The sequence below is a fragment of the Vicugna pacos genome, chromosome 8, assembly GCF_048564905.1.
Source record: "Vicugna pacos chromosome 8, VicPac4, whole genome shotgun sequence".
NCBI lineage: Eukaryota > Metazoa > Chordata > Mammalia > Artiodactyla > Camelidae > Vicugna > Vicugna pacos.
The window spans coordinates 17,999,040-18,071,128 of NC_132994.1; the positions used below are offsets into that span (position 1 = coordinate 17,999,040).

Sequence of the window (72,089 nt, forward strand, 5' to 3'; positions counted from 1 at the left end):
TAAAAAGCACATATAATTGAAGCTATTATTTTAGAACATTTACACTAAGGTGTAAACCACTGATCAGCTTAATATGTCAATAAAGGATCTTGCTAATCTGAATTCATTTCTAATTGGAGAAATCAGTTTGTCTTCCCCTAGCAACCACTCATTTCCCTCATCTCATCCGTGGGGTCAACATCCTCCACCTTTCCCTGCCTTGCAAACTAGTCCCACCTGGTGTCAAATGCAGAGAATCAATACTGTTTCTTAGCAGGAAGTCTCATGTCACCTCTACGTCCTCTCTATCCTAACACCCTTACAGGTGACTTCATAGCTCATGAGACTTGGTAAAAATAGTCATTTTGGAGGGAGAAGTGAATGTTGGCATGAACCTAATAGATACTCACAATCCAAGGAATTGTAAATCCATAACTGCAGAGGATCCCTTTTTTAAAAATTGAAGTATAGTCAGTTTACAATGTTGTGTTAATTTCTGGCGTACAGCATAGTCATTCAGTCATACACATACATATCTATTCCTTTTCATATTCTTTTTCATTATGGCTATTATAAGATATTGAATACAGTTCCCTGAACTAAACAGTAGGACCTTGCTGTTTATCTATTTTATATATAGTAGTGTGTATCGGCAAGTCCTGAACTCTAGATATATTCCTCCACCCCTCTCCATGCCTGGTAACCAAAAGTTTGTTTTTTTGTATCTGTGAGTCTGTTTCTATTTTAGAAATAAGTTGATTTGTGTCATTTTTTTAGATTTCACATATAGATAATATCATATGGTTTTTTTTCTTTCTCTTTCTGGCTTATGTCACTTAGTGTGACAATCTCCAGGTCCATCCATGTTGCTATAAATGGCATTATTTTATTCTTTTTATATGGATGAGTAGTATTCCATTGTGCAGAATATATACATACTGCAACTTCTTTATCTGGTCATCTGTTGTTGGACATTTAGATTGCTTCTCTGTCTTGACTATTGTGAATAGTGCTGCTATGAACATTGGGGTGCATGTATCTTTTTAGAGTTTCCTCTGGATATATGCCCAGGAGTGGGAATGCTGGATCACATGGTAAGTCTATTTTCAGTTTTTTAAGGAATCAGAGGATCATTTATATACTACAAATTATCATAGAATCATATAACCCCTAAGGGGCTTTGAGTTGTTTTCCCATCATCCACAACAGATTTGCACAACAAGTGTTTGTTGAATAAATAACATATAAATCAACAAATGGTCAGATTCTGTTGATTCATGTCAACACTCATTAAGGAAAAGAGTAAAATAATTTGGTCTTTACACAGTGCTTTAGCCTGGCTGAAAAATCAAGAACAATGTAGCCATAAACAGTTACTCTAAAACATCATAATGGGATATATCAGAGCTGGGAATCATGATCCAGTCCTGTTTTTGAAAGTCAAATGGACAAGCTAAGCTTTTCAATTTGTATTCCTAAAATTCATTTCCCAAATTATATCTAAAATTGATACTAAAATAGTGTTATCAATTACACAGAGAAGTTTCAAGTATAACTCTAAGCCCACTGGGGATCATCTATTTTATTTATTTTCAGCACCTTCAAATTTTTGCATATATATGATCTTTGGGGAAAAAATTTATATTGCAAAGGGTTTAACTTTATATATGAATTCTGTGCACAGAGATTGACTGCTACTGAGTCACCCACGAGGCTCTGGGGAGAGCCAGGTGGCACAAAATTTGATCACTGAAGACAGAATCATATTTTTAAAAGAATTCTCCCAGCAATTCAGCAATACAGCACGAATTTGCCACATTTCTTTACAGTGTTGGCAGCAAACCCCACACTCCCCTTCAGGCTGTCAGATTTCTTGGAGGTAGGGAAGGTGGGACAGAAGAAAGGGATTGGATCTTAGTGAGGACACCCAGTCCATCTGACATTACTTACACTGCTGTCTCATTTTTTTAAGTCCTCCTGAATAAAACCTGACACTAATACAGCATGTCACAGACTTAACAGGTAGTCATGAAAGTGATCCTATTTAATCCCAATTCTAGCCCATTGGTTCTGCCAAGCAGCCAGGGGATTAATTATTGGGACATCATATATGGGGCAGGAAAGAAGTACAGCCAGGATCAAACTCGGCTACTCAGTCAGGCCTTGAACCTGGGCCTGGTGTCCTTTCTGCGACAGCACAGTAGCTTAGGGAGACTCTGCAGCCTTAGGGAGCCCCTGAGTGAGGGGACAGCTGCTGCTGATGGTCATTCTGGAGCCTTGGAGAGGTCCCAGGCTGAGTGCTTAGTCCCAGCACCCAGGGGACACGGACGAAATCACTGCTATGTGGAAGCAGAATCCCCTCTGGCTTGCGGCTGCCTTGTTGATGGTCGTCGCCCCGTTCCTTAGGAGCTGATTATGCAGTCTGCTGAGAGTCTCTGCTCCCGGGCCTCGCACTGCCCGTTCTCCAAACATTTGCCCCTGCCTATTATTTCTGTCAGCAGACAGAGGTCAGCGAGAGAAGGCATCAGACTTTAATCAGCCTCCTCTCCCACTTGTTAGCATCAGTTGAAAAATCTTTGCAGAATGTTTCATATTTGGCCCTGGAGGATTCGGACATCCAGGGATTATTTATGGATTTCATTACTCACTTCAGTCCATTCACCATTATTGGAAAGAGCTGAGGTTTGCCTATATCCCCAACACAATTTCGAGTTTGCAGAGAGGCCCAATGCCCTGAGGAACGGAACACGTTCATTTCATCCCATCCATCCACGGCAAACACTTCCGGGTTACAAGAATACAGGATGCAAGAAACACTTGTGTAGGATTAGAGGGTAGGAGGGTTGAGAAAGGTTTAAACTACAGGAACATCTCACTTTGCACCATAGAGCTATTTCTGAAAAGTTATTAAAAATTGAATTTATGAACATTTAGTTACATGCTAAATCCACCAGAGGAGCTGACAACTCAAGGCACACCCTGGTACGAACAATTTTGCAGGTGCAAACTGTTTCTGTGAGGAAATAATTCCCTCCCCATTTGTCTTTTTTATGAACTTACATTTGAATCTATCAAGTTGTCTTAAAACACCTGTATAGCTAAATCTGCCAAGATGCTTTCCATTGACTACCTGGTAGATGAACGAACTCATTCTCTCCTGGGTATTTGAGAAGCCGTTTTGCTGTTTCCACTTTCAAAGGTGGGAAGTGCTTACTGTAAATTGGACATAAGGTTTCTAATGGGCCACACCTGGTTAAGTTCCTACAACTTCTGAACACTCACTCTCTACCTATGGGAGAAAAACAAATGGACCGATTTACATAGCCAGGTTTAGAAGCCTGTGCTTTATGTAATGTTAAATCTATTGGTTATCGTGTTTACATGTATTTGGGTAGGAAAGACTTATTTGTTTTTAAGTTTCTAAATCTAATATCTTTGCAAACACTTTAATCACTTACAGAATTTTCATTAGACCCAAAGAGCTGGAATAAGCTCATTTTTGTTTATAAATTTCATACTCTTTTCTGCTCTTTATACTTCCTCCTTACTCTCCTATCTGTTGGAAATAAAAGCTAGTGTTTTTAGCTTGCATTTTCCAGATAATTGCTGTCTTTGCCTCCTTTGTGCAAACGGCTTCAGAATCCCAATACAAACATACAGTGCCATGAAAAATAAGCCCCCAAATGTGTACTTAAAGTATAGTGAAGCTGATTTTGCCCACAGTTTTCATTTCTCAATGCCTAACATCTGAATATTCTAGCCCTAGACACAAAGGAAAGAGCTTGACTTTTCAGCTGGTTTGTTATCTATTTACCCTCAGAGATGTTAGCATTGAGAATTAAGTTTGGTTGCCAAGTCCCTTGGTTCATGACTGTTCCCTGGCTTTGGTATTCATTCTCATCTTTTGTGTCTAAGATGAAAAGTCCTGTGTTGGTTACATGCTGAATCATCCTTAGAAGCAGACCCGGAAGTGCTTTTGGCTGTCCTTCAACCTTAAGAAGTCCAAGTTCTTGTAAGGGAAGCTAATTCCATTGGTGGGCACTGCATTTGAGCCATTGTTATTGTTTGCTTTCAGCTTCAGGCTGTCCAGGGCGGTCTGCTCACACGCACGCGAAGCCTCAAGAAGCTTCCTGTTCTACTGCAGGCGTCTCCTGGGGCCACCTAGTTAAAGAATTTACTTTCATAATCAGTTTCTCAGAATCAGTATTCCTTTTCCTATTGCCCTCTACTTGGACATAATGTGATTAGACCAAAGAGCACTCATGCTTTGGGACTTAACAGAATTGTTGCTAAAGAAACACTGTCCAGCTGTCCTTCTCGCACATGTGAACTCTGGTTTTCCCCTTTCCACATGAATGTGCCCATGGCCATGGGAGTAGGGGAGCTCAACCCAGAAGCCTTGGAACTAGGCTTCTAGGGGGAGCAAGCGTGCCCCCAACTCCTTCTTGGAGGGGCCTCTGAAAGGGGCAACCAGTGCCGAGACCTTTGTTGACTCATATTTGCTGTAACAGCCACGTGTCTGGTCTTGATCCTCTCTCCTTGGAGGCTGTCCCTGGGAGCTTGAGGCATTCTGTAGTAAGTGTGACCTACTCTGGGTCATTCAAAGGGATATTTGGATTTATCTGATGTCAGTAAACAACACTGAAATACACAGGGGCTTTCCCTCTGGTAGGAAACAGGGGGCATTTATGAAGGTTTTGTATCTCTAATTCCTCAACCAGTGGGAAGGGATTAATACTTGAAAATATTTGCATTGGATGACCAAGTAAGACAAACTGTTCATAGCCACCCATGCAAGAAAGATTGGGATTTGACAAGACAAGCAATCAGAGGCTGAACTGAACTGCTAAAGGGCCTCTGTCCCTTTCTAGAAAAATCAGAGACTTAAATGAGGCACAAACCAGAAAAATTGTTGTTAGGTTTATAAGTGCAAGTAATAAAATCTATCAAAAAATTTAGGGCGAAGCTCCCCCTCCCTTAAAAAGACACAAAATTTCTTTGTGTAGATTTTGTGAATGTAGGTATAGTGAAATCTTTACAAAAACTGTGAAATATGCAATTAATTTGGAAAAGAATTAATGCCAGAATGAGCTTTATTTCCCTTGCCACTGCATAATTCAAAGATGTTTTCATTTTTTTCCTTCCCTTTGTAAACTCAAACCCTTCTTTAAAAAAGTCTGTGTTCTTCAATATGAATGAAGTCATTACACTTGGGTCAGGTGTAGGGCTGGGTTGTGCTGGACAGTTGTGAAAGATTCTCCCCCTTAGTCCTTAACTATCTGCTCCCTGAAGGATTTCTGTATCTCTTCGGGCAAACCAGGCAGTAGCAGCAGCAATCATCTTATTTACAAAGGGGGCAAGAGGGCACAAGGTTGGAGGCCCTAAGGGCTGGCGTTCAATATCGTCCCTGTCATCCTGAGATCAGAGGGCTTGCCCCAGCCCAGGTGACTAATGACCAGGAACACTTTGTGACTGATGACTGCTCTGCTTCAGAGCTAATTGATGTCCTTCAGTTCCTGGTGAATAATGCTCTTTCTAGTACTGACAGTAATGTCATCAGGAGAGAAGATATGTGGCCAGCTAATGAGGAACCAGGATACAGAGCCCCCACCCCTACCCTTGGGTACTCTACTGGGCCAAGCAAGAAGTGATACTTTCATGTGTGTGTGTGTGTGTGTGTATATATATAAGTTTATATATATATATATATATATATATATATATATATATACCATGCTTTGTGAAAAATCCCTTTGAACCAGCAGAAATGTGGAAAAAGGTATGTAAAGTTTGACTTTTTTGGACTAATATTACGAATCTGCTCAGGTCTCTGTGAATCATGTGTGAGATGCACCAGGAACAATGAATCTCCTTAGCATCTGTGGCCCTTGGGGATCTGGTCCCTGGCCCTCATCCTCCTGACTCTCCTACGGATACCACATCCCAGCTGCGTATCAGAATGTGTATCATTCTCTGGATATATCACACTCTCTTAAATCTCTCACCTGTCCCCACTCTTATTTCTCTCCTTGTAACATGCCTTATCTCTAGTTTTCCCCTTTCCTCTTTTCTTGGCTAGCTCCCATGTGGTCTTCAATATTCATTTCAGATGTCACTTCTTTTTCCTTAGTCACCTACTTGTGCCCTTTCTGGTTTCCCATAGTCTTGTCTATTTTAGCATTGATTGTGTTGCACTGAGATGATCTGCTTAAGTATTCATCTCCTTTCATTAGATCTCAAAGTCTCATCATGGTAGATACTTAACAAATGTTGGTTGAATTGAACAGAATAAATACACAATACAGTTTGCTAAAAGGAGGTTGGCTTGAGGTTATCAACTCGGTAACAGTTCACTCAGAGCAAATCTGAATTCTACCACTTAATGGCTGTTGGGTAAGCTTACTGTCTGTCAAACGGGTATGATAATACTTTACAGGCTGGTTGAGAGGTTTGAATGAGATGATGCACCTCAAAATAAATAATGCTAACCATCACTATCAATGCTAAGTATGACATAGGTTCTCGGTAAATATTTGCTATAATGTATTTTACAATTTTAATAGCTATATTTCATTGACTAGTAGAGTATTATTTCCTAGATGCCTTGTTCTATATACAAGTTAAAAATAAAGCAAGCTTTTTTTTTAATTAAAAGAATTAAAATGAAAAGTTTGTGGTAGGAATAGTCATAGAGCTGAGGAAAAACAGATACTATAAGTGGGATCAGGAATATATTTGTAGCACCCAGCTCTGGAGATAAAAATAAATGAAACTTCTCAGCCACTGTTTCAGCTACCCAAGGTGAGTGATGATTCAGACTAGGCAAGCAATAAAGAACACAAATTTAATTTATTTTGACATTCAGAATGAGTTTGATAAAGTTGCAAATCACTGCTGCCTGGAGAAGGAAGGTAGGAAAACACAGGTATCTGGTTACAGCCCTGCACCTCAGCACACCCCATGCAACCTGGCAAAGTGATGTGATGAAATATCCTGAGTTCAGAGCCGAAGGACCTGGGTTTGAGCTCGAGAGTGAATTAACGATCCATGTAAACTCGAGCAAGGTTCTTAGGCCTATGTATCAGGAAATGTGCTGTAAAACACAAGAACTTTGGACATTACTTGTACTGGGCATTCTGGTAAGTCAAGTACATTCATCTTTGCATTTCCTAGCACAGGGAAAGTTTTTGATAAATGCTTCTGGAATGTATGACTTTAAATGAATAATGGATGAACTAATGGAGGTGCTATGGTTAAATAAAAGTAATATGGGTTTTGGAATCAAGAAGGCCTAAGTTCTAGCCTTAGCTATGTAGTCTTTACCCCACTGAGCTTTCATCTCACCTATAACATGAAGTTAATAATGTATACATGATAGGGTTGTTGAGGGTTAAATCATATATATATATAATGAATTAAATATATATAAGTGACAGTGTATATTAACTTATATAAATATATAGCAAATTATATAATATATATTCTTTGCATATAATACATTATATATGTAATTTATAAACAGAATTATTTATTTATATATATTATACAGTATTATAATTTATAATATAATTATATAATATTATTATAATTATAATTGTTTATATAATATTTATAAATTATATAAATATATATGATAAATTATTCATTTACTATTTATTATTAATTTGTTATTATTTATTTATTATATCATATAGTAAATTAATATATAAAGTGTCAACATATATTAAATCATGGATAAATATATAATAAATAATATAATATATCTATAATACATTATATACAATAAATTAATGTATATGTAAAGTGCAAATGTAGAGGACTGGTATAATGCCCGACAATCAGTAGACACAATAAAATGCAGCTTCATTATTTCTAATTATTAGCTAAAGGACTGGTATAGACATTGACTGAATAAGATAAAATGAATTATTTAAATGTGGATTAATTCTAATATGTTACATTAGTATAGCCCTTCAGAGTTTTCAAAGCTCTTCAAAACACTTTACATCATCTGATGCTACTGATTTTTTCAGAGCTGGCATTTTTGCTGATGAGAAAACCAAATCAGAGGTTGTAGCTTGTCCAGGGCCAAACAGCTAGAAAGGGACTGGTTCAGAACTATATCCTGAGTCTAATAGTTGCTTCTCCAGAGTTCTTTCCAGCACAATAGCTGCCACTGTCAGTCAGAGCTGGGTATCTTTGACATTTGTCACGGTTCTGTTGTTAGCCAAAAAGATTGTGTACTGGACAAGAAACATTTGAACATTTTCAAATGGATCAGGCTTACTTGACAATGTTAGGAATTCTATTATTATTATTATTATTATAAATAAATAACTGAAGTGCTGCATTAGTCATCTAATTTCTTAGAGCTAGAATTATTCAATTGTTCTACAAATATTTGAACACCCATGTTCAAAGCAATGAATAAGGTGCTGTACTTAATAATGAGGAGTCCCAGCATTTCATTTGTCTCTTAATCCTAGACCGAAACTGTATTGTTTTAATTACTCATCCCATTTGTCATTCCTTCCTGTCACTCTCTTTCCCTTTGGATATGTCACAGAGAACCCTGTATTCTAGAATCCTCTATGTTCATTACTCAGCCTTACCCAGAAACGTGTGAACTGGTTTAAAAGTAGCCCAACGACCTGTACTTCTGAGATGTTCAGAGACCCGCCCACTCTGCACATTTCATCACCTCCTTAACTAATCAGATATGTACACTCCAAATTTCCCTTAACAGCATTCCACAGACAGGGAGTTGAGGAACAATGATGACACATATTGTTCACTTTCTATATTCCACGGTGGAGCCAAGATCTTCACACATTACCACCTTCAATCCAGGAGACTTTTATCCTAGAATATTCTAGAGAGGAGGGTAAAATTTTTCCAGTTGAAACCATCAGCAGGAGATACTTGGAGCTTCTTGCTTACCTCAGTTGGTTTTCTGTTTCTACATCATTCTTAATGTATGTTTCACTACAGATGGCAACACATATTATTGTTTGGGGATCAGTTTTGAGTTTCAAGAAACTACATGAAGATATTGAAATAAATATTTTATTCCCTTTAAGTCCCAATATAAAATTTAAAAACTAAGAACATGTCATTTGCTCTTTGTTAGACACATTCAGCTTATGTGGTTAAATACAGTGTTTACTAAAAAGAAGATGAAGAGTTTTAATTATAGTTATTAAAAAATAATCTATTTTCAAATATTTGCCAATTCGTCATTAGGAAAATTTAAAGCCTTCTTTCAAAATTGACTGCAAACATAACTTTTATTTCAGATAGTAATGATGCGTAAACTTAATTGTAATGCTTTTCTACTTCATTATAAACTTTTCAAACTATTTTCTCTTATTGTTCAAATGAAAATTATGTATTTTTATGAGTTATGTTGAAAAGTGATTATCTCTTTCACATGGTTCAGAATATAAGATGTTATAAATTCTTTAGATTTGTATACTTTTACTAAAACTGCTAAGTTCCAATTTAATTTATACATTGTGAATAATACCTTTGTTTTAATTTACTGCAAAATCATTAAGCTCTTCATGGAAACAATGCTTTAAAAAGGTATGGCAGGCTTTTTTTTTTTGACATTTTTCATGTTTTTCCTATGTTAAAAATAAATATATTAATCCAATCTGTCCCCATTTCTTAAATAAAGTCTGAAGTGCTTTTGGGGAACAAATCAAACTTTTAGAACTGAAACACCAAGTGTTTTAACATCAGACTGTGAAATAAGGCAGAATTCAAAGACATATTTTCTTGGTGGTAATCTAGAATTTTTATTTGATTCCAGGTAACTTTGGACAATAGACATGATGGGATGTTTTCTCTTTGAATAAATAACAATTTAATTACATCATTAAAATAAAATATAGTGTGAGCTTAATACATTGTAAATATTACAGAAGTACTACTTTGCTATAGTAATTTAATGACTGAAGCTACATTGAATAACAACCTTACTAGTACTTGTGTACAAACTTTTATTACTAACAAAGATATTGCAGCAGTTGCAAGGATGTTACCAGCTCAACAAACATCTAACAATACGATAGTCTTCTAAGAGGAAAAGTAATCATGTTAGATTTACAGACAATAAAGAGTTATGTTTTCCACTTGAAACACTGGAAATAAGAATCCAGATAATCTGATCTCTTAATTCATATTGTTACAAGAAAAAGCTTTCCTTTCTTGGGGACCCAGATCCCCAGCAGGCCTAGTGTACTAAATTTATGTGAAGCTAGCTTTTAGGATGCCACAGCAGTGTAGAGAAACTCTCCTATCTGAAAATTACTGATTTGTAGGCCACTGCTTAAACATCTGACCTTTTTTTAAAAACCTATTTACATACATTCAGCCCAAATCAGTAGATAAAATGTTTTGTCTATATTACAATAGGCATTGTTAACATTTCATCAGAAGGCCAGGGCAAGACAATTGTTAATAGCCATTGCCCAGCATTTAGGAGATTTTCAAATATACAAATATACAGTTAGATTGTGAGAAATCTAATTTTGCGCATGATATTGGTGGTCTCTTTTACAAACGTGGGATGGCAGAAATTAATCAACAGGACAGGAATTAGAATGCCGCTCACCAAGGGCCTAATTCTCATCTGGTGGTTGGGCCTGTTTCCTGCAGTGTGGGTTTAGATGGCCATGACACTTAATGCCAGACAGACCTGACTCAAGGTGATGGGGGTGCTTGGTTATCATCTCAAGTGTGGGTATGGTCTGTAGTTTCTTCCAGCTCCATCTCTCTTACAGATCTTTCACATGTAATAGAAAATTAGAGGTTCTTGGAGGCAGCCTTCCTTATCTAAATGAAACTGTTGGTCTGCGATTGAACGATTCATCATCACTCTGAAGAAATTGAACAGGTTGGCAATTTGGCCCTTGCTGAAGACATATGTGATGGTGAAATGCATGGTCCAGACACATACGTTAGCCTCAGAGGAAAGTGGATGATTCTGAATTCAGACCTCACAGAACTTACTGAAATCTAAATTATATTTAAACCAATGAGTCTAATTAAGGGACTAATTAATGAATGATACTAATAAATAGTGATTCTAATGAGTATATTCATTGGGGAGAACATTTGAGTCACTTGTGTTAGGAAATGATATTATAAATGTCAGAGTGGATCAAACTCATTTAAACATTTTGGAATGAAGGTGGTGTAACACATCCATGATGATATTTCACAGATATTTCGTAGAATATCAATAAGCACCAAGTTTAGTGCTGTCAGCCCCATTGTCCCTTAATTTATTATATATGAGTTAGCTCTTGAAAGCACAACACGCTATAAAATCTACATTGCATATACACAAATACAGTTTCAAAAATGAATCCTAGAATTTACCTACCACTAACAAGAATTCCATCTTCACCAGGCCTTCAGAGCTGTGAGAAGAGCGTTGGTACTGCCTGGTGAGCTCTGAGATGTGTGGATTAACATTCGGGGTAATTGGGAACAAAAGAGTGGCAACTCTTAAATGAAAACTAGACCCTGGTGAGTTTTGTTCATAAATAATCTTTTCTCCTTCTTCATCCCCGAGCACCCTGAGCCTTCATCTGCATCTGCATTTCACAGAGAGGTAAAGTGAGGGAACCAGCAGGCAGAATCAAGCTGCATAGACAGACAATTAAAAGTATCCCAGCTTGGACCACAGGCCACATTCAGCCTCACGCTGTTAGATAGGGCACTGCCCCATCAGGCTGCTGGGGTACCAGTTAGCTAGAAATCATCAGCTAAATGCTAGCTCTCCACTTTACATTCTGGTACACAGGCCTCCGGGTCCTGCAAGAGCCATGCTTTATCTGTTTTTAGGGAGAAGATAGTTTGTAAGTAAACTTTTCAGAGTCAAGTGTCTTCTTTAGCATTGTCAATGCGTCCTGGGAGAGGGCCTCATTCAGAGCACCCACGGCACCACTCAGGAGTATGAAACGGGGCAGAAGAAGAAAGCAGGCCAAGCTCATCATTATGCTTTAGCACATCTTGCTGCCCAGAAGCCAAGGAGAGGCCTCTTTCTTAGCCCAAACTTATCCAGACAAAGTCAGTGCCAAGGTATCACCAAGGGGATCTGGGCAAAGCCCAGAAGAAGCCATATGACATCCAGGTCTCAGTCACGAGCGTGTCGGCTCCTCACTGCACTTTTCTGTCTCACCTACTGTCTGCTCAGCCTTCTCACCACGTGAGCCGGATCTGGTAGTCCTACTGCAGAGAGCTGTGTCTAGTGCTACTTACACTGGAATCACACTGCCTACACCTGCAACTAAAATGTTACCACTGGGGTTTTTTTAGAATCACTTGCCTTATAATGACTTACATCTCCATGGACTTGATCGATATTAGGCGCTCAGAAACCAAAACACTCCCATTTTCCGACACGAACACTGTAAACACAGACCTGAACTTGAATGTTCATGATTGATGATTCCTTGCTAAATACTGCTCTTATGAAATACCTAAAGGTCAGTTTAGTAATCACTGGACGCAGTCTCAAAAGGGGAGGGTTCTGAAGGTTTATGGTCAGTATTTTTATCAACAAGATTTCTGGAAGAACTCAATTTTAGAAACTGAATCCATGGGCCAGAGTGCAGCAATGGTACAGTTTACACATGGTCACAGTTTGCTCACTTTATGACATCACTTTAGAACAGTCACAGGATAGAAACAAAACATACACATATTTATATTCACACTCACACATAATACAATTTTACTGATCCAGACAATACTTCTTCTCAATTAAGAAAAAAAATGAAGACTGTTGTTTGGCCACCCAGGCATGAAATTTACTTAAACCTGGACTAAAGGAATGCAATACTCTTCAAGTAAACAGCGATTGCACAGTGATAACAACATACATTAAGATTGACACATGCTGTCTTAAGAGGTCCAGTAATAGCTAAAGACTAAAGAAAGTCAGAGGTGTCAGCCAAAAGTCAATATGCCGTCTCTCTTCTGTTCTGATTGTAATCCATCACTCAACAGAACAGCTATAGTCCAGAAGATAATACATTGTCCTCATATGAAAATGCAGGACTAATAAATTTGTGTCAATGAATTCTGCTCAAGACTTTCAAATTCTTCTTGTTGCATTAACAGAAAAATAAACCTTTATGGTTACTTCGATGTCAAATTTAAAGAGAGATATTTGAAAAAATATTAAGGTTTCTAAAGTTACATCGTGTGCAATAATTGTTTTAAAAAGTGGTCCCATTGGCATATATCCACTACTTATGTTCCATTGTTCTCATCGGAGTCCACCTTTCAGTTCTGCTGAACTAGACAGATATAAATAACACAGAATAGAACACTGATACACGTCTCACAGGACACAATACATTTTACAAAATCTCTCTACTATAGTACTAGAACTGCTGTAAAAGTGGACATCTCTGATACTTCCAGACAAATACATTTCACATTATAAGAAAAGTTGTGGTTACAAAGGCATTACAAATTTGATGGCCTTTTTCTATGGGTACTTAGGCTTCAAACTGTGTACCCAAAGCTTTCTCTCCTATTTTGTTGAGGCTTTGAAGGACCTTCCTTCCAGTCCTTTAAACAACAGGCTTTCTTCACTGTAAATCCCTGGAGAACTGAGTTTTAGGACTACACTATTGAACCATTAGAGAACTGAGAACTGATGACGGTGATGATCACCTTTGCACTGAGCAGGGTAAACTTAAAAAAATATAACCGATGAGACGACAGACTCGTCTAGATTTTGAGCTTTAAAAAGAAAAAGAAGAAGAAGGAGAAGAAGAATTTGTTTTCCTGTGCTGCCAGGAAGGCGGTAGGCTCACAGCGCCTCAGCGGACGTGTCCGTGGAGACAGACATGGTCACCTTGGCGATCTTGACTGTGCTCTTGATGCAGCTCTCCGCTGCCCTGTGGACGCTGGCTGCGTTGTTGGCATGTTTGTGCAGGCAGTCTGAGTCCCCCATGCTGTTGTCGAGAGGCTGCGCGGTGCCTTCACATGAGGGGAACATGCTCCGGAAAGCATGTCTCAGGTCCTTGCTCCGCAGAGCGTAGATGATGGGGTTCACGGTAGAATTCAGCAGGCAGAGCATGCTGCAGAAGGCAAACACCGTCTTAATGAGCTTGTTCATCTTCCCAAAGACATCGTACACCATGATGGCGAGCAGAGGGCCCCAGCAGATGATCAGAACCACCAGGATCAGGACCAGAGTCTTGGCCAACCTGATGTCCATGCGGGCTTGGTCCGGCCGGGTCACCTGCACCTTGCCGTCCTCCGACGTGTGGATGATGATGCTCTTCTGGGTGCCGCGCTGGATCATGCGGACGGCATGGCTGTGAGCCTTCCAGAGAATGTACATATAGGCATAGACGATGAACAGCAGCAGCACGCTGGTCACCCCGATCCAGAACATCAGGTAGGTTTCGTCGATGAGAGGGAAAATGTCCGAGCACACGGACTGCAGTTTCTTGCAGTTCCAGCCCAGGAGAGGCAGCACAGCTATCACGATTGCAATGGTCCACATCAGGCAAAAGGCCACCACGGCCTTGGGCCGGGTGACGATCCTCTTATAGGCCAGGGGCCTGTGAATAGATATATACCTGTCGATGGCCGTGAGGAACAGGCTGCCTACCGAGGCGGTGAAGGAGGCCGTGACCCCGCCCAGTTTGAACAGAAACACGTTGGGGCTGTCTTTGCGGTGGAACACGTGGAAGTCCACGAAGCTGTAGACGAAGATGACGCTGCCCAGGAGGTCGGCGACGGCCAGGCTACCAATGAAGTGGTAGGAAGGCCGGCAGCGGAGGCTGCGTGAGTGCAGGATGACGCACAGCACCAGCAGGTTCTCCAGGACCGTGAAGGTGCCCAGCGTGAGGGACAGCACGGCGATGGCCAGCTGCTGGCTGGGGTTGAGAATCATGAAGCACTCCATGTCCATGAAGTTCTCCCCACACTGAATGTTCTCCTCATTCTCTTTGTAGGACGAGAGAGACTTGTTGTAGAATTCGGTGATGTTCACCTGGTCCGCAGGGACTAACTGGGTGTTGTCGCCGGCAGTCATCTTTTCTTGGAAGGGGCTTCCCCTAAAGGAAGTTAAAGGAAATTTCTGCGGGAAGTATCCTAATTTGGAGGCCATGTCGCCTTTGATGTCTTCGTACTGAATGTCATTGGCGCCCACATAGAGGAGGTCCGTGGTGATGGTGCGGAAGGTGGTATCTGCAAGGCCATCGAGGATCGACTTCATACCCTCTGTCTTGGGTTAGGCCGCACTCAAAGTGACTGAGAAGGAGCCCCGCAGCAGGGAATCCTGACAGGAGGGAACACAAATAAGCTGAATGGTGAGAAAACCAGGAGAATTAAAACACACAAACAAAAAACCCCAAAGAACTATTGTAAACATCCCAAACATGTACCCTTATGTTATTCCATTCCTGTCTCTGAATATAGGTAAAATCCTTGTCTGATTCCGTCCACAAAATGAGTCTCTTAAAGAAAAGCTTCCAAAGTTGGTGATGTAGTGGCACATACCAAAAACATATGTTTCTTTCATTTTTCTTTTTTTTTTTGCCCTCTGGACTTAAGTCATTGTGTGTGTCCTGCGTGGACCTCCATGGTCTGCTGGTCAAATGAAGGCAATGTGTCTTGGGCAGGGCATGCATTTCATAGTTGTGTTAGGGAGTGTTTGCCACCTGGCTTCTACTACTAGCATGTGCGTGTGCACGCACAAACACACACACATACACACACACCGGATCCTTTTTTTAAAAAATTTGAATGGTGGTACTGGGGATTGAACCCAGGACCTACCTCATGCATGCTAAGCAGGTGCTCTATCACCACACACCATACCCTTCCCAAGTTCTAAGCAACCCCATGTCACACAATCTCTGCTCTTTCCCACCTTGTCACACAGGTAAGACCAAACATATAAGATAACCAAAGAATGAGACAGTGTGGAATCAGAGGTTGAATAGGTTGAGTTGGGTGGCCTATGTGTTGAGTACGAAGCAGGAGGAAGAGGCTGCTGAGAATTATAAGAAGCCCTTGGCCTTGGTGAGAAGATCTAGGTGCTAGACCTGACTCCATCAGCCAAGTTTCCTCACCCACAGGAGATGTTTGAACTCAGCCATGGCTGAGATGAACTTCTGGAAAGCCTACACCAGCCAAAAAAAGTGTTTTACTTGCCCTGAGGATCATGGGAAGACCAAGATCTTTACTACTGGAAATGGGTGACATGATGGACAGTGCATCTCGATAGCATCCCCCACGAGTGGTGAAGGGACACAGGCACTCTGAAAGACAGGAGACAGGCCTGAGCATCCAAGACTTTCCAAGTGAACGGCACTGGAAATAAGGGCTGAGAAGGGGGCAAAATTTTAAGGGCTCTTCAATTCTAAGCTAAGTAATTTGGTTCTGTTTGAAAATAAACAGCCATAGAACTGGATTTACTACTTAGAAATGTTTGTTCAAAATGTGGCTATTAGGGTCTTTAGCTTATAAAAAAAATATTAGAAATACCAAGGGCAGTCCGAGATGGCAGTGTAGGAAGCCCCGAACTCACCTCCTCCCGCAGGCATACATAATCTGCAGTTACAAATGGAACAATTCCCTCTGAAAAAGACCTGAAAACTAGCTGAACACCACTTCACAACAAAGGATAAAAGGGTCACATCAAGACGGGTGGGAGAGGCAGAGACATGGTCTCACTAAGACCCCATACCTGGCCTGGTGACCCACAATCAGCAGGATGGCACAGAATCTGGAGCTTCTCTCTGAGGAGCAAGGGGTGTGTCCCCCCCATTAGGCACTCCAACCCCTGGGACCCGCACCTGAGAGACAAGCCCCCAAAATGTCTGCTTTGAAAACCAACGGAGCTTAAATCCAAAAGACCCAAAGGGCTGTAGGGGACTGAGATACTGCCCTTAAAGGGCTCACGTGCAGATTCACTAGCTCCAAGGCTCAGCCGAAAGCAGTAATTTGAAAAGCACCTGGAGTAAATATGAAGGAGATTCATTTGCTGATCTGCTGGAGGAACAGGTGCCCTTGGGACTCTATCTCAGGGAACAGAGGCACTGGCAAGTGCCATCTTTGAAATGGAGATAAATAATTTACCTGATACAAAGTTCAAAGTAATGGTCATAAAGATGCTTGCCAAGAAGAATGGATGAACAGTGAGAAATTCAACAAAGAGATAAAAAAACAGAGGAAAGTATCAAACAGAAGTTACAGAGCTGAAGAATGCAATAATATGGAACTGAAAAATCCACTAAAGGGATTCAATAGCAGATTGGATGGAGCAGGAGAGAGAGTCAGTGATCTAAAACACAGGACCGTGGAACTCACCAAAACAGAACAGCAAACAAACCAACAAACCAACAAACCAACAAACAAACTTTAAAAAGGAAAGCTAGCTTAAGAAACCTATGGGACAACATCGAGTGGAATCCCATTTGCAATGGGGGTCCCAAAGGAACGGAGAGAAAGAAAAGAGAAGAAAATGTATTTGAAGAAATAAGAAAACTTCCCAAACCCAGGGAAGGAAACAGATATCCAGGTAGGGGAGTTGTAGGGTGCGTGAAGTGGGTTAAAGGGGTCAAGAGGTACCAACTTACAGTCAGAAAATAAAATAAGTCATGGAAATGTAAGGTACAGAATGGTGACTATAGTCAATCATACTGTTTTGCATATTTGAAAATTGCTAAGAGAGTACGTCTTAATAATCCTCATCACAAGAAAAAAAGACTTGTAACTCTGTGTGGGGATGGATGCTAAGTAGGCGTACAGTGGTGGTCATTCCACAGTGTACACAAATACTAGATCATGATTTTACACCTAAAACTAACGTGTCAGATGTCAATTACCTCAATATAAATACATACATACATAAATCATATTAGAAGTACTGAGTGATAGCTACAATAATTTTTAAAAGCACAAAACCCAATATTTTATTTACTAATTGTCCTTTTGATATTCCTAAACATACCACACAGGACTGGGGGGAGGGGGCGGAGAAAGGATAGTCATTACCTTGGACCCAATTAAACTGTTCTGAGTCCTCTTGCTAAAATACAGAGGTCCTATCTACCTGAATTAATAATTCGTTTACTCATCAATTCAATACATTATAGGGTATCCATTATGTGTCAGGCACTGTACTCTGCACTAGGAACACAACAGTTGCAGGGAAGTGTCCCTGACCACAAGAAGTGCAGTGTAACAGAGAAGACAGGCAGCTGACCCTTTAAGTGCGAGAAAATGTGGTCACAGCTATAATCAGGGACACACAGGATGCTGTGGGAGCTGCCAGTCTGAGGCGGTGAAGGAGGCTTCCCTCCAAAAAGAATGTTTATGCCAGGAGTTATGTAGAATTAACGTGGGTGGAGACAGGACACGGAGGCATAGAAAAAAATGTAATGAATACCTTAAGTGTCATGATGAGGTTTTTGTTCTGTTTGTTTAGTAACTTGGAATAGGTACAATGTGCTAAATGTGACCAACTCCCCACATTCTGCCACCTCTAAGTCCAGGCCATCATCACGGCTCCCCGGAGCCAGAGCACCCGCCTCATGGCCGGTTTTCCTGCTTCCCTGGACCTGTATCTCCTTTTGATCACTTGCTAAATAGCTGCTGCAGTGGTCCTCATAAAGTATGTGGCTGAGGGGGTGACTCCCATGTTTCAACCTCTTGGCCCTAGAGACCGAGTCCAAATTCGTCCTCGAGGTTTCCCTTTCGGATCCATGCTCTCCAGACTGTCACAGGCAGCTCTTTTCTTTGCTTCCCGGGTCAGCCCAGGGGAGTGCCTTTCAGATCCGACCCTCGTCACATTCTCTGTGCTCCACATTCTCTTCTCCCCGAGCAGGAAGCTCTCCAACTCCATCCCCCACCCCCACCTCCACGGGATGAAGTCCAGTAAAGGGCTTCTCGGGGGGAGCTAGCCCCTGCCTGTCTCTCCAACCCTCCTCTCACCACCCCTGGACCTACCACTTGGGCTGTACCAGGTAGATTCAGTTCCCCGAACATACTAAACCCATTGCTTTTCATCTTGGTACCTCTGCTCTGACTGCTCTGACCAAACACCCTTTCCCTTCCTCGACCTGGTCAACTCCGCCCCCTCAGCTTGAAGTCATCACTTCCTGTAGTTCCCCTGCTCCCGTGGTCAGACGAAGTACCCACTTTGGGGCTCCTAGAATGTCCAAATAGAGTTCTCTCACAGCGCTTACTAAACATTCTAGTATTTCTCTATGTTTGCGTCGGTTTTGCCCCTTCCTCTCACCCACTAGATGGTAGCTCACTGAAGGAAGGAGCATTGTTTATCTTCATGTGTATTCAGAGCATTTAGTGGATGGCCTGGCATAGAGAAGGGGCCCTAAAGAAGACGGTTGATTGACTATATGTATTTCAATATTGGAAAAAAATTCCTTTTCTATCCAGGGTGGAGAAGGGATTCTCCCAATCATAATGGGAATAAAGAAGCATGTAGCTTGAATCAAAGTATCTACCCTAGTTACCCAATCCATTCGTGCTAGGAAAAAAAATGTTCTATTTAGATGAAGTTATTGGTTACTTAGCCTACAGACTCGTGGAACGAGCCACATGACACAGGCAACTTTGGCTGGACAGAGATGAAAAAGAGTATCAGCAACGTTTTACTGGATGGTGAACAAAGCAAGTACAAGTAAGCCCCTTCATGGCCCCGTAGCCCTTTTGCAAGATCGGTGTGGCCTCTACTGACACCAGACCAAAGGCCCTGAAACCTGCATGGGTAACTTCTGTCATCACTCAGGAAATCACAGCTACTTCCCTTAGTCAGGGTTCTTGAGCCACTTCTGCACACCCTCCTGCGTTCTCACAGGGGCTGGGAACTGCTTAACCAGAGGCAGGAGTACGAGGGCACCGACCATACAGACACCCAGTGCGCCCCGAGAGCCTGGCAAGCCCAGCGAAGTGTCCTAGGCCAGTTGCCGAGGATGCAGAAATAAAGGATGCAGAAATGAAAGACCAAAGTCCGACAGCCAGGATGCTTCCCTGGTTATAAACATCTCTCCCTAGTCCCAAGCTCAGCCTCAGCTCCCCTTGTTAACTCTCAGGTTCCCTGTTTAGCCATCTGTCTGTTACATCCTTTCTCACATCCTCGGCTCTTCCAGGAGATGTCCTACATGCGCCCCACCACTGGCTTCGACTCTCCTGGGTCAACCTTGCTCTTTGTGCAAACTTACATTCGTGAAACACCACCATTTACATACAAAAGTTTTCATGTAATAGAAGGGAAACAGAAGACAGCCACAATCTGTGAGAGCTGCTAATGGTCCCAGCATCTCCTCAAATCTTACTTTGAATCTCAATGCCCACCCATGCTTAAACACAGAGCTTATCGGCCCAGGAGATGACTCCCTGCTCCTTGAATCATCTTTGCATCCCTTCCTCCTGTCCCTTTACCCCACTCCCCCCGTCTGAAACATTCATTTCCAAGCTCTCTATTGAATTTATCTTCCAAGGCCTAAAGCCATTTCTGAGACCTCCTTGACGTGCCCTTCCCACCAATTTTTCTCCTCTCTGATGAGCCTCACCTTAGCATTTAATCATTAGTTTACAGGTTTATTCCCATAGCTAGAATGTGGTTTCCAAGCATAGGAACGGTGTCTTTTTTTTTTTTTTCTCATGTGACTCATTGGCCTGATAACATGATAGCAAAAGAGGGTGGCAGGGAAGGCTGGGATCCCTTAGAAATGTCCCCATGAACCTAATAAAGTGGCAGTTGAATTTTATTAACTGATGGGTTAAAGTAGTCCTTTAATAATACATATTTGCCTTTTCTTAAAATTAAAAGAGAGAAGGGTAATTAATTCAATGGACATTTGGCCTGAAGACCAAAGATTGAGCCCAATATTTTCAAGTAGCTACTGGGAGCCAGTCCATGACCTGCATCCCATAAGTCACCTTCTCTTGAGTTACTAATTCTCCCTTCACACTGCCAATTAAATACTAATTTATTTGACATTTTGATTATTTATATGCATATATACCATTTGTGCAAAACAACACGTACAGAAGGATATACAGCAGATCTCTCCCATTCTGATCAGTTTTCTTCCTCAGAGGCAAGAAATTTCTTATTACTCCTTCCAGAGATATTCCAATGTATATTCAAGCAAATATGCATGCATTTAGTCACTCTCCATTTTCTTTTTAACACTAATATACACACTGTTCTGCACCTTGCTTTTCCACCTAAAAGCATACATGAAGGCAGTTCCACATCAGTACACAAAACCTCCCTTCTCATTTAGTAGCTGCCTTAGGTATCTATTAGATGAATGTGACCAGCCTCCTACAGATGCAGGTTTGGGTTGTTTATCATCTCTTGCTATTACAAATAATGTGGCCATGTCGTTTTTCACATTTCTTACAGTATTGTAAATGATCTTTCAAGTTGCCCACGCTCACACCCCGGACTTACCCTGGATTCCCCTCCTTCTTGGCCTCTACAATCAGGTAAGCCTTGCTGATTTTCCCTTCTGAAGCACTTATGGAGAACCTATTATGTGTGGGTGGTGCTCTAAGCCTCTGATGTATATCAAATTGTTGATTTTCACAGGAGCCCTGTGTGGTAGATGCCATCATTAAACCCACCCTACAGATGAAAGGCACTTAGAGGATAAGTAATTTGCCATTCACAGGGCTATAGGTGGCAGAGCCAGAATGAACTCAGATGTTTGGTTCTAGAGCAGTGCTACCCAATAAAAATGAAATGCAAGCCATATATGCAACTTTAAAGTTTCCAGTATCTAGGTAAAAGTTGAAATTAATTTTAATAATATATTTCATTTAACCCAATTCATCCAAAATATTATCGCTTCAACATGTGGAACCAGCCACACTTGAAGTGCGTAATAGCCACATGTGGCTAGTGGCTACCATATTGGACATTGCAGGCCTGGAGCTGCTTTTAATCTTTATGATACATCTTCTCCCTAACCTAAGGTAGGGGTGCTACTAACTACCTTCTTCCCCCCTACTGATTCCAAAAAGTCAAACCACTAGTAATGGAGAGAATGCTGAATCAGGAGTTAGCAGACCCAGATTAGTGTCAGACCTGTATTTAGGTAAGTAGTTAATCTTTCTAAGACTCAGTATTTCACCTGTAAAATGGGGAGGAGAAGGAGGAGGAGGAGAAGGCGGATGCCTCAACCATAGAACTGTTCTGAAAATTAAATGAAAAAAAAAGTGCATGTAAAGTACTTAACTTGGTACCTGGCACAAAATTTAAGTCTTCAATAAATATTAATTATTATCATTACTTAGTATAAAGGCTCTTTGCCATATATTATTAATTACACTTCAAGATAACTCATTGCCTTAATTAGATCATAGGATGCTAATTAAATTTTAATTTTTGTCTCAGCACTTAAAACATGAAGCAAATAGAAGATATTACACATGGGTGAGGGAGAAGGAAACTTTATTGAATGTCTATTACATTCTAGGTATTTGAGAGACTTTTCATGCATTCTATCATTAAATTGCCATGACAACTCTATCAGGTGCTTATTTATAATCCCCATTTCACAGATAAGGAAATGGAGACCATTAGATTTTAAATAAATTGTCCAGAATATGCAGCTGAACCCTTGTCTCTCAGACTCCAGAGTTTCTGCATTTGGACTTTAAGCCATGTTTTAAGGATTAACAGTAGTATAAAGCCATTTTGCATCTTATACTTTATTCAAGTCTTCCAGCTTCTTACCAGCACGAGTTAAGGCATTTTGCCAACAGTAATTAAGACTACCTCCCACCAAATAAATCCCTCTTTCCTATCCCAGCCCATCTAGGTAAATCTGCCTACTGGCATGTCCTCAAGAGCGAAAATTTTAGTATTTGGAAGAGCTATAAAGCTTCTTCAATAAAGACAAAGGATCACAGATCTTACTTCAGTAATGCAAAACGTGTGCCTGTGATTGACTCTACATTAAGATCACCACATATGTGATCACAATTTCCCATTTTACTGTGACCAAGCAGTTTCATTAAAACAAACTACTTGTTAAAACCTGAGCCAGGGCATGGTGTGGTTATGAAATACACAGTAATTTCTGTCCAATACAAGCCAACTTTAATTAAAGAATACAGTTAAAAAATGTACATAGATTTTGTGCAGTTCAAGGATCTTAGTAATGTCAAAATACCACTATGCACAGGCTATTTTAACACTTAATGGGATCATGGCAGGAAGACTGCTCTCTGAATTTCAATAATTCTTTCCTTTATTTCTACATTTGGATTATTACAGCAATTTCCACCTGATTATTTTTTTTTGCATTGAGAGTTTTCTTGGAGAGTTCATTAGTAATATAGTTGAGGCTTTGGGGGATGCAGCTGTCTTTAATTTTGTTTTTGTCTGCTACTGGGAAAATCATAATTGGAAATTTCCAGCGAGATGCGTAGATGCACCTATTAAAGAAGCAGTTGATTTTTTATTAGCATTATAGTAAAAGAATGATTGAATGACATTTAAGGGGATCTTCCTAGAATTCTGCTTTTAAAAATATAAGCAACAACTCTAACAATTTGGGCTCTAAATCGCACCTTCATAGTAATAATAATAAAAATACTTGTAATACGTTGAACCTATTATTTTTTAAAACTTCAGTTTTTTTAGATTAACATCACTTGTTCTTTTTACCCATCTCTCTCTGTGCACACCTGCTTCTGCACACACCCCTCCAAATGTATATGTCAACTACCAGGTTTTAGTATCATCAAGAAATTTTTATGGTTTGGTAGCAGCATGGAGTTTTTTTTGTTTGTTTGTTTTTAAAGTCCACCCCGAGTCCATATATTTGTTTCTATAACCATTAAGGGTATAAAGTGTCCATGTTCTGATTAGGGTGAGTATGGAGTAAGTTCTCAGACAGGACTTCAAATAGAGTCATTTCTATACCAGTATAATTTAATAGCAGGATTCTTTTGTTGTTGTTGTTGTTGTTCAAGTCTAGCTGATTTACAATGTTGTGTTAGTTTCTGGTGTACAGCAAAGCGATTCATATATATATATATTTGTTTCTATATATATATGAATATATATATTCATAATTATATATATATAATTTTTTCTTATTCATTTCCATTATGGTTTATTACAGGATATTGAATATAGTTCCCTGTGCTATACAGTAGGACCTTGTTGTTTATTTTATATAATAGTAGTTTGTATCTGCTAATCCCAAACTCCTGACTTATCCCTCCCACACCCCCATCCCTGTAGTAACCATAAGTTTGTTTTCTGTATCTGTGAGTCTGTTTCTGTTTTGTAAGTAAGTTCTTTTGTATATTTTAGATTCCACATATAAGTGATATCATATATTTATCTTTCTCTTTGTGACTTCAATAGCAGGGTATTTTAGTCTTCCTTACCCCACCAAAGACCTTCTTTGTTTGAGAGAGACATTTCAATACTTTCGATATCTGTCATTTTTGATTCTGGAATCAAAATCTTTGCAGCATCTCCCAGGGAACAGGCAGGAGATAGTATTTGCTTCCTGCAGGATGTCATGGCCCGGAAGGCAGAAAACCCTCCAGAAGCACCAGAAGCACTGGTGTTCCTCATATAATCACAGACTGTGTCAGCCCACCAGGCTCCTTCTCTAGTGTTTTAAGTTTACAAATGCTTTAAGGAGACAGTGCCGAGCTAACTTTGTCTAGATTGATAGGCGTCCAGGATATCAAATGCAGGAGTCCCAGGCCTTTTACTAATCGTGTTGTTTTCGTTTGCTGGTTCTGCGTTGCTCTGCTTGGCTAACCTTATAAAAGAGCCTTGTGAATGGTTCAAGAGAAAGAAGGTGCCAGTGGATATATTTGTTTGTTATTTTCCATTCATTTCTGGGAACAAGTCTGGTTTCTGTTAAATTGATCAAGAAAAATAACTTGCTAATGTATTTCTCTAACGTTAGTAGGGAAAACTGTAGTTGACTCATAACTGCATTATGTCTAAGGCACGTCCTTAATATACAAGCCAGATCTCACGGGCCAACATCGCCAACATGGATGAAGGATGCTTCTGCTAAAGTTGAGCAGGCAACCGAGTCTTTTCTAACTCTTACCTAACCAGTCGAGGTTTGGAATTATTAGTCTGGTCACTTACTGCATCATCTTCCATAATGAAATCAAAGACTGACTTAATAATCCTGATAATTCAGGCAAACACACATAATCCTTCTTTCTTGTTGATAATGCTTGCTCTCTTTCCCATACATAAAAGAAAATTCCATTATGCTCGTCATGCTTGGTTGATTTTGAAAGCCTTCATTATTATTCTTCTATTTTGTAATGTACAGCGTAAGTTATGAAATGCACCCTTTTCTCTGGTCTATTCTTACTAACGAAGTGTTAGATTTTTCATAAAAATATATCAATTAATGTGAACTAAACAGACATTAGGACACTTAGAAGGCTATATTTCTGGTCCAATTGAACCTGAAGTATGCCTAACTATTTAACATTTAAAGGCTTGTTAAAACATAAAGAAATTTTAAGGCTCAAGAAATGATGCCTTTGAACTACATCAGATTGAGCACTATTAGGTGATGCTACTACAAGGAAAGCCTATCACAAAGGCAAATTAATGAGATAAATGAAGTGATTTGTTAGACTTGTTGACTTTTATAACCAATTTCATTACCCACTTAATTTTGCTCTGCTCTTTTGATGTTTCCTCCTACCAGGTGCCCTTGCTTTTTGGGGGGTAGGATGGGGTGGAGGAGATACCTTTTCTGTATAATCTGTGAAGAGCATAAATGGAGCGGCTTTCCCTTAAAATAGAATTTGCAAAGTTTTCAGTTCCACAGAAGCCCTGGTCCACGTAAAAATACTCCCTAAGGCTGTCTTTATCTTGCATGTGAGGTGCGATCAATACAGGCCAAAAGCAATACGTGGAACCCAGAAGGTAGCTTATCTTTATAGTTCATTGCCAAGGACAGTGATGGTTTAAAGTGTGCTGCATGTTGTCCTCTGGTGCAGCATACTTCTACGTTTCTTCATTCATCTTGCAACAAAAAAGTATATTCTTTTTGAATCCATGAACAGACAAATGAAGCCCAACTGAAAACCAAGCCTGTTCCCCCAGGTTCAAATCTCAGAGTGACTGGGTGATCTGGGTGGTTAAATGCGCAACAGAGAACATTCCAACACCCAAATAATTTCAATAAGAAAGATCTGTATGTTTTGTGCCGGGCATCATGCTAAGGATATGTATTATTTTTACTTCATCTTTACATGAATTAGGTGCCATTACAACCCCCATCCTACATTCAAGAAAACTGAGGCTTAGAGAGGTAAAATGCTTTGCCCAAGGTTTCCACCAAAAGAGGATGGAGTTGGAACTTCAACCCAGGTCTGCATAACTCAGCTTCCCTGCTCTTAACTTCAAGGCCCAAGAACCATTTAATGACACTCTTCTTACCGTTTCTAAGGAAGGGGAAAGAATTGATTTTGAAAGAGGAGGTAATCAATAGTATGTAATAATTTTACACAATGAACAACTAAAATCTGAAGGAATGATCTGTTGACAGTAAAAAGATTGCCTAGAGTACTTGCAAATCATCCTTGTCTCATAGTCTTCAGGGACAAAGTATGACAATTAACTGTAAGCTATAAATCCTAGCCCTGGATTAGCACCTTATTTGCAGTGGCTGTCAGCAAATGATAAATAAAATCTAACTTGTCTTTGCCACTATTTAAAAAAATTACACAGATTTTTTTTTCTTCCAGCATCAATTGTAAGGATTGCAGACGGTCATGACAGTCACCACAACACCAGTGAGGAATGGAGGGGGTGCTTTCTTTAGGTCTGAATGAGGCATAATGGTGATTAGTAGACAAAAGCTTGAAACACCCATTCCCCATACGGAGAAATTCGAACTCAGCTGAAATCACCCAACTCCCCACCACGAGCAGTGTGGTCTTCTTAGGCCCGGAGGTAGGGTGCTTCTCTGTGGCTAGTTCCCAAGATCCTGCCTGGGATCAAGGCAGAAGAAACCAAGTAAACCTTAGTAGGGCTCCAACAAGGGAGTGTTGATGACCAGCTCTTGGTGCCTGAAGAGCACAAAGCTGTGTGACTACAGCAACGTGGCAGATGGCGATTAAGTCACAGGCCCCTTACGTGCTTTGGGTAACACATTTTTATTGGGCGCATGCTCTGCGTTGAGTGCTGCAGACATTATATATCCTTGTTCCCTACCTGGGCGAGGGATATGGGTCAAGGAAGCAAAGGAGGTGATTCTCCATCCCAACCAACCCATCAAACAAAGCCCACTCATCAGCCCTTCCCCTTCCATGGAAGGCAGAATCCAGTAGGAAATGAATACATGTAATAGGCACATGATATTCATCATCAAATTGTACTGGCTTGGGTAAATCCCCTTCCTACGTGGGCTTTGAGGTTTTCTCCCTAGAGAGATGATGGGCAACGCTGTCATTCTTGTGTCTAAACCCTTCAGATCATGAACACCTAGAGAGTAGGGACCTATCTTACATGGTCTTGTATGTCCTCTGCCTGGCACAGCGCCTCACACAGGGTAGGTACTTAATACTTGTTTACTAAATGAACACTGGTGTGCATCAGCAATAGGGCAGAGCTATCCTAACAGAATGACTTTTAACTGTGGATAAAGCCAGCTGATCATTAGGGAAGTAAAGATGAGTCTTGGTCTCATACAAACATCCATCTGAAAAAAACTGCCCAGACATAAAACTTACATGAAAGGCATCAACAACTATTTCTCCCAGCATCTTCAAGCTCAGTATCCCACAGAAGTTATACTGATGGCAAGTGGAAGTTACGGACAAAGAACAGGTATCTACTGTTTATTCCGATCCTTGTGCAGCCTGGTTGGGTATTGTGAACCTCAATGTTTTGCCACATAACAACAGTATACAAAGAGATCTTTGTGAGATGCAAAACCATGAATGAATCCGAATCCTGATAGATCTTTAAAGACAATATATGAAATTATGACTATATTGGACTTTTTCCTTCCCTCAAATGCATGCTCTTATGCACTGACCTTTCTCAAATGGGTTTCTCCATGGGCAAGTGTTATCAAAACAACTTGTCATGAGAAGTTATGTGAAAGTTCAACCACTAGATGGAGCGGCTTTTATAAGCCCTCAGGAATCAATTTGTTACTCTATTTAATGGACATAGTTCTTGCTTTGGTTGAGCGACTTCTTCTCCTGCTGCAACATTTTATGCATTTTACAACTGAATTAATTTAAACATAAATAAGAAAAGATGCTACCGAGGGTTAAAATGGGTTATTACGATTGCCTACAAAAACGAAATTTCCAATTGCTTTTCTGAGGCAAAAGGGTGTTGAGAAAATTTAATATATTGGTAAAAATTAATTGTGAGTATTTGGAATTCTGCCTCAAGAAAGTCATTAAGAATGAGTAAAGAAAAGTAGTTATACTGAAAACAAATGACATGTTTATGCTAAGAGATGCCAAAAGTAAGAAGGGAATGTCTCAGGAGCCCAAAATCAATTCTAATAACAAACTCAACTCATTTCTATTTTATGAGACATTTGGCTTTCCAATTGTCAAATACAAAATCACCAACACAGGTCATAACTCTGTGATGAGAAAGAATGGAAAATTATTTCCTATTATTACAGAGGCTAAAATGGAATATTTCACAAAAGAAGTTAATATTTGTTCAAATACTCATACAAGGCAAGGATACAGGTTTCTAGGTAATTCCATTTCCTTCCTACCGTTTTCTCCCTGGAACAATTTTCAGTGTTTTTATTGTTGTGTAAGTTCAGGGTTCCCTTTATACATGATTTTAAAAACTAGGTACTTACCTATCACCTACTTTAGTTGAAGGTCACCTCCCTTACTGAAAAATTTTCAGTGTGTACTAACAATGCAAGATATAAACAGAAAAATATGCTTTCAATATGCAAATAGCAATGTAAAAAACCAAACTAGAGGAACTTGGATTTGGTAAAGATGTAAAATATGCTTTGGAAATGCAGTGACAAATTGGATGCAAGTACAGAATTTTTATGCCATTGAAGGCATGAGGTAGTTCTATTGTAGCCATTCAAGAGTTGGATCTTGAATCAGGGTTTGTGTGATACAGTTATGAGCTCCTGAACAGGATGGAGGAACCGAAACTATTCAGAAAAAGTGGTGTGAAGATAAAGAATTAGGAAATAAGATAGCTGAGCACGGGCTAGATGTTCCAGTGCTCCTCTTAAAGAACAGTCTGAAAAGTCCGTGGTGGTTTGGAAGTGCGCACAGAGTTGGTCATTTTCTAGGTTGGTGGCTCTCAAAGGGTGCTCTCCAACCAGCAGCATCAGCATACCCCGGGAACTTAGGAGAAAGGCAGTCTCAGGCCTGACCTCAGACCTCCAGAATCAGAAACTCTGTTCCTGGGTTGGGGCACAACTGTGTTTTCACAAGGTCTCCAGGAGATTCTAAGATACTCTAAAATTTTAGAACCACTGGTAAAGATGACAGAGACCTGTGAGAAAGACTAGATGAGAGAGGAGAAGAGAACTAACTTTTAAGAAGAAATGAGATGAAATAGGAAGAAAGACTATTCCGTGAGTATAGGATTTTAGATCACTGAAATGGATTACCCAGGGAGACTGCTCATGATGAAGTGGTCCCTCACAGGAGATCTTTAAAACCAAGCAATTTTTATTTGACTGGAATAGAACAGTGTAGTCTAGCCTTGAAAGTGAGCATAAGGAGTGGAGAAGCTCTCGAGGATTTCCAGTCTACAATCCCGAGCTTCTCTGCACTTTTTCAGGAAACTTACTTGCTCTCTCTTTGGTCTATATCAACAAAGAAAAGTGGCTTCAAGACATAATATGTACTTACCCAGTATGCAGACATAAATTTAAAACTGCACACCCTTTTCTCTTAATTCTATGTACAAAGTCTATGCAAAGTTTTACAGCATTGCTAACCAAGTCTTTCAATACCATTGTGAAGGAACCCATGATTACTGAGTATAAAGGAACAGAAAAAAGTAAAAGTAACATCCCAGACTATTATTTTTTTAAGCTGGAAATGTTTCTGTTTCTGTTCTTCTTTTCTCAAAACCATAAAATAATGTTATCACAGGAGATGAACCCAGCAAATGGCAAACTAAACTGGAAATGTTGCAGTAGGCCCAAGTAATGCAGATCTACTGCAAATTATCTTACAGAGCTACCCTGGCAGTTATGCAATTTACACTGCGTATAGCTGGCAAGTATCTTTCAAAAATACCTACAAGTTATAAATATATTGAAATGTATCCCAAAGCACTTAAATACACAACTCTGGGCAGCCTGTTCCCTCTCTAATTATTTCATCAATAAAAATGGATCATAGATTACTCATAATTAGTTTCCTTAGCTGAGGACTAAAATCATTCAAAGATTTCCCTTTTTTATTTGTATGAACTTAGGTATGATTTCCAAAGGTAGGTGTACATTTTCAAAAGTCCAATTTCCACAGATGCAAAGATATAGATTTCTTTGGACAATCTTTTGCTTACTTTGGTTATGTGTTAAGGCGTTTAGCCTTTTTCTCCACAGGCATATTGCTTGTTCACCATAACTTGTACAAAAGCTAGAGAAAACATTTACAAATTCTGGTAGCAATGCATTAAAAATGAGTTGAAAATGCAGTTCATTTAAGAAGCAACGCTGGAATAAACCAAAATACACAGATCACAGTGGCATTAAAATAAGCATCTCTTATAAAGAATAAGTCAGGTTGATTTATTTTTAAATAGAGCTGAATTAAAAGCAAACAAGAATAACAAAGGCATACTCCCCATGATATTGGTTCACTTTGCTATATTAAAAACATCTTTTTTAACTGCTTGGCCAACAGAAATCAATGTTATAAAATTTCCTAGTACAAATGTCCATGTGTGAAAGTAGAAATTTGCTTTTTTAAGACAGCATACTGGAATTTATCACCAATTTAAGTGTAAAACTCCTTAGAACTTAATTTACAGAACTCATATTGACTCCAATTTTCTTCTCTAAATATATGGTCTACGGAACAGGTAAAGAAATGATAAAGGAATGAGGGGAACCCTTTCATTTCAACATAAACTTTGAACATTATTCCCTAATTATATTTTATTTTAATTATATTTAAATATACTACTGACATACACAGTTTGTGAAAGCACTTGCCAGTATATTCAACTACCACAACAGATTGCCTGGCACATCTTTGAAAAATGCTTCTGCTTTTCTTTAAAAAGCAAAAGCATGGAATTTGCCAGTGGGGATTAAAAAAATAGATGTTACACTGTCGAATTTTGGAAACTCTCCTGCACTTTATCTCCTGAAGTTAAAAAAACATTTTTAAAATGCTATTCAGAGTTGATCATGGTGGTAAGATATCAAGTCAAAGATAACGAATTTCTATTCAACGAATCCAAACTCTAAACAATCAAGAATCCAAATCAAAGTGGAAAAACAAGACATTAGATAATAAAATATTGTACTCTAGGGAAAAATGATTTGCCATCTGTGTGAGGAGAAAGGGAACTTAAAACCCTCACTGCAGTCACAAATGCCAAATTTACTTTAAGAAGCTTATTCAAAAATACAAACTATAGTGCAATAATAGCACAAGGGGTTAAAAAAAAGAGTTGGCTAAAAGACATCGATTCCCATCTGACCAATCTCAACTCACACGTTCAATAAGAGAAGAAAAATACAAACAAACAAACAAAGCCAAACCTTGAAAGCTTTCCTGCAGTGCAGGTGTGAACATTTCTCCAGCTGGGGCTAAAACAGAATTCACGGTATTTTGGAACGACTGCTATAACTGTGCCAGACCCATTTGCTCAGATTTGGTTAGTAATCAACTCGTTCCTCAAAAACCCATATGAACACAACTCTGGATCTCAGAATTCCATACTAAGTTATAAATTAACCTGTCCAAATGAAACTTTTAAATTAGAGGCTAGCCCAAAGTTATACACCTATATGGAAAGTATTTCAAAAATCACGAAAATATCAATGAAAACTAGACCAAGAACATGTTTGTCACTGCAGCTGCCCTAGGACAATGGTTGTAACGAAATGGGCTTTATTTTCCAAGAGGCATCCTGTTCAGTGAAGAAATATGACCCAGGAAAGCTTTTTAGTAAATATTTTATGGTAAGAATGAGAGGTAATCACACTGATTACTTTCTGTAATGGCTTTGACCTCCAATTACTGATATGTCGTTAACATACCTATTATCCATGCAGACCTGTTGGACACAGAAGTTCATCTAACCTCAAACCATTTGAAGAGTACCACGAGAAGCACTGGAAAAACCACTGAAACAGTCTTCCCTTTTCCTCCTCACAAATTTCCTATAGTTTTAACTTACTTCTGACAGTATTATAATGTGGTATATCCAACAAAGGAAACTATGTTCATATGCATCTTGTGATACAGTAATAGCCTTGCGTATCTTCTCCCAACTTTCAAGTTTCTTTCCTGAGTTAATAAACAATTAGCAAGACTGGCAAAAACTGCGTTAAACGTTATCAATCAGTGTTTATGAGAAAAACTGTCATCGAAGGTGGTTATGCCCAACCTGGCCTCTTCGCAAGATTCTTAGAACACACGAGACTAGAACAGATTTCCACTATCCTGGAAAATAAGCATAGTCTTGTTTTGATTCCAGGTGGATACTTCCTTTTGCCTTGAGTATTCCATGTCTGTCTGCATAGTGGCCATGAATTTGGACACTTCCCCTCAACTGTAGTATTTATTTAAAATCTCAGTCATATGTTCAAACATATAAAGGCAACATGTCTCAATTTTTATTTCAGCCTTGATATAATTTATGGAAAAGTTTGTTCATATATCTGTATAAAAGAGTATTTATACATTTTAGTCATCTCAGATCATGCAATAGATAACTTAATGTTATATATATATATTCTGGGTGGCATTTATTGTTTCTTTTAGTCCAGAAAATATTTGGGAGAAATCTGATTTGATCTGTAATATGTAATGAAGTGAACCCAATCTACTGTGAATTTAGTGAATTAAATGTTTATCAAAACATTAAATAGCAGTTCAGTTACAAAGTGTTGAATCCTCCAATCCCTCAAAAACAGCAATTGGGCAGCTATAATATAAAGTTAACAGTATCATGAGAACAGGATGAGGAAAGAGCTGGAGATTCAGCGGGGAGAAATATGAAGTTAAAATTTTGCCAACATGAAATACATCCATTGGTTTTGATTTCCTCTTATTGAACTTCTTGACCAAACTTCAGTCAAGATATGAAAAATCAGCAGAGCTTTCAGCCCCTCAAAATATAGATATGCAATATACAGACCTGGTCCTGGCATAGTTTTTCAAACAATGTTGGGCCCAGGTCATTTCAAGAGTCAAAAGCAGAATTATAAATAATTTAAACCCAAAGGCTGGTTTCACTCTAATTTGTTAGTTCAATTAGAAAATGATGACTACAAAATTAAGAGAGAGACTCACACTGGTGGAGACACGGCATCCCCTTTTTGCAGGACTGAAAGCTCTCATCTTTGTGCTTCATGCAACTGAGCTAACGTAATTACCCCAAGAAGGCCAGGCAGCAAAGTAACAGACAGGCTCCATCTTCTAACCAAATTCAAGACGCTATAACCAAATCTCGTTTTATTCACTGTGTTGTTAGGTATTTCCAAATTCAATGTATTACTCTTTTTCGCAGCATTCCTGGAGAGCTAATTATGGGAAATAATCCCTCTTCTTATTAGGCCAACTGTTTTTTTCTGGGGAGAAACATTTGGTAAGCGTGGTGAACTATAAACTGCTATTATAAGTTCCATTTCATAATAGTTTATTCTTATACAGCCAAGTATTCCGATTCTAATTCCACAGACTAATATGCAAGGCAATCAAGGAGCCTGTCTAAATTTCCTGGCGGTTAATCTTAACTTGGAGTCAAAGCAAAGAAGAATGTCATGCCATTGTTTTGAAAGAGTTTTTCCGGCTTTGCGTTAGTAATTAATAAGCTGACACTGCATACTAAACACTTATCAACACAATCAACGGGGCTGCTTCTGCCTTGAGAAAATAGGTACACTGACCCGAGGAGTTTTCTTTTGGAAGAGACTGTAATATGCCACAAATATAGTGATTCTTCTGGAGGATCTCATTCCCAGCAATTTCGTCTTGGTAACATTTAACAATTTCACTATTTTAACATTTTGAAATGCCAGAAAGAACACACTGATCCTGCAGCTAGGCTTATTAGAGAACAATCTCACAGGCGAGACAGGGAGGCATGCAGTCCACTGGGAAAAGGGTAACAGAAAAAGGCAGAAAACAGTGGATAACAAACAAAGCCGAGCACACCTCCAACGTGAGATCGGATTTTCACCAGAATGTGAAACTTCATATGTCAAATTAAATAATATCACCTATGGCTTATGGCTTATTTAAAGGACAGGGTATAACATTCCTTTTATATGCACATATACTGATGCTACCTATTAAAAGTGGGGGAGGGTCATGAATATAATTTGCCTTCCTGACAGTGAGTATGCAAGCATAGTAATTTTATTTTTGAAAGGTCAGAACTGAGCATAGCCCCCTGTGGCAGCACTGTACCCCCGTGGAGACTTACGAACACAATGAGACCTCTCCCCCATCAGATACCTGATACATACCTCAGCCACGACTGCTCTTTGCCTGGAGTGGGAGACATCTTTGGAACAAAAAGAGTCTGTTTACAATAAGTTCTCTTGATATCCTAAAATGGATTAGTTTTTAAAAACCATGTCCAAGCTTCCTGCCCAACTGTGGTAACTGCTCTTGTGTCTACAATAACTGCCTGCAGTAGGCAATGTTTAAAATTCTGGAGGTGTGGGGATTCTGCTCATGTATGGATAATCAGAAAATAATCTGTCTCACTTAAGAAGCTATACGTAGCCTTTTATTTGAATAATATTGCTCTTAACTGAGTTAGAGAGCGGGGGAGGGGGGAGGAGTACCAGGAAGGAAAATAAAAAAGGGGGACAGAGAAAAATCAATCAGTATATCTTCCCTTGCAAACTGTCAGTAGGGTGGGATTAGAAAAGCAACACTTTAAATCAGATAAAGTCCTGTGGGAATCTTAAAGGTTGGCTGCTCTGGGCTTCTCAATATTCTGCAAAATAGATTGATGGCAGTGGTCACCCACTGATACTCAATGTCCAGAGTTTCCCCTAAGAAACTGCATTACTCCCATTGTTCAAAAGATATTAACTTGGTAATAAATTTGAGAAGTTACGGGACCCACTGAGATGTATTTCAATACCTTTAGAATCAGTAAATCTGTTCTAATCTCTTACTGGAGGATGCTTAACACACCAAGAAAGCAACAACGAAAGCAAGAATAGCACTTATTTGAAGGAAAATTAAAAAGATGAGAGACAACATGATTAATAGGTGACTAAATTTTTTCTGTTAATTAAATCTATTCACCTGAAAACTAATGTTAGAAACAGGCATGTGGCTTTTAAACTTTCAAATGACCAAATGACAGTTTCTCACGGTTGTCACAGCAAACACATTTTCTTCAGGAGCTGATCCATTTGTGATTGTGAGCCTTAGCAAGAAAGATCTTTTAAAAACACAACCCCAACTTTTTTTTTAATCTAATGGCTAGTTCTTAGTTAAAATGGTTCCATCATCATTCAAATTTAGATGTTAGTTAAATGCTCATTTAATTTTCCTCAGTGAAGAGTGCGTCTTGTAGCTATATTTTTCTATATCCAAAAGTTTACTATTCGACATACCTTTCTTTATCTGGCATTTAATATTAGACTTTAGACAGTTTCTAGGTTTAGTGCAGAGATAGAGGTACTTCTCCGGGAAGACTTAGTTGCTGATACGGTTTATAAGCATTAAGCATCAACTCAAGCTCCCGTTTTTCAAACATGCACAATTACACACTTTCCACAAACAGACATCATCGCATCCAGAGAGCCAGGTGCACACATAGTCAATAACTAGTAAATGGTAGAAACCTCCAGAAGTAGCACAGACCACAGTTAACAGGCTGGAGCTGTACAGCTTAGTAAACACCGATGCACAATTCGCTCACACGGAATAAGAACTCCACGAAGGACACTTAGGGACCACACTGGTCAGCATCCGAGGGGGCGGGAGGCGGAAGAGGTATTTACAAACGCAACTCTGCAGGATCTTACCCTTCGCATCCCCCGGTCCTCGGGGGAGAAGCTCCCTTGGCACCTCTCACCCGGCGCAGGGGCTGCTTCTCTGCTAGAACGAAACGTGCCCCCTGACTGTACGGAGAGCTCTGCAGGGAGCCGAGGCGCCCCGCCCGGGCCAGGGGAAGGCACTGGCGCCGCGGGAGCCCAGAAGAGGCGGAGGCGGAAAAGAAGTGGAGAAGGAAGGGGTGACCGAGAGAGTAGCGAGAGGGAGGCGGCGCCGGCGCGGGGATGCGGGCGAGGCAGGGTGGGGTGGAGCGGGGTGTGCCTCCGTCTGTCGGTCAGTAAGTCAGTCGGTCCGCGCAGCGCGCGCGCCGGCGTCCCCTGCCTCCAGCGCCCGCCCGCGACAGCGATCCGGACTGGCGCCCCCTCTGCCCGCGAGCCTCGCCCCTTCCCGGGGCTCCTCACTGGGTCCTCCCGCTCGCCCCGCCTGGCCCGGCTTGGGGCCGCCCGTTTCCGCCAGCCCGGGCGCCGGTCGCCTAGCCCAGCTCGCGCGGTCCCTGCCTCTCCCTCCGCTCGCGCTCTGTCTCTGGCTCCCTCTCGCTCCGGTCCCATTTATGAAGCGCGGTCCCATCACGTGTTAATGAGCCTTTGTCCTGCCCTGGCAGCGGCGGCAGCACAGACCCCGCCGAGGGAACTGCACGGGGAGGGACCGGCGCGCGGCGCAGCGCGGCGCCTGTGGCTTCAAACTTTGCTGGCGCGGGGGACCGGCGGAGGTGCCAACCCTGGGGCCAGAGGAGACAAGCCTCTCCGATCCGGTCCGGTCCGGTCCGGCCCGCGTCACCTACTTCTCTTCCTCCTTCACCTCCTCCGCCGCCGCCGCGGTCCCCGGGGCCCCCACTGCCATGGTCTGGCTCTCCTCCCGGATACCCTTACACACTGGCCGAGCCAAGAAGGGGCTCGTTCCTGAGCTGCCCCGGACCTCGGGGCCATTAATCACGCGCGCCCTGGCTGCGCTCAGCCCAACACCTTGCGCGGGGGTCACGTCTGGGCCAGCAGGCTGAGCCGGAAGGGAAGGGGGAGCGGGAGGGGCGAGGCTGGCGCGCCAGGCCCGGGGGTGCGGCCTTGAGCCCCACCCCACCTCGGGCCGCCCCCGCAGCCGGCAGCCAGGAGCCGAGCCCGCGGGCAGACGAAGCCTGGGGACCGTGCCGCGCAGTCCCCGAGCCGTTTGCTACCTGGCGGCGGCCGCGCGGCCACCTGTCCTCTGCCTCGGGCCCGCCTGGCTTCGCACCGGGCGCCTCCTCCGGCCCCCGCCGCCCCGCCCGGCGCAGACCACTTGGGCGCGCCCCACCCGCCCGGCCCCGGCTGCAAACAGTTGGGCTCCGTGGGCGGCTGGCTCTGCGCCTCCCTGCCGGGCGCGCCCCCTCCCCAGCCGCCTGGGGGGCCCTGCTCCTCGCACCTACTCGCTGGAGGAGGAAGTCCCCCTCCAGGGCCGGGCGGGTGGCGCGAGGGGCTCGGGGGCAGCCGCAGCAGGCGCCTGGGGAACCGCGGTGCGCCCGGCGGCCGCGGCAGGAATTAGGGGACATGCTCGTTAATTGGTTCCACTATCAGCCGCCGTCTGCCTCCCGTGTGCACGGATCAAACCTTAATTGGTCTTTACATTTATCATGGTGAATGGCGAACCTACAAACAAGCCCCAGCCGCTGCTTCAGCAGAAAAGGCGCTCCCTCTCCCCCTGGGGCCCCGGCAGGGTTGTGGCGGCTGCGATCGTGGTTATTTAGACATCTTTATCTCTCTTGAGTTGGGTCGAGGGAAGATTGCATGGTTTCCACCTGATGGAGCCATGTCACCCCGGCCCCAAGAACCCCGCCGAAGACAGTCGGTTCCGTCCCCCAGCTCTCCTCTTCGTGGCCGCCTCGGCTCTCATATTACGACACCCCGCTGGGGATCTGGCAAATTCTGCCCCAGGCCTCATCCTGCACCTCCACTCTTCTTTTGCTCAAGCTCAGAGCCCAACAGCAGTCGTAACAGATCTGGGCCCCATATTTGGACTACGTGGTGAAAATCCGGAAAAGAGCCTCTCAAGGAAGGGAGGAAAATTGGTGCGGAGGAAGCCGAAGTTTGGTGGGTCCGGGGTCCTGGAGGAGCGAAGGCTGTTAAGCGCGATTTGGAAACATCTGTCCAAATCAAAGAAAGGCGCAGAGCGCTACTAATGCCTTTGAACCTACCTCCCCCCACCCCCAACCGCTTTAGATTAGAGAAAGTATTTCCCATTTCCCAGTAGAGAAATGGCCATTTACGATAGAGTCCACAGCTGAAATGATCAATTCTATTAGGTAGGTAGCCGGAATAAGTTACAAATAAAAATCTGATGGACCCATGTATAAATAGAGGGCGGGTAGATGTGGGATTAGCGTTGGGCGTTAAGCCTGATGCCTTGGGCGGACTCTGCACCTGTCAGAAGAAGCTGTCTTCAACCCACTTGCACTGCAGAGACAGCTCCACCTAGAGATTTAAGAGGGGGTGGGGAACGCTTTTGCATCTGTTGCTCTTTTTTTTTTAAGGGTCATGGTTGTTCATTTTACCTTCACCTCACATCCTTGGCAGGAGGAAACATTCGCCAAGTTGTGCCATCCTTGTGACCTTACAGACCCTAATTTCCCAAGTGACCCGGTGACTTAACAAGAAATGCTTCAAAATACTGCCACTTCCTGGTAACATAGGTTCAGATGATTGCTAATAATTAAAAGAAAGGATGGAGGCAGCTCTTCTTCTGGCTGTGATGGAGTCATCTTTCAGGCGATGGGAAAAGCCGGGTAGCTAAACCTCTGGAGAGCTCTTAGACAACAGGATTTCACATGGCCGCTGCCACCTTTCCCTGTAGCCAGGTGATTTGTGCTCTTGGGGTGGCCGAGGCGTTCAGCATCACTTAGACATACAACACTGACACATCCTCGGGGTGCCCCTTCTAGGGCATTCTCCCACTTATCCATCTACTCCTTGATGGTCAACATCAAATCTAAGGGAACTATTTACTAGGACCTATGGAAGGAACTCCATGGAAATCTCATATCTCAACTCAGTTGCACTGACTTTTGTGTTTTCATGAAGAGGAGTAATTGAATTACCTTCGGTGTCTCTAAGTCAGCCCAGATCTTTTTTGATCGATGGTGGATCTCCTCACTGAATTCTATGAAATTTCAAGCAGAAACCCAGGCTCTAAAATAGCTTGAAGTTTATTTGTTGAGTGACTGGCCGAAGTGACCTGTGGACAGAGCCACTCATTAAGAATCAAGCAGTGAGTCCAGCAGCTATAACAGTTTAGCCTGTTATTCTGTTGTAGTTCGGGGTGGGGGAAAGCTGGAGCCTGACAGCTGGTGAATTGTACTGACTTTCTATTTAGAGCTCAAGGATAATGCTCAGTAATGGAGTCAAAATTTGACTTGTGACCTGGCATTTTATCACCACAAGTGAATGCTTTGTTGAAACTGAGAGTTATTATGTTTGGAAAATGCTGTTCTTGTGGGCATGCTTGTACGTCTTTAAAATTTAAAGTCTTTCCTAGGCTCATCAGGGTGTTAGACTGCCAATCAAAGAGCTGCTATACTTTCCCATCAGAGTTGGAAGATGGGTAGACAGCAGACAGCGTGAAAGCAAGATGCTCCTTAGTGCCTCAGAGTTCACATTTTGTGAGGATCACCTTTCTAAGGGGAGGATATGATTTAGTTTCCGCATGTGGCTGGCCAGACACTGTATGCATGAGAGAGAGTGCAAGAAATGACAAATGCAGGCTGTCAGCATCCCTATTAGAAATATTATATTGAAGGCACACATACATTTAACCTAAGACGTTGAATAGTCCTTGGTCACCACAAACCTGGGTTGAATTTGAACCCATGACCTTCTGGGGAAAGATGCTGAGAGCCTCTTAGTGGACTTCACTAGTCCCAGCATTGCTCCATGCAAGGCTGTCTGGGTTTTTTAGTTCTTTATCTTTTTAAAATTAGAACAGGGCTATGATGAGCCAATTTACTGCCGTTCTGTGTAATTTAGGTTATTCACTCAGTGAAATGTAGAGGATGAGAGCACAGTTAAGGCTGCATATTTCAACTTCAAAGAAAGATCTCAATTTTTTTTTCTGCCAAAGTGTTAATAGTCATACTGGAGTTAGACCATTAGAGAAGCATGTCCTGCCTCCCTGAGATAGATGTCGATTCGAAAGTAACTGTACTTTATGGTTTCTTTTTTTTTTTTCCTTTTAACTTGTTGTGGTTGGTCATATCTCTCTCCCACTTCCCAAAGGAGTGACCTTGGGAATGATGAGTAATGGTTTCCTGGTTTGGGAACTGGAAGCAAAAACATCACTCTCTCTTAGAGTTTTGGGAGTTCTGAGTTTGGCCCTCCTGTATTATTTTTGGTTCTTTTTTTTTTTTTTTTTTTTAATATTTCCGTGTGATGCTCACTCCACAGGACTGGAACGCTCGCTGATTAAAAACATTTTCAGAATGATGTTATGACGACATGACTTCATTCTAATTCCGAGCATTGCTTTAGAGTTCGACAGCTATTATTGGCTCTCCTTTGAAGCATTAAAGGATTTTGTTTTTCAGTGGTTCCACCTTGTTAAATAGGAATTTGTTCTTCATTCCCAATCTAAAGGGTAAGTGTCAGAAAGCCTTCGGGCTGGGCTGGGGCTCTGTCATCCTGAGCTTGAGATCTGAAATGTTTGCTCACAAGATGCTCGACCAATGATGCAAGCAACCGGAAAACACTCCCGCACCACTTCTGCATGTTTCTCAAGAGCTACAAGCTGGTGATGAGGAATGACATTCTTTTTCGCTCCATCACCAGAAATTAAACTTCTTGAAATCTGTTGTAGGTGGAGAAGCCTGTTGTTAGGGTAGGGAATGAAGGGGTGAGAAAAGAAGGGCGTTGGGCTTCTTTGACCTTGGGGGACATGGCGTTCTGTGAGGCACAAAGAAAATCACTGCCGTTTTTCAGTGATCTTTCCAGATAACTAACCACATGCTCATTAGGGCTTTTTTTTTCACCTTCTCACCTTCTTTTATTAAACTCCACTGTTTAACGTCCCAGCTGAGCAGCAGCAAGAAAGGCTGAGAAATGACAGGAAGGCATTTTTCCTTTGTTCATATGTTTTGTGTTGTTTTTCATCACCAAGCAGATTATCAGTAATGAGGAGATGGATCATCCTTTCATTTCAAACCATATGAGGAGTCCGTTCTAACAGATAATAAACACGCACACAGTACCAATCAGGGGAGTGAGAAAACAGGTTAGTAAAGCTTTTGTTCCCCCTTGATTAAACTCTTACAAAACAGACATCTATACTCTATAATTAAAAAGGCTGGAAATATTATATGTCTAAATATTTCATTAAAAAAATAGGGCAAGCAACAGTATTATCATCATGTCAAAATATGATGAATAGTGGAAAAATAGTGCTCAGGAACTTGTATATCTTAAATAGTCACTTGACCTGCCTTCTGAGTAAACTCTTGCCAGTGTTCCTGTTTCTTCCAACTTCAGGTGGGAACTTAAGAAAAAGAAAGAAACTTCTTTCTAAAGTTAGAAAGATTAAAAGAAATAATAAACATAAAATTCTCAGCCTGGTGCCTGGATCTTAGGCTGTCAATAAATGATGGTTGTTTTTATTTCTCCTACCACTGCTGTTACATTGTAACTGCATCTATGTTAAATATCTGGAGAGGACTGCAGCATGGCCGAAGGCACTTTACTTCTCAAACCAGAGGGCAGGCAGCTGACTCATAAACAAAGTGCTCACATTTTGAGGGTTTCTTGGGGCTCAGCTGTGACTTCTTTGCTGGCCCTCCCATTCTAAACAGATGCCGCAGATTATCGGCTTTACACGGTGGTCTGGATGTACCAATACCTAGGCAAGTCCCCAGTAGCTGTTCCCAGCAGCTCACTAGCTTTTCCTTGAAATGCAGCTGCTGGTAAAAATGAGAAATGGCAAAAGCCAATGGGGTGTGTGATTAGTCTGTGGGTTCATTGCCCTGTCTGTTGTATCTAAAACATGTTAAAGAAACAAGTACAGCTCAGTTTATTGTTTCAACGGCACTGAAGAATTCAAAGCATCCCATTGCTTTCTAATTTTTGTTTAAAGAACTATTGATTTAGACAGGATGTAGATGAGCTTTGGGAGCTGAACACCTAGGGATATAGAATTGAACCCACAGCTGTGGCGCTGATGACCCAAGCTATCACTTGCCATTCCTAGACCTCACTTTTCGTTCTGTGAGATGGGAACACCACTAATCTATCTAAATTCTTTTACACAGCCTTTGAAAGTGGCTAGTAAGATGACAAAGGTAGAAACACATTGGGAAAAGCTTCAAGAAGATTTCAATGCAAGATTTTGTTATCATTAATAATGTATATGATGTAATGGTCCCCTGGTTTGTCAGGTGTATAAAATGACATAGAATATTTTAATTATTTTGTTCATTTCAAGAGAAAATAATAAATACATTGTGAATCTTAGAGCTTTGAAGGCATTGATTTTGTATCTAAGGCTCAGAGAAGAGGACATGGTGTGATAATAACCAAGTTGAAGACTCTTCGGCAAGAACGCTGGGCATGTGTAATGGATGCTTATGTACACTGAAAGGCATTTCAGTCCATGCTGTGCTGGTATCTCTCTAAGCTGGTAAATTGACTGATCCACCTGGAGTATTGCTAATGCATGCTGCAAATTGTTGCCCACTGAGAGTTATTTCTTCCACTTAAGGGACTATAGTTTCCTTATACATGAAGATCTGGAAAATGTGTGATTTCTTACTCCTTTAAAAATATAATTTTCCTCAAAACTGGTTACTGAGTGTTAGGGCTGCATAACTCATATTCTCCTTCTAGTAGGGATTGAGTGAAATAAGGGGTGCTTCATCTGTATGTAGTGTGTGGTTTTCAGGCATCAGAAGAACAACCATAAGGGTAGAAATCTCATATGAGAAAGGAATTTAGAAGCTGTTAATAGTTTGCCAGATATGAGCTCATGTATCAACTCGGCACAATAGTCTAGAAAAAGAAATTGTGACAATTTTATAGTGTCAAGGCTATTAAAGAATATAAAAGGATAAAATGAATCATCAGTAAATATCATTTTTAAAAGCCTTCAGTTCGGAAGTTTTCTATCATGATCTGTTATGAGGAGATTCCCAGTCAAGACCACACCTACAGTACTCTGAAAGATTCGCTCTTCTGTCACTTTCTAGAAGGAAGCTTTTTCCCTCTATCTCTAGTTCTTTCTTCCTTTAATTGATGCTTTTGTTAATAAGGAGCCTGTTGGGGGGGCAGGTGGGAGATACAGAAAAGGAAAAAGAAACAGAAGGAAGAAAGAAACAGGAAGAAAGTTGACTATAAGAAAGATTTCTCAAGAATATTAGTGTCTCTTAGAGTCTCTTAAATGCTGAAAATGAGAAATTGGAGATGATATGTGAAATTTGTGACCTGATGCTTTGCCCAACATGAAGTGGTAATAGTATTCATTGTTCACATGTGGCCCCAAGGGTCTGCCTTTTGAGAATTCCTGGTGTATGTTTGTGAGGGCAGCTCTTGACTGCTTTGTTTCTGCTCAGAGATCTCAGAGAAATGAAATGGTTGAGGGATAACCCTGAAAGTGAGCAGACACTGAGAGAAAGTGTGGAAATTTCATTAAGAAAATGATCCAAGGATAATCCAAGGTCAAGACAACATCTTTCAGTGACATCACAATAATATGCTGGGGTTAATGTGCTTGACTGATTGGATCACTACTCAAGTTGATCATTTCATTCTCAGCCTTTATTACTATTTTTGAGTAAAAATGGCATTTTAAAAAAAAACTACTGTTTTAATAAAAGTGAAACATGCTCATTATAATGAAAAAACTGAGATGAAGTGTAAAAAGTCAAAGTCCCCACCCCATACCCCAGTCTCCCAACATTTGCTGTTAAAGGTGACATATATCCTTTTATACATTGTTTGTATATGTAATTGGTTGAGTGAATTAAAGGACAGAGTACTAGAAATGGAAGTTAGGAATGAAAGTTTTGTGTGTTTCAGATGTTGAAAGAAAATGCCAACTGCATACTTAGCCTTTTAAATGGACACAGTCAACCCATATAAATACACAGCTGGAGGGAAGTGAGAACCCAGTCTGGCTCTGTCTCTCTCTGGGCTAGCTCAAAGATGGTAGACCAGTGCTCCCTACCAAGGGCTTTGGGAATTTGTAGGAAAAAAGATATTCTGTTGTCACCGTGCTTGGGTGGGTGGAATAAGGGGCTGGAATGTTACACATGCTGCAATGCATAACACAGGCTCACCCAACGAACAATTGTCCTGGGTCCTCTACAATATATAAATGTTTTGGTGGGCATTCATGTTAGTGAAGAATCTTTATTATCCTGGCCCAGAGCCTAACTACATTTTACATACAAATTCTTCCAGAGTTTCCTTTTTTTTTTTAATTTGTCATGTTTTTAAAATACATTGAATTTTCCAAGAATACAACCACAATGTAAATAGAGAGTTAAACATTTTGGAAAATTGCGTCACTGTGGCATTTTAAGTCCTAAACCAACATCTCTTTATTGGTCTCTATTTATAAACTAGTGCGTTCACTGTGATTCTATGTATAATCTGACTATGCCTCCACTATGCCCAAGCTTATACATAATGATATGATTATGTTTATTATATAAATTGCTTTCTTTTTGTTTTTTTATATTTTATTTAGGGTGTGATGTTTATTTTTTTAAAAGTATGTATGTAGTAAATTATATCATCTGTGAATTTTATTTCGCTTTACCTAACATTATACTATAAAATATTAGAAAAAGAGGCACTGTGTCTTGCAGGGATGAAACCCGCTGTGTCACGGAGCAGTCATGTTCCCCAGTTTGGGTGCAACGTGATGGCCCATTTGGTTTCCAGACTTGCTTTTTTTCACCCTCCAGGCCCCAGAACCCACAGGTAGAGAGTTACTCCAGTCCAACACAGCAGCTCCAGAGAACCAGCCCAGCCAGGACAGCTCTGCCCAGTGCTTTGCAGGACAGGCAATTTGTGAGTGCAAGAGCATCTCTCTGTTTCTAGGAGAAAGCAAATCGGTCAACCTAGTGACCATGAACATACTGATGAGGAATAAAACATGAAGAGACTCACTCACTGCTCGAGGCCTGCTGGGCATCTAGAGAACTTGTGTTGCTGGTCACCCAGGGGACAAGAAGCTGCAGATGAGTGAAAATTCTCATCACTACTAGATGTAGATGGGTAGTAAAGTCTTCAGAGACAAGCAGAGAATTGTTGTTGCTACTATTGTTATTTTCAATAGGAAATACCACCCTAGATTTTTCCTCATTATAAAGGATATAAATGCTTATTGTAAAAATGTAGAGTATAGAAAAGTATGAATTTTAAAAATTTAAAGTAATTTATAATTCCATTACACAGAAATAATCATTAATATTTGGAGCATATTTGTCTAAACTGGTTACTCTACCCTGTACATAATTGTATGTATTTTACAAGTATGGATAATACCTTACAATCTGATTTTACTTTAAAGGGCATATGTCACCTAAAAATACATCCTAGAAATTCATGTAATTATATATGTTAATGCTACAAACCTACTGTGCGGCTGTGTTACCTTTTTCCTTTGTGGTTGCTTAAAGTCCATCTCACGCTTATCATACTTCTAAACATATTTTTTACATGTTTTTCTTCTAATTTCCCTAAAAGCTCATTTTTAGTGCAGAGAAAATTTCTTTTTATTTGTTAGACTACATTAGAACATAAACTCTCATATGAGAGTAAGGACCTTATAACCTCAAAGCCCAGAATAGAGCTGGCTAGGTAGGTGCGCCTTTGAAGGTTGCTTATTGCCATAAATATTCTTGTGCATGTCTCCAGATAAGAGTTTCTTGTGGATAAATATACCTAAGAATGGAAATGCTGGATTATAGTGTATGGGCATATTTGACTCATGTTTGTAATGCCAAATTAGCTTCCCCAAATGCCTGTACATTTCACTCTCCTATATTCAGTGTAGAATACTTCTGCTTGCTTCACATCACCATCAAAATTTGGTGTTGTTAGATTTTTCATTTTTTTCTAATTTACTGGATATAAAGTTGTATCTCATTTTGATATTAATGCAACTTTTCTTGATTACCATTGAGTTTGACCATCTTTCATAAGTTTATTCATATTTCTGTTCCCACTTTTGTGAAATTCCTGCCCGTATCTTTTGCTCATTTTTGTTGTATATATAGCATTATAGTTTGTTTTCTTCTTGCTGATCTGTGGGAGAGAGATAATGAGCAAGAAAGAGAAATTGATTCTGGATAATAATGTGCATGTGTTGTCACTATCTTCTCCCATTTTGTGCCTTGGGTCTTCACTTGCTATATAGTCTATAAACAGAAATTCTAATTTTATCCTTCTACAGAAATGTCTTGGCAAGACTTCATTCTTCGCTTTTCAATATAAATTTTAAAATTAGCTAGTCAATTTTCTCTATAAACCTTGTTAAGATCTTGAAGGAATTATATAGAACCATTAGTTCAGAGAGAATTAACATCTTTATTATATTGAGGCTTCCTCTCTATAAAACATGGTATATAGTTCTATTCATTTAAGTCTTTAATATATGTCAGTATTTTATAAAGGTCACCAAAAAGCTCTTGTACATTTTTTTGGCAAAATTCTTCCAGGGTGTTTTATACATTTTATTGCTACTATAAATGTCTCTTTTTTCAAAAAATTACTTTTTCTGTGTATTTGTAGAAATGCAGTGAATTTTACATATTGACTGCATAGCCAGTCACTTGGCTAAATTTTCTTTCTTAATCTAGTAATTTGTCTGAAGTTCCTGTCAGATTTTCTATGTAGACAATTATAGAAATCATTTGCTAATGAGCAAATAAGGGTGGATTTTTGTTTTCTTTCATTTTCAGTCGTTCTACTTTTATTCCTTTTTCCTGTTGCCATGCCATCTAGGATTTCCAATTCAGTGTGTTCAATGGAAATGAAGTCTTTCTTCTTGCCCCATACCCAGTTCCAGTCTCCAGAAACAATCATCATTTATTGTCTCTGGGTCTATCTTCAAAGACATTTTATACATATAAAAGTATAATCTACTTCCTACACCATCTCGATCATATTATTTCTATGATTCTTCACCATGGTTTTTATTTAATAATAGAATATAGAGATTTTCCTTATTAGTAATTGTAGCTTTATTTTATTTTTATGTCTACTTATACAATTTTACTAATTTCTACTCTTATCTGTATTATCTGTATAGCTTCTATAGTGGATACTTAACTTCTTAATTTTCAGTCTTTTTTTTTCCTAATAAATAATTTAAAGCCATATAGTTCCTTTAAAAATATCTGTTCAATGTATCCATTAGGTATTGATTTTTTTTTCATTTTCTATTATTTCTATGTATTTTAAAATAAATTTACATTTTTATTGCTTTTTGAACTATAAGTTTTTAGAACATTGTTTACTCACCAAATACAAGTATGCAGACTTTAAAAAATTGATTTTTTTTTGTTATGGATGTCTAACTTAGTTGCACTGTTTGTGGTCAGAGTCCATGATTATATGATACAAATCTTTTGGAATTTATTGAGACTTGTTGAACGGCTGAGAACATAGTCATCATTTGTAAATGTAGTAAATGGTGGGTATGTTTTACTATACAAGTCCAAAAGGCAAAGCTTGTTAATTTTGGTGTCCAAGATTTCCATTGCTTTACTCATTTCTGTTAGCTTGTTTTGTTAATAATTGAGAGAAATGTGTTGAAATTTTCCATTGTGATGATAGATACATCAATTTCTCCCAAAAGTTTACTCAATTAAAAAAAATTATTTTATTGTGCTAAGAATACTTAACATAAGATCAACCCTCTCAACAGATGTTTTCAGTGCACAATATGGTATTATTAACTTAGGCATGATGTCGTACAGCAGATCTCTGGAACTAAATCATCTTGCATAGCTGAAACTTTATACCTCTTGATTAGGAATTCCCTATTTCCCCTTCCCCTCAGGTCTTGGCAACCACCATTCTACTCTCTGCTTCCATGAGTTGGACTATTTTAGACACCTCGTGTAAGTGGAATCATGTACTTTTTGTGTCTCTAGGACTAGATTATTTCAGTTAACATAATGTCCTCAAGTTTCATCTATGTCATCACATATGGCAGGATTTTCTTCCTTTTTAAGGCTGAATACTGTTGCATTTTATGTGTATATCACATTTCTCTATCTATTCATCTATCAATGGACATTTAGGTTGCTTTCACTTCTTGGCTACTGGAAATAATACTACAATGAATGTAGGAGTCCTATCACCTCTTTGAGATCCTAGTTTCAATTCTTTTGGATAAACACCCAGAAATAGATGGATAATTTTGAAGGACACCCCCCCAACACAGTTTTTCATAGTGGCTGCACCATTTTGCATTCCCACCCAACTGTGTATAAGAGTTTCACATCATCACCAACACTTGTCTTTTAAAACAAATAATAGCCACTAACAGGTGTGAGGTGATATTGTGGCTTTGATTTGCATTCGCTTGATAATTAGTGACACTGAGCACCTTTTCATATACATGTTGGCCGTTTGTATGTTCTCTTTTGGAAAAATGTTTTGTCAAGTCCTTAACTCATTTTTTAATCAGATTGTCTTTTGTTGCTATTGAGCTGTAGGAGTCCTTTGTCTATTTTGGAAATTAATCCCTTATCAGATACAAATATTTTCTTACAAATATTTTCCCCTATTACATAAGTTGCCTTTTCACCCTGTGGATTGATTCCTTTGCTGTGCAGAGGCTTTTCATTTAATGTAGTCCCACTTATCTATTTTTGCTTTTGTTGCATATGTTTTTGATGTTATATTCATAAAACATTGCCAAGACCAATGTCATGAAGCATTTCCCTATGTTTTCTTCTAGGAGTTTTACAGTTTCAGGTTTGGCATTTAAGTTTATAATTCATTTCGAGTTGATTTTTGTGTGTGGTATAAGATAAGGGTCCAATTTTATTTTGTTTGCATGTGATTATCCAGTTTTCCCAACACCGTTTGTTGAAGAGACTATCCTTTCCACGTTGTGTAGTTTTTTACACTCTTATTGAAGATCGGTTGACAGTATATGTCTGGATTTATTCTGGGCTCTCTATTCAGTTCTATTGATCTTTATATCTGTCTTTATGCCAGTACAATACTGTTTTAATTACTGTAGTTTTGAAATAAGGAAGCGTGTTGCCTTCAGCTTCTTTCTTCTTTCTCATAATTGTTTTGGCTGTTGGGGGTTTTTGTGGTTCCTGAATTTTAGAAACTGTTTTCTCTATTTCTGTAAGAATGCCATTGGGATTTTGATAGCGATTACATTGACTCTATAGGTCATTTGGGTAGTATGAATATTTTATAAATACTAAGTCTTCCAATCAATGTACATGGGATGTCTTCCATTTGTTTGTGTCTTTAATTCTTTTCATCAGTGTTTGTTGTTCTCGGTGTATGAGTCCTTCACCTCCTTGTTAAGTTTATTTGTAAGTATTTTACTCTTTTTGATGCTATTGTAAGTGGGATTGTTCTTCTAACTTCCTTTTCAGATTATTTGTTGTTAATGTATAGAACCACATCTGATTTTTGTATGTTGACTTTGTATCCTGCAACTTTACTGAATTCATTTGTCAGTTCTAACAGTCTGTGTGTGTGCGTGTGGAGTCTGTAGGGTTTTCTTTATATAAAATTATGTCATATACAAACATGGACAAGTTTACCTCTTTTTTTCTGATTTGGATATGTTTTATTTCTTTTTCTTGCCTAATTGCTGTGGCTAAGACTTTCAGTACTATATTGAATAGAAGTTGCAAGAATGGGAATTCTTGCTTTGTTTCTGAAATTAGAGGAAAGCTTTTGATTTTCCACCACTGTGATCTTAACTTGTGGTCTTTTAATATATGGAGTTTATTATGTTGAGGTAATTTCCCTTTATTTCTAGTTTGTTGAGAGTTTTATCATGAAAGAGTATTGAATTTTGTCAAACAGATTTCCTGTGTCTGTTAAGATGGCCATGTGATTTTTAGCCTTTATCTGTTAACGTGGTGTATCACATTAATTGATCCCTTGCATTCCAGGGATAAATTCTGCTTGATCATGGTGTATGATACTTTTAATGTGTTGTTGAATTAGGTTTGCTAGTTTTTTTTTTTTTGAGGTTTTTTGCATTTATATTCCTCAGGTATATTGGCCTATAGTTTTTTTTTTTTTCTTGTGGTATATTTGGCTAGTATCAGGGTAATGCTGGCTTCATAAGATTAGTTTGAAAGTATTCCTTCCTCTTCACTTTTTTGGAAGAGTTTGAGAAGGATTGGTGTTTGGTAGAACTGGGCTATCTGTTTCTGTTCTTACATGACCTTGTGTTTCTTATAAATAGCATACTTTTTTTTTTTTACATCCAGTCTGAAAATTTCTGTCTTTTAACTGGTAAGTTTTGTCCATTTACAGTAATTACAATAACTGATGTATTTAGACTTGTTTCTAATATATTATTTTGAGTTGTCTATTTGTCTCTTTCTATGATCCCTCTTTAATTTTCATTGTTTTTTAAAATTTTACTTTCCCTATTTACTTCTGTTTCAAAGGGTATTTATTATTTCTGTTTCAAAGAAATATTGTGTATCTCTTCTTTCAGTAGAAGAGCTAAAGAAAGTTGTCCACATAATACCTGTGCCATTTGGCATAAGGCACTCCCTGAAGGCAGGCAAATTAGAAAAAAAAGGCTCCTATTGTGTGTTTTGCCCCATTGCTTGATAAGTAAGGAGATTCGTGAATAAAAATGCTTACCCTCCTCCCAATTGGCATAGCCCTGCAACAAGGCAGCATATAACATCAGATATCAGCTCTCAGTTGCCACCTTGATGTCACTTGTGTGTAGGAGACAAACTGCACAGCCGTAAGCAGCAGCTGTTTTCAGAAATCACACATAGCTCTTTCACATTTATTCTTAAATCAACAAAACCTAAAGTTAATTCCTTACTATCATCTTGACAAGTATGTAGACTATAGAACAGTTTAACTTTACTCCCTCTGAATCTACATGCAATTTTTTAAAATCAATTTTTACAGATTTTTAACCTCAGATTAGGCAGTATCAATACTGGCATTATCATTTTATATAGGCAATATTAGTTTATATTTACTAATATATTTACTTATTTCTTTGTCCATTATTTATTATTTTAAGAAAATAATATTCTCCTTTGTCTTGAAATACACCGTCATTTAGACTTGTACTTTTCCCAGCTTCAAGCCCCAGAATTTTTATTTCGTAGCTGTGTGATCTTGGTCCTTAATATCTCTGTAAAATGTGGATAATGATAGTTGCTACCACATAGGATTATTTGGAGGATCAATTGGTTAATAAATAAAAGGAACTTGGTACATAGTGAGCTTGGTACATATATAAGTGTTAGATGTAGTTTAGAAATTAAATGTTCCTTTACTGAAAGTCTGCTTGTGATAACTTCCTCAGTTTTTGTTTGTCTGCAAATATATTTGTTTCACTCTCATTTTTGAAAGACACTTGTCATGAAAGATAATCTGGTTGAGTACATAATTCACTTTAAAGGTAAATTACACTGTCACTGGCTTCCATTATTGCTGTTGAGAAATGTGCTTTGTCTATTTGCCATTCTCTTTTAAATGATTAAGGTTACTTTTAAGATTCCATTTTTCTTTGGTATTTGTATTAGTCAGGATTTTCCAGATAAACAGAAATGATACAATTATAGGAATCAGCTCACATGATTATGGAGGCCAAGAAGTCCCATGATCTGCCATCTGCAAGCTGGAAAACCAGGAAAGTCAGTCTGAGTCCAAAGACCTGAGAACTGGAAGGTGCGGGTGGCAATGATGTAAGTCCTGGCCCAAATTTGAAGGCCCAAGAACCACGAGCATCGATGTCCAGGAGAAAATGGACGTCCCAGTTCAGAGAAAGGGAGGCACTCTTCCTCCACTTTTTTGATCTATTTAGGTCCTTAATGGATTGGATAATGACCAACCACTCTGGGGAGGGCCATCTCCTTCTCTCATTTTATGATTTCACATGTTAATGTCTTCTGGAAGCATCCTCACAGACACATTCAAACATCGTGTTTTACCGCTTATCTGGGCATCCCTTAACCCAGTCAAGTTGACAAGACAAGTTAAAATTAAACATCACATTATTCTACACCTTCACTACAATACTTTTATGTATGGACTTATTTATTTATTCTGTTTAAATCATGGCTTCTCTTTTTGTGAGTTTATGTCTTTCAGCAAATTTGGGAGTTTCTCCAACATTGTTACTTCAAATATTGCCTGTCTTCTATGACCTTTGTTCTCTCTCTCTCTCTGGGATTCTAATTAGGTGCAAATTGGACCACCTTATTCTATCCTCCAAGTCTGTTAACTTTCTTTTTATATTTTCCAGCTTCTTGTTTCTCTGTACTGCATTCTGGGTAATCTCCACATATCTATATTTATGTTAACTCATTTTCTCTTTAGCTATATCTAATCAAAAGTGTAGCTCATTTATATTTGTTTTTATTTATAATTTTTATCTAGACATTGTATTTAGTTCTCCAAGTGTGCCTAGTTTTTGGACGGTCTCTTTTTCTTTGCTCATGTTTTTATTCCACCTCCATTACTTAGCCATATTAATCATAATTATTTTACGTCTGTTATCTAGTAATTCTAATGTCTGATGTCTTGGATGGCCAGTTATCTTTTTATGTGTTGTTTTTGCTCACTTTCACACATTGTGCTTTGTTCCCTATGATTTGTTTATTTTTAATTGAGAACTCATATACTGTAGAACTTAATCTGAGGAAATCTTGAGGCCCTAAATTGAAGATTCTTTCCTTTAGAGAAGATTTGCTTTAGCTTTTGTTTTTACAGGAAGCCAGGGGATGAGACTGATTTAAATCTACTATAGTTCTCTTCTAAGGTTCTGGCTTAGAGTAAAAATTTTGAGTTCTGCTTTCCCACTCTTCGAGATGTCTAAGGCTCAGTCTTCAGATCTTAAAGTTAACATCCTCATATATAATATCTTCATATGTGTATGATAGATCTCTCTCTCTCTCCACACACACACACACACACACACACACACACACATATATGTATAAAATGGGAATTGTTCTTCAACATATGCTATGTAACTGGTGCTTTTTTGTAGTTTTACAAAAAGAGAATGCAAGTGCCAGATACACATTGTTTTCTATACAAGGTGCTGTCCATAGCCCAGACTCCCATATTTTCAGAACAAACTCAATTATTGTGTTAAATTGCATAACTAAAATATTATTCAATTGCACTTGAAATATTTTTGTCTCTCTCTCTTATTCTCCAAAGATGATTTATTACTTTTAACTGACTTTCTTTTTACATCATGTGAAAGTCCTTTCCTCAAAATGCTGACTACCTATAATATTGCCACAGACTCTAAAATTTTAAAGAAAGAAGTAAGAAATCTACAATCATCACTACAATGTCAGCTCCATTTATCAGAATGCAAGTTCTGTATGCACAGGGTTCTGTACATTTTGTTCATGATTTTAATCCCAGCTCTCGGAACAGTGCCTAAAAATTTCTCAATAATACCTATTGAATTAATACGTTCTATAAAGAACCCCTTCCTTCTTTTGGGATTACAGGGAGATGAGACCAGTGTTACTCTCATTTCACCAGGCAACCATGCTTACGTTTCAAAAGTCAAAACCCTTCCTGTATAACCTTGTGTTTAACCCTACTTATTTATTCTAATGGTCATGAAGAATCAGTGTGGTGCTGAATGACTGTTACACAGGGATATTTCAAAGAAGTATGCATGTTTTCCTAAATGAGTATAATCCAGGAATCATAAAATTCTCACTTACGGCATTCCATTCTTGATACTGGCTTTGATTTGTTTTGTTTTGTTTTTCAGTCTTTCTATTACAAGTCAAATGTCTTACTTTTGTTTCTCTTCTAAAGCAATGTAAAAACTGAGTTCTCCTGTTTATTGACACCGAGAAGATGGTGTTGCACTGTTTAGTGGAGTTTAGTCCATCAGCTTTGTCACCTGTGCTCAAGAGTGTCCTCAAGTATGTCAGGCAACTTTCCTTCTGCCTGTACTATAACTGGTACTTTTTGTAACTTGAGTACCGCAAGGAGAATGTGAGTAGCAGTGGACTGATGACTTTACAATGTTCTCAGCTTGCTCTGCTTTATCAAAGGTACATGTTTGAAAGGCTGGTTCTCTATCCCTATGGTAGATAACATATGCCACAGAATATCACTTAAATCAAAAAGATCCATATAAAAGTATTGATTGACTCCAAAAGAAATGGAAAATAACAGCACTTTCCCTGTGTGTCTCCATTTATTTATCCACTCAAAGTCAAGGACTTTGCTACTTTTTCAACTTCTTTTTGTTTAAATTCACTTCCTTTTGTTCTGCCTTCAGTGTAGCCAGAGATCATTTGGGTTTTTTTTTTCTCTCACTTGAAGTCTTTCATGTTCTTTACCTTCTAACTCAAAGAACATTTTGTTTAAAATCAATATGGTACATGAAATTATAATAATAACCACAACTCAAAATTTGCCTAGCAAACTCATGGTTAAAATGTACTGTTGTTCCCTTTTTGGGGGTAAACAAGGCAGATTTTTCAGACAAACAAGCTGTGACTTTGTTTAAATGACACACTCAAGTCACATGGCTAGAATGGTGGAAAAGGGACTTTGGTCTACTCTCACAGATCAGTTTGCTCTTTTCTTGACACCATTGTGCTGCCCTTGGCCTATTTGCAAGTCAGATGACTCATCTGCATATTTGTTCTCTCCAAGTACAGAGAGAAAGAATATTGAGTCAGGACTTAGAAAACAATGACATTTTAATAAAAATGACACTTTAGGACTTAAAACATTAATCTTTTCTTTAAACCCACAATTTTGTAGAGTTGACAGTGTGTTAAAATAATGAATATTTAAAAGTTTCATTTTTTTAAATATGGAAATTTTTTTCACTGACTACTTTAAAAATTCTTGAACTTTGAACTCATTCATTCATTCATCCATCCATCAAAACTTTTTAAACCAGATGTTGTGCTAGGAATACAAAGAGGAATGAAACATGGTTTCTGGCAGCAACTCAGGCTCCAGGTCGCTTTTGACTTGCTCCCTGCTGAATTCTGCTGGTATCTTCTGAAGTCTTTTTCCCTTTATTTTTTTAGTCCAGACACTGGTGGTCCTCTGAATGAAGGATTTGGACAGAAATTCACATGCATCTCTAATAGCACTTAACTCAAGTTTTACTTAATTGTAAGCCATAACTGGGAAGCATATAGCACCCTCTGAATGATGAGTAAATAGAGAAATATGATATTGACTGCAAATATATTTTTAAATCAAAGAAAGTTAGGGATAATACAATTCAGAGAACTGTCATTTTCAGTAGACTGCTTTGAAAAATATCTGATTTATCTTCTCATTAAGATTCTAGAGTGAATACATTTATATAACTTGAATAAACAATTATGAAAATCTGAAGTAATGAAGGATTGCTTGAATTTGAAAAACACGACTGCCAAGTCTAAAAGAGCAGAAATGGTCAATGGGTGGAGAATATTGCAAAAAATCAATTAATGAAGGAGAAAGAATTTGCAAAACTCTCCCACAACACAAAAAGAAATGGATAAAAGATTAAAGTAATGATGGAAATAATTTTAAAAACATGGGGAAAATATCATGGAGATCCAACCAAGGAATATAGAATTCGCAAAGGAGAGAATGAAATAGATGGACCAGAAACCAAGATCAAAGCACTAATGGGAGAAAACTTTGCTGACTCAAAGGAATTCAGTCTAGACATCTAAAGATCAAAGTATGAATAATAATCCCAGTCAAACTCCATAGGAACAATATTCAATAATATTTGACAATTTTCATTCCCAATAAGGGTATGTAAAAATCCTACACATTTTCAGTCCTCCCACTACACACATACACAAATTAAAACCCACAACAGCACGTCAAGTTATCCCATGTCAGTTGTGATCCCTGTAGGAAACAGGAACAAGTTCTGATGGTTCAGTGAAGAACCTTTAATAAAGGCACCACTTACAGGGAGGATTCATGGTATGAAAAAGGAAGTTGAAGTACCCAGAGATTAACAACAATGGGAAGTTGTCAGTACCTTGGGCTGAAGGAGCGAGGGGAGAAAGTGAAGTTAGCAGAATCCAGTTAGCTGGAACCCTGGAGGAGGGACCCTATGTGGGTTCTAAAATTGCAATCGGATACAGCTACTACCAGAGATGCTGCACTGAGCAGTGGGGAATGGGAAAAAGCTGACTTTGACCTCTCCCCTCTGACCCTCTGACCCTCTGACCTCCTGCTGCTACCTCTCATTGGCTAAACTCCATCAGGGAAACAGCCAACAAGAATACTAACAGAGGCAGGAAACAATTGTCAGAAAACAGTGATCAGAAACGGGTAGAAAAATAAAGTAGATGAAGAGAATAAGCTGAGATGCAGAGAAGGAGAATGTTGGTATATCTAACAAGGATGAAATACTAGTGCAATCAAGAAATGTCCAGTTAGCTTTGTGGGGGAAGAAAGACTGTAGTACACAGATTCTAATTTCAATCAATTTGTTGTTCATGTGTGAATGAAGTGAAAAAATAGTCAAGGATAAACACAGGTTTTGGAAACTGTCTAGGAGATACAGTGAGTACAGGGCAGACTCAATCTCTGCTTTCAGTGGGCTTACCATCATGTTGAAACCAACTTGTAATAAGCAGTGCTATATATTGAGAAGAAAAACTTTTCTACCAACCTAGTCAGACTATTCAAGGGCCTGCAAATAACTGATAACAGAAAGATTAACAGGAGAAAAATTATTATACATGAAGGATGACCCTAATAAAGATAGCAGCTCCTGGAACAGCTAAGAGTAAAATTTTATATACCAGTTTAATAAAGGCTGGGATGGGAAGGAGTTTAAGAGCTTCAGGGGATGGAAGCTCCTGATGATGCTTGTTTACACAAATTTTTGGAATATTCTGGTCCCCAGGGTCAGCGTCTCCCTGACTGGAGACCTCCCTGAAGGGGAGTATTTGTGGCACCTGACTCTCATAAAGTTCCATTCTAGTCAGATAAAGGAAGTTCAGATAAGAATTCTTTCTGCATCTTTTGTAATGCAGATTTTTTCACTTTGAAGTAATTTCAATATCAGTTTGGTGGGTAGTTGGCCACTTCATTCAGCTTTGGAAGCAGAAGCCCAGGGAAATAAGGGAACACCTTGGAGGGGAACAACCCAGTCCAGGATGATCAGGAAGTCTACTGGTCTTAGTTTAGACGCCGCGTCTTGGCTGAGACTGAAGGATGAGTAAATACTACTGAGGCAAAGCAACTCAGAAGTCTAGGCAAAGGCATCAGATGTATCAGGTTGGCACACAATAGGTGTTGTGCAACCATGAAACAAGAGTTAATTAAAACAGCCTAATTAAAAGTCCTAAGAAAATGTTCATAGAGAACTGTCTTAGTCTGTGTGGGCTACTATAACAAAATGCCAGAGATTGGGTGGCTTACAAACAACACACTTTATTTCTCACAGTTCTGGAGATAGTAAAGTCCAAGTTCATGGCACCAGTAGATTCAGTGTCTGGTGAGGACCCACATCCTAGATGGCTATCTTTTCACTATAATGTCACTTGGTAGAAGGAGTGAGCTGGCACTCCGGGGTCACTTTTATAAGAGCACTGATCCCACCTCCAAAGGCCCCACTATCAAATACAGCCACATTGAGAATTAAGTTTTAATATATAATTTTGGGGAGATAGAAACATTCAGATTATAGCTGGAACTGATGCCATATCTACATTTAAGAAACATTTCCTTTTTTGTTTGTTTATTTAGAATTTAAAATCCCAATTTATCCTTCTCATCTCCTTCCCCTCCTGATAACCATAAGTTCGTTTTCTATGTCTATGAGTCTGTTTCTGTTTTGTAAATAAATTAGTTTGTCTTTTTTTTGAGTGATATCATACAGTATTTTTCTTTCTCTTCTTGGCTTACTTCACTTAGAATGACAATCTCCAGGTCTATCCATGTTGCTGCAAATGGCACTATTTTATTATTTTTTATGGCTGAATAGTATTCTGTTGTATAAATATACGACTACTTATATATCCAGTCATCTGTCAATGGACATTTAGGTTGTTTCTGTGTCTTGGCTATTGTAAATAGTAAGAGGCATTTCCTGATCATCCATTAAAGTAGCTGCCACTGGGAACCCCAAAACAAGTAAAATATATTCAGTTCCATGCTTTTGACTTAACCGCCCCAAAAAGAAACAGGTAAGCATAACACCAAAGTACTCTGATGAAAGCTTGTGTGTTCAAAGTGCCATGGGAGAGTGTGAATGCTGGGAGGTACCCCCATCTTCTCACTCTTGTGCTGGCAAGGTTTGATTTGGTGTACTGCTCTTGGCCCCAGATCATCTTGTCCTCAAAACTTGGATGCTATGTTTAGAAGGACTCTAAATAAAATGTCACTAGTAAATTTCATGTTAATATCATCCTTGTCAATGAGAATCATATTCTCCAAGTGTATCAGTGAGATGGCAATACTGACTCTACTTTTCGTTCTCTTTTCACCACTGAGATTTATCACAGTAAGACAAACAGTACAGCTAACATTGTTAAGTTTCCCAGAAACTTTAATAAACAAAGTTATTGTGAGAATGTCTTGTCAAAAACATTTTTAACCATTTATTCAAATGAAAAAGACATTGGGAATATTCAAATATTTCTACATAAAAATATGTCATGCATGCACTGGCACGTGTTTTAGTAGACGTTGTCCTTAACAATTCTTTGAGGGATTTGCAAGGAAAAAAAAGCACAAAGAAAGCAAATAGTCAGAAAACTGTACTTGGTAATAAACTACACATAGCCTGAACTTCAGATCAGTAATTAATTAGAACTGTTCAAAGTATATTGCTCCTGGACAAACAAGACTTTTATTATATTTATAATTCAATTTACAACAAATACTTTATGCATGTCAGGTATAAAGGCATGTGTATACAATGTAATTTTAATCATTTTTAGATTACTTCTCAATAAAAATAAGAAAAATGCAAAAGGGCTTCGGTGTTTAATATACAGAATTGTAGCTTTCACGTGCTGTCACTTTTGTGGGAAAATGTAAACTGATTGGCTAAGAAATATGCTGATTTGGCTTAGTTTTAAGTTATGAGAATGTGTGATTTTTTGGTAGCTCTAAAAATGGAGTAATCTTTAATGAAATATATGCATGAAGGGAGCCATTAAGTCATACTTTATCTTCTTTATCTAGGCTTGTGATGAAATGTTCCATGCTAGAAAAAAAAAAGTGCTGTGAATTGAAGAGCTGAGCTCTCTCTATCAAGGGACTAATGATTCTTGTGTTAAAATGTAAATGGAGCAGTCTCGAGTGCTTTAAAATTTGTGAGGAAAGACTGTGGAATTGTCATTACTGAGTCATTACTGTGGTTTCCCCATGGGAGCTATTGCAAAGGTGGGGGTGGGGATTGTGTACTGAATCGCTAAGTGCCTGGGACTCTCTTCCTGCAGAGCCGAGACTCCAGGAGGATCCTGGCAGGATTTCTGAGGATTCGAGGATTCCAGAAGATGGCAAATTAGGAAGAAAGAAAGAACAGGGAACACGTTTTAGAGACTCAGGTTAGAGAAAGATCAAAACTAGAGGCAGAAGCCCATGGCCACTGGCTGGGTGTGTGAGGCCAGGGCTGAAAAGACTATGATTCTTTTGGAAGTCAGATTGGATCAGCTGGAGTTAGGCTCAATCCAGGAAGGATTTTATTCTTCCAGAAGCAGAAAGGAGCTCAGTAAATTGCCTTTGGACTGGGAAGTAACAATAGAATGAAAGAGGGTAAGCGGTCCATGGCCCTCTGGAATTGTGTATGAAAATGTGTGTGTCTGCATTTTTTTCTGGGGAAGAGCTGAGACCCTTAAACAAGCATCAGATTCTCAAAGGGAACAATGACTCCTCCCTCCTCTTTTCCTTCTTCCTTTCCCAAAATAAACAAAGCCCAAAACAAAACAAAACAAAAAACAACAAAAAGCCACTTACCTAGAAATGCAACTTTACCTGTAAGGAGTACTTAACATCTAAAAATGAAATGTCATCAGGGACCACCTAAAAGCATTTATTGTTTTAGATTTGGGCCAAGAAAATTAACCCAAGATTATATTTGTGATTTTTTTCCCCTTCAACCATGTTGTTTATTTCTAAATCCCCTCACACTGTAGTGAAAGTCAATTGGGTATTTGAAAAGAATGTCTTAAATGAATGGATGGATTGGAATGAAGTCATGTCTTCTGAGACGAAATGAAAGTCCAGAGCTCAAAGATTAGAACTTCAATGCATCCTGCTCCTGTTTTCCTCCTCTCTCCTCCCCAACTCCCCCAGCCCAGGTGTGGTTCCAACACGAAGCAGCTTTTTCCTACCAAACTGTCCTACCTACATTCCTTTCATCTTGTGAGATTCATTTTCCATTCCAATACATATATATATATACATGGACCCTTCTCCCTCTGTCCTATTTAATGTGGAGTGACAAAACCCAAGCACTACATTCGAACAAGATGTCACTTTCCGTGTGATATTTGCTGTCCATGACAAGTTGAGTTTGCTAGATGGCTTGAGGTCCAAGCATATAACAACTGCTCTTCTTGCAAGTTTGCATCCTTTCTTGGTTCTAAGCCACTTTCTCAGGAGCCATCAGAGGCCACGTAGAAATGGAAATGTTGGGCACTGAACTTGGGGACAGGGCTCCTTTTAGATCAGTTAAGGATTTATTCATCATCTAGCTGGAGGGGAAATGTGTACGTGTTCTCAATAGTTATGAGTTAAATGCCAAAATATAGGCACACACATTGCTGGCAGTCCTTTTAATGATAGGATGAAAAGCTTTCAGAGATGAGAAGGTAATGGTGGGGAGCAAGAGACTGTGACAAAAATAGAGACTTCATAATTTGTCTCCCCTCCACACTCCTGAATTAGAATGTATGGGAAATTGACTCTGGGGTAAAGCTATTTCTGCTCTTCTCTGCTCTCATCCATTTGAAAATGGATGGAAATGCATTGTACAGATGAAAATGCTGAAAAATTATGAACCCAGAAATCTTAATGCACCATGACATAATGAAATATACAAAAAATGAGCAAGGACGTCTAAAAAATATTTTATTTGACACAAATCTGATACAACCAGGAAATTTGATAAGGTTGGAAATTAATCAGCATATTATTCTGGAAATAAAACTAGTTACGTTAAGGATCCAGTGATTAATGTAGGGGAAAAAAGCCTTTTTCCCTCTCTGGAAATATTGTTATTCAAAATGGGTTTCCAAATTTTTAAAAATGAAAATTGATGTGAGAATTTTATGTACACATATCCTTCCTTTATAAGACTTTTAAAGCAAAGAAATTTAATACACTCCCTGAATTTTATATTTCTTACAAAGGATATTGAATTAAGTATACTTATTTTCAGTGGAATTACACTTTTCCAAAATCATTTGTGGTGTATGTACTTCTTCATTCTCTTTTATATTTCTACCAAATGTAATTGTATATTTATTTTAGTTTAAAATGATTTTGTACTATGGGCAGTTCTACTTTTAATAAATTCATTTGTATGATTTTTAATATGTCTTTGAACTGATGAGTTCGTTTAAAGGAGGGGCCTCATATTAGAAAAACAATTGTTCAAAAGAAATTCTTTTCTCATATATGGTCTCCCACTATTGTAGCTTGAAGTTTGGAAGTCATTAATAATGTCGCCCAAAAGTACATGTTAAAATATTCCAAAAATCAGACAGCTTGAGTAAAATATATGAAAAGCATTAACCATACTTGTCTATATTTGTAAAATAAATATATTTTTTATGCTCATTCTACTACTAAAAAGACCTAGAAACAGTGACTAATCCAATGGTAATGAACACCTCTGGTGCCCAGTCTCTAAATAACCATTTCCCACTAAGACGAACCAAGGGTTGTTGGAGAAATGGCCAGCTTCAAGTCAAGGGCAAGATAAGCCTGGCATATCATATATGACAGGTAGAGGGCTATTAAAGTCTATTGAAGTTGTATCAAAAAATCTCAGGAGCCAACTTATAGAAGCTCCCAACCATCCATGAGATCATTGGAATATCAAATATATTAGATGCTCAAATTAAAACACATCAAATATATTTAAATTCTTAAGTTCATAATGACACTGGGAAAAAAACTCATTGGGACAAAAACTCACCAGTCAACTTTGGAGACTAAGTAACCAATTTATTATTTTGAAAACTGGTAAATAAAAGGAAAGTGTCAAGCATATATTTTGATTCTCCAGGACAACCAAATGTTTGACGAGGGTAAGTTTCTTTTGACAAGATTGCAATCCATAATCGTAGAAGAAATAATAAAATTAGAATATCACCATTTTGCGATTCCTAATGAAAAAGTAGATCTAAGCAATGATTATCATGAGCTGCTGAAACCGACACTCAGACGCTACATGCCTCCTGATGGAAGTACACATCTCCAATCATGAAGTATTCCTGCCAAAAACTGAACCTGAATCCAATTAGCCTCCATATACAGCTACCAAATTATAGGAAATATGTACATGTTAAGCTGCCTCACAGGAATGCAATCAGCAAACTGAGAAACCAGGGTACAACAAATAAACCAAAGCTCCTTTCAGTAAATAAGTTGCAAGAGAAAAAGAAAGGGAGAAGCACCTATTAAAATAAATGAGAGATTTGAGATGCAAACCAACTGCAGTGCATGGACCTTATCTGATGCTGATTCAAATGAACTATTTAAAAATTTTTGGATAAAAGGAGAAATTTGAACACTAATAGATATTTGATGATAGTAAGGAATTATTGGTAATTTTTAGCTGTGGTCATAGTATTGTTTTGGTTATAGTTTTTTAAACAGGTCTTATCTTTTGGACTCTTACATTTACAGACAAGATTTGCTTCAAAACAATCCTGGTGGTCAGCAGGGATTGGAGCTGTGAGTGGGTTTGAAATGAAACAAATCTGGCCATGAGTTGATGATCATTGAAGCTGGTTTCTTGTCCATCAAGATTCACTGTTCTATTTTATTTATTCTTATATATGTTTGAAATTTCCCATAATTCAAAGCTTACCAAATATTTGGAAGATTTTTCTTAAAAATTGTTCAAATACCTTTTCTTACCTATGTATACTGAATTTGAAAAAATATGACCAAGTAAGATGATCTCCAGAAGAGATGACTCAGAAATTTTCTTTCTGTTAAATAGTAAACAGTCAAAACTAAGCTCTATTTCTGAAACTCTTTTTCCTCTGCCAAGACTTCTGTCAGTCACTGTCAACCCTGTGCGGTTAGAGAAAGCATGCACTTTGCCACTGTTTCAAAGGCAGACAAGCCTGGTTACAAGAGCAAGCTCTGTTCCTGCAGCATACAGAATATATCCTTTTACTCTTGTGTGGTTTATCAGGAGGTGCTGAACAGTAAGGATACGAATTTAATAATGTATGTTCACTTAATAAATGTCCATTTATTTAAAAGTCTTCAGAAGAACATTTTCAAAGGGAAATATAAATACCCTAACTGAACTCCAAATTTCAAAATGACATGAAGGAAAACCCTGTTTATGTATTTATTTATTCATATATCTAATCACAAACTTTCTTTGAGTACCTATCATATTGGGAAATGAGATAAAATCTCTATCCTCAAAGAACTGGAAGTCTTAAGGTTAAAAAAAATAAAATCAATGATTGCAACTTATTGTTATAAATATTATAATAGTGTCTACCTTTTCACCATTTTGCACCTAGCAATATCTGATACATGAAGAGTCTAAATAAATATTTCATGGATGGGTGGATGGTATTATGCAGGGATGTGGTGGGAGATAAAGCAGGAGAGATAGATGAAGGTCAGATCAGAAAGGGCCAGAAATTCCATGCTAGGAAAATAATCTTTATTTTGAAGACTAGGGTTTGTTTGTTTGTTTAATAGACTTTATTTTATACAGCAATTGGAGGCTCACAACAAAATTAAGCAGAAGGTAAAGAGATTTTCTGTATACTCCCTGCCTTACATGTGAACAGCTTCCCCCACATTCTGCACCACAGTGGTCCATTTATTGCAATCAATGAACCTACATCATTATCACCCGAAGGCCATAGTTTACATTAGGGTTCACTCTTGGTATTGTACATTCTATGGGGTTTGACAAATGTATAATGACATGTATTTACCGTTATTATATCATACAAAATAGTTTCACTGCCCTAAAAATCCTCTGTGATCTGTATACTCAGTCCTTCCTCCCCTAACCCCTTGCAACCACTGATTCCTCCACTGTCTGCACAGTTTTGCCTTTTCCAGAATGTTGTACATTCTGTAGCCCTTTCAGATTGACTTCTTTCCCTTAGTAATATGCATGCAAGTTTCCTCCACATCTTTTCATGACTTGATAGTTGATTTTTTTAAGAGCTGAATAATATTCCATTGTCTGGATGCAACGCAATTTATTTGTTCACCTACTGAAGGATATCTTGGTTGCCTCCAAGATTTGGCAGTTATGAGCAAAACTTCTATAAATATCCATATGCAGACCTAAGTTTTTAACTGGTTTGAGTAAATATCTAGGAGTGCAATTGTTGGATTATCTGGTAAGAGTATGTGTAATTTTGTAAGGAACTGCCAACCACCTTCCAAAGCAGCTATACCATTTTGCTTTCCCACCAGCAATGAATGAAGAGTTCCTGTTGTTCCACATCCTTGTCAGCATTTGGTGTTCTTAGTGTAGTGGTATCTCATTGTTTAAAATGGCAGTTTCGTGATGACATAGGATGTTGAGCACCTTTTCACATCCTTATTTTCCATTTGTATGTCTTCTTTGGTGAGGTGTATGTTCAGTCTTTTGCCAGTTTTTTAAATCAAGCTGTTCATCTCTTATTGTTGAGTTTTAGAGTTCTTTGTATATTTTGGATAACAGTCCTTTATCAGGTATGTCTTTTACAAATGTGTTTTCCCACTCTGTGGCTTGTCTTCTAACTCTCTTGACGATATCTTTTTCAGAGCAGATGTTTAAATTTTAAAGAAGTCCAGTTTATAAATTATTTCATTCATGGAGTGTGCCTTTGGTGTTGTATCTAAAAGGTTATCTCCTTACCCAAGGTCATCTGGATTTTCTCCTCTGTTAATGTTCCAGAAGTTTTGTAGTTTTGCATTTTGCGTTTAGGTCTAGATCCATTTTAAGTTAATTTTTGTAAAGTGTGTAAGGTTTGTGTCTAGATTCATTCTTTTTGTATGTAGAGACCCAGCTGTTCCAGACTTAGAAGGGATTTTTTTCTTTTAATTTTAAGGACAAGATGGTATCTCTTAAAAAAAAAAAAAAAAAAAGAAGAAACTTTTAAATGGTCTTTCATTTAATGTTTCAGGGTAAAAATATACCCTATCATAATCAAATAAGAAACTAACATTAGTATTGGGTAGTAGAGCAATTTAGTTCTCTATTCCAATCCTCCCCAAATACTTATTTATATATTCTACTATCCTCAAAACAGAGATGAACATCACAGTTTTCAGGTGTCATACTGGGCTGAAGCATATTATTATGACTTTAAAAAATACAATTGAATTAATAAAGAAACACTCACATGAGACTTTTAACTCAAAACTACAAGGACATTTTTTAGAATTGAAATATGGAAGAACTGTGGATTCAAAATATGATTGTTGTCCATAGTAACTGTTTCAAATAACAACATAGGATTTGTATTTTACTGTTTAAACAAAAATGCAAGCTATAAAGGATCATTCTTTCTAATAAAGTTACTATCATTAATAACATAGAATTGTTGGTGCCACTCAAAAACTATAATAGAAGGGCTAACTCTGTTATTCTAAGCAGAAACAAAAACATTGCCATTAAATACAGTTCACATGGCACCTCAACCTCAGATTGCAGAACCTGAAGTTCACATTCACAGTTACTTAAGATATAATAGAGATAAAGCTAGTTCAGAACATGGCCAATTTTTTTCCACTAAGCTTCGGGAACAAAAAGGAAAAGTAATATTCATTCATTGATTTGATATTTATTAGGTCCCTGGCACAACTAAATAAATGAAGAGACAGTATTAATAGTAGAGACAAAGATGGAATAAACAGAGATCCACTCTAAAGGAGCAAATATTCTACTAGGGTAGATAAGGACCTACAGAAATGACTTACAGTTAAAATAGAAAATGATCTGGGAGATAAAAGAGACACAAATTAGTTGTTAGAGATTTCAGGGAAGAAAAGAATTATTGCCAGGTGGGCCAATCAGGATATTTTCCGTGGAGGAGAAAATATCTGAGTTAAATCTTAGAAAAGGAAGATGTCGTATCATCTCCCACAGCCCTTTCATGTGGAGTCTGCTTGTTTTCCAAATGCCAAATACACTGGTGTGAGGAGGTGGGGGTGATGCCCTCTCCTTGCATTCCATTCTCGCTTCTGCACCACTAGTACTCCTCCCTTTGTAAAAGTTATGTTCCCCTGAAGCTCTTGCAATTGTATTTGTCACCCTCTCCCCCTCCTCCTTGCTGTCAACTAACAGCCTCTGGTCATGATCTTTTAATCACCACCAGCCTTGGTTCCTGGAACATCTTCTCCCTCTTCCCCTGACCTCCTGTTATTCTCGCTGAATTCAACACATACAAACAAGGCTGCCACTTAGAGTTTCACAAGTCCAGCGGGCTGTCTCCATCAACATCTCTACCACTGATTTCCTCAGTTATTCTGACAAATTTTGGCAGATGATCTTAAAGAAGAAGAGGTCTCTTTTTCTAATTTGCACAAAGTCACCACATTGACTAGTAGCAGGGTTGTATATGGATAATTCATTCAATACCCTGGTCCCTTTGTTCTCTGACCTCCTTCTCATCAATTACCTTGACCACGATTACATTTCAGCCATTTGAGCCCACAGTCACACCCTGGATTTTATCATCCTCAGAGATTAGACAATTAATCTAGAGACCCTATTTTCCTACGATATCCTCCTGTCTTTCTAGCTCAATTATTCAAGCGTTTCTTTGAAAGAATTCTTCTATCTAATTGATATCAGTAATTCAATCTCTCTTCAGTTTTCTCTCTGTTCTTTAGTGCCAGTCATCTCTTATTCTTTCCTATCCAGCTGAGATGTCATGATCTATTGTGAAAACAATTCTGTTACAAAAATTCTCAACATTCTTGCCCTCTCTCTCTCTTTCACATTCACTAGAGGGGGAAGAAACAATCCTAGATGAACTCAATATCTGCCTTCTCTGGGCTGACACTCATGCAACTGAGCATTGCTGGAGAAACCGCCCGCCCCCAGATGGGTATCTCCCTCCCCATCCTGCAGCAGACCTCCCCTCTCTCATGCAATTTCAGCCACCCCTTTTGCTAGATCCTACAACAAACTGTGCTCTGTTGCCTTTGTACATGCTGCTTCTTCTTGTTGGAATGCTTTCCCCCCAAACTCTCACCATGATTGACTCTTACTTGGCCGTCAAGCCTCAGCTTAATAGTAATAATAATTAGTAGCTACTATTTCCTGAGCATGTTCTTTGTGCCAGAAGTTTGGTATAAATTAGTTCAATCTTCTTGGTATCTTCAGAAGCAGACAGTGTTACCATCTTCATTTTATAGATGAGATCAGGTAACTTACTTAAGATCACACGTAGAGAGTGGAACTACAGAATTCGGATCCATGCTAGCTGATACAGGGTCTGCGTGCTTAAGGAAACTCCTATTCTGTCTCCCAGTTCTGGGCTGTCTCCCACTCTCTCCTGTTACTCCTCCACGGATATGTCTTCCCAATGACACCGTAATAATAATTTTCTCAATTTGTAACCGTCGTTTATTTACTTCCAAATGCCTCGCATTTTCATTGTCTCCCTCCTCTAACTAGACTTAAGCTCCATGGCGTCACGTGTCCATTTCACTCAACACCGTGTCTTCAGGGCCGAGCCATGTGCCTGGCCTATAACAACTGTTAGTTAATGCTTGTCAAATAAGTGGAAAAACTGAGGACAAGCAAGCAGAGGAGGGCCTTCCTGGAAGAGCTAGGCATGAACAAAATCCCTGCAGGAAGATTTGGGACATGCTGATGTGATGGCCTCATGTGGTTGGGACTTGATAGACTTGATAGATTTTTCCACCCTGTCTGCTGGCATTGGTGAGATTAACAAGGTGAAAGAATTGACAAATACTGTGAAAGACTAAAATGTGTAAGGCATCTTCTCTTCCAGGGCTGAGGACCAGTTGTGAGGTCGCTGTCATTGCTGGGGAAGACAAGGCCAGCTCACTCCACCCAGAGGCCCTCCTTCAGCCTCCCACGTGGGTTCCAGTGGAGACTCAAGGTACTTCCCCAAACAAGTCAGAATGGAGCTATTGGGGCACAGGTCGCCACAGTGGCACCTTCTGTAGACTAGGCAGGAGGCACGAGATGGTTAAGAGAGGCAAGGTAAGTAAGCTGCAATAGGGTAGAATTTTATTACATTTGACCAAAGTCATTCCCACACACTTAACACAGTGAAAGGAAAGTACACATAATCTTTAAAATAACTTACAAGGATCAAAGTGGAACAAAGCTGAAAGGAAATTCTGAGTGTGCAGAAAGGTGACATTGACAGCATTAACGTTATGAGAGGACTCTTCAGGGCAATCATATATCACCAGGTCACTTTAACTGCAGTGTCTACCATAGATAGCTTTAACTATAGATTTTAAAGTAGCAGGTGCAAAAAGAGAGTCTTGAAAAGTTATGTACATGTTTATGTGCTACAATAAGTTTCTTATCTTTTCTGATCTTTTTAAAGAATTATCATGATTTTATGATGGCCCCAAGCTTGCTACCATGTATATAGGGCAGAAAAAAAAAGTGCTGAGGAGGTGTGAGCTCCACAGGGGGAAGGAAATGTAGACTTGAGCTGAAGTCATAGCAAACATGAAAGCAGGGAAGACGGCAGGTATGCCTCACAGTGGATTAAACCAGAGTTCTCAGATTTCTACACACATTCTGTGCAGAGCAGCAGCTTCACTGTGGACTCCAGAGCCCATCTTGGCTACTAACAGTGTCTTCTGGGATGATAATGTCCTTAGGATTTTAATTTGCCTTGGCTTTTAGGAGGGGTTTGTGGAGAGAAGAGTCCAGGGAAACTTACTGCAGGTCTGACCACCCACCACTGACACTGAGTCCCATAGGAGGTACCTTCCATGTGGATGATTGCTCCTGAATGCTGCCTTTGGGCTGGTGTGTGCTGGGAAGATTACATTTGGAGCACAGAAGACCTCATCCGGTGTCACATCATAGCTTATGCCTGCAAGCGTCTACAACTCTCGGCCACAGGAGTGTGCTTGGCCCAGGCAGGGCAGGCTAAAGTGTTGGGGAGCGAATACCCAGGGGAGCTGGGCAATGGTAGGTAAATGCATCTCTCTGGGACATCACTGAAATGTGTTATACTCCACAGGATTGAGCCCCATGCACCCCCAGCAATCCCCTCTCGTTCTTTGGGCTGGCTTCCACTCATCCCTGTCCCTGTCTCGTTATCCCAGTGCCCTGCCCGTGCCCCCTGAGATCACCTCCCAAACAACCTGCACTTGAGTCCTTTCCTCAGGCTCCACTTCTGAGGGAATCCAACCTAGGACAGCAAGCAAACAAACATGACTCTGAAAGAAAGAACCCCCAAAAGAAGTAGATGGGTTTGTCTTTCTAATTTTGCAAACAGTGGTGAGGTTCTAGTGATCTGTTTTCACTATGGTTAGAGCATACCTGTCTTAGTCCGTTTGGGCTACTGTAACAAAATATCATAGGTTGGGTGGTTTGTAAACAACAGACACTGCATTTTTCACAGTGGAGGCTGGGAAGTCCAAGATCAAGGGGCCAGCAAATTCTGCGTCTGGTGGGAGCCCGCTTCCAAGTTCATAGACAGCTGTCTTCTCACTGTGTCCTCACACAGCCGAAGGGATGCTGGAGCTCTCCAGCTCTCTTTTATAAGGGCACTAATCCCATTCATGAAGGCTCCAGCCTCACGACATAATCACCTCCCCAAATCCCCACCTCAAATACCATCACATTAGCAGTTAGTTTTCAAGATATGAATTTGGGGGGAAACATTCCTTTTCTAGCAGTACCTTTCTTTCTTCTTTTCCTTCCTTCCTATCTTCCTTTTTCTTTGCTTTCCTTTTATTCTTTCTTTCTTATAGGTTCTACTTCAGTAGATTTGCAGTAACCTGGAGCAAAGTCAGTGTGGTGGTAGTTTTGATATTTGAGGGTCAAGGTGATTTCCAGGGGTTCCTACGTGAGAGCTTCAACAGCTGAGAGGGTTCAAGAGTAATTAGGGTAAAACGAACAAAAACTTACAAAAATTACATCAATCCTCTCCTCTCTCTTGGGTATTATCATTCACTTCTGCAAATATGAAAACTAAAGGTAAAGTAACTAAAGTTTTACAAATAGCTTTATTAGATATAATTCACATTCACATATATTGAGATACAGTGCACTTATGTAGAGTGCACAACTCAGTGGATTCTAGTATATATACAGAGTCATGCATCCATCACCAGAATCTAATTTTAGACTATTTTTGTCACCCCAAATGGACTTTGTTTTTGCAATAATGAAAAAACAAGCATTTCAGCTGTGTGTGAAATTCTGGACCAAGATGTGTGCCAGGCACTGGATCATGTGGGTGAACAAGAAAGACATTTTCCAACCCTCATGCCCCTTAAATCCCAGCGGGAGGGGCAGACACTTATGTATGAAAATAAGGTAGCAAGATAATTGTAGGCTGGGGTAATAAAAAGGATGAATGAGAAAAAGGGAGATGGGAACAAAGCTTTATAGTATAGTGCCAAGGACAGTTAAGCGAGACCAAAAAATATTCAAGATGCATCAGGTAGGTGCAGACAGGGACAAGAATGTTCCAGACTCAGGCAACAGCAAGAGCAGAGGGTAGAGAGTAGAATTGTCTTTGGAGAAATAGAAAGAAGGCAGATTGTGCAGGCTTTTATACACCACGAGAAGGAGTTTGGAATTTATTCTAAATGCATTGAAATGCCCTGGAAATATTTGAATCATTACGTGTCATGATCTAATTTATGCTTTTAAAATATTTGTCTAAGTGATAACTAGACTTAATGTGGTGAACTCACTTCACACTGTATACAATAGTGAATCATTATGTTGTACACCTGAAACTATCATGACGTTATATGTCAATTATATCTCAAGTAAAACAAAACAAAGTAAGAGGAAAATACTTGTACAGCTGCTCTGGGGAAAATGGATATTAGGCAGGCAAGAGAGGAAATAAGAAGGTGGGATAGGAGGGCACGGCAATTGTCTGGGCAGGAGATGATGTTGCATGTACCCGTGGTGACAGTGGAGACAGAGGGCAGAAACAACAGGAGGGAAAGTCTGTGAAGTATGTAGAGTTTTCCATAAAGGGGATCAGAGAAATGTGTGGTAATCCGGAGTCAAGGCAGGAATGTGAGAAAGTGAGAGGTGCTTGAGTCTGTATGTGCTGTCAGTGAGGATACTACAGCAGAGAGGGTGACAGCATGCTGGTCCCAGGAGTAAGCAGGGGAGCTGGAGTAGGAGGGGTCCAGGTCAAGCAGCTGGGCAGTGTTAGGGCTGCAATGGGATCCAATCACACCTGCAGCCATCAGTGTCCTCTGAAGGTGTCTTGGGGGTCCTGGGACCTACTCAGAAGGAGCTGAACACGTAGGACTCTGCAGACCCTACTTCCACTT

The 72,089-nt window shown here is 39.3% G+C and overlaps 1 protein-coding gene across 1 annotated transcript; it reads right to left on the bottom strand.

The window, feature by feature from the left end:
* Positions 1-13,167: 13,167 nt before the first annotated feature.
* Positions 13,168-36,270, bottom strand: CNR1 (cannabinoid receptor 1). The gene is made up of 2 exons (XM_006200298.4): positions 36,210-36,270; positions 13,168-15,298 (listed from the first exon to the last, which is right to left on the bottom strand). Exon 2 carries the CDS (start codon positions 15,233-15,235, stop codon positions 13,817-13,819), a length of 1,419 nt encoding a protein of 472 aa, XP_006200360.1. The 5' UTR covers positions 15,236-15,298; positions 36,210-36,270; the 3' UTR covers positions 13,168-13,816.
* Positions 36,271-72,089: the final 35,819 nt, after the last annotated feature.

Coding starts and splice junctions, on each gene's coding strand:
- CNR1 (XM_006200298.4), bottom strand. CDS start 15,235: ATGAAGTCGATCCTCGATGGCCTTGCAGATACCACCTTCCGCACCATC.